Below are 72,089 nucleotides of genomic sequence, written 5' to 3'. Positions count from 1 at the left end.
TCAATTATCTGTGGTCACCTATGGTCTGAAAAATATTAAATAGACAACTCCATAAAGAGAGAATGCATAAGCTTTGAAGCTAGGCAAGGTGACACATAGCCCCCCCTCCCAATACTAGGGGGCTGAGACAGGAAAACCATAGGTTCAAGGCTTAAGAAACAAAGTGAGACCTTGTCCAAAAACAAAACAGAAACAAACCCATCCCCCACAAAACAAACAACAAAACCCCAAAGAACCCAAACAACAGAAAAATCAGCATGAGTTTTCAATTTCAAATGGCTTGGTTTTGGTCATATGGTGAAACCTCACACTGTCCACTGCTATCCTTTCTAGAATATAAATCATGCCTTTGCCTAGTGTATCCACACTTTATAGCTTAACCACTTGGAAGTACTCTGTAGCTTTCTCAAGTGCTCTAGTATTGTGGTGCTTGTGTCCAAATAAACATTATGGTATTTAATAGTTTCTCTAAGGCGTGAGGTTCCTTATTGTTTACCACTCTAGATGCAGTGGGACCTGGAAGAGCAAAGCCTAAAAATGAGGCAGACGAAAGTCTCATGCAATAGCCAACATCAGAGAATTAGACAATATATACTCTTGAGAGTTAAGAGGAGTCACACGAGTAAAGCATAGAATCACAAGCACAAGCCACATGTGACAGGCAAGCCACATGTAGTACACAAGCTTCATGTGTCAAAAATACATTTTTCTGTACAGGCATATGAACAAATACCAACAGCCAGTTGTAATGAAAAATCTCAAGTAAACTCACTCCTATCCACTACACCTGGGAGGAGCATGAAAATACATTCCAACAATAATTCTGAGGTTTGAATAAAATGAGTTCACAAGACTCTTGTCTTGTTTTCTTGGAGTTTCTTCCAAGCCCTGAGAATTCTCCTCACAGGACTCTTATTTCTGGACCATGTTCTGTATATATGTATATACACATCTTTATGCATACATACTTCATATATGTAAAAAAAACATTGCACGTACAATGTCCTGACTATTACCCACCAGGCATCTAAGACTATTCTCTGGTGATTAGGAATAGCTACTGTAATTTTTTCTTTAATTAAATAAGTTTCATGAAAACAAAAGAACACAGTAGACTTTAAAGTATGTATTTCATAACAAGAGTCAAATGTTAATTAAGCTTTGATGCTTTACTTGAATACAATATTTTTTAAATCTTGTAAATTGACTTCTGGGATGTTGGTCAATGATTTCTTTTTCCTTTGTGTCTTTATATAAGACAGCACTGCTTTACTTCTATAGGCTATGAATACAGAAATAAAATTTACATATAGACATATTAACTTCTCATTCTCAATACTACTCAAACTCCTTGAGACCATCCTTTTTTCAGTATGAGGTAACAGCAAAAACCCACCTTGCAGCTCCATCAGGATTAGATGCTATCTAATTGGATATCTCTGATATTATTAGATATCTCTGATAATATCTCTGATTAGATATTAGATATCTCTGATCTCCCCTGGAGGCTTTGAACAATGTGGTGGCAACTGAAGCACCCAGAACATACTTGTGAAGAAGGTAGCTGTGGTGGGGGCAGAGTCAGAGATGGAGAACAGGCCCCTGCAGGTGGCCTGTCTCAGGGATGACCTGGGATGAAAGTGGGGAATTTGCAATGAAGGGCAGGAAGGCTAGTGAAGATCTCCCACCTGATTCTCAGGTAGGGTTCTCAGGTAGAGAGTGCCTCTAGCTATTGACTGACAAAGAGGTAAAGTGAGGTGAGGGAGGGAGGCAGGGAGGCTGGGTCTTTTGAGGGTCTCCTGTGGGGACTTTTGAAGTGGGACTAAACATGTTTTTGCATTATGATATGGTATAAGCCCGCAGAAGCCAGAGAGTAGAATGTAGTGGTTTGAATGAGAATGGACTCCATAGGTTCATATATTTGCATGCTTAGTTTGTCCCCATTTGGTAAACTGTTTGGGAAGGATTAGGAATTGTGGCCTCCCAATGTTGGAGGAGGTGTGTGGTGGAGGTGGGCTTTGGGATTTCAAAAGTCCATGCCAGACCCAGTCTCTCTCCCCCACCCCCCTCCGTCTGCCTGCTGACAGCAGATCAGTATTTAAAGCTCTCAGCTATTGCTCCAGCGCCATGCCTGCCTGCTTCCCACTGCAGTGATAATAGGCCAACCCACTGAAACTGCAAGCAAGCCCGCAATTAAACTTCTTTCATAACAGTTGCCTTGGTTTATGGTGTCTTTTTGAAGCGACAGAACAGTGCCTAAGACAGGGACCTGAAAACCCCAGGATAGAGGAATGTATATATGGTGGTTTTTGATGAGTTGGAAGGCAGACTGGCCGGGGTGTGGCCAAATTGCAACGTTTGGGTAAGAGATCACCAAACATTGTTGGAGCAGGGCAATGTCTGTGGCAGAATGGGTAAGTGAGGACTGAGAAGCAGGCAGTGTTCTGGGCTGTGGGAGGTGGGCTGGCCACTGCTGAGCATCTCTGTAGGCAGGGTGGGCACACCCATCATCTAAGGAAGGAGTTGCTTTGGATTGGAAGTTGTTCATCCCTGTCTAAACTCTGGTTGAGATGTGGTTGCCAAGGCAGAAGACTGAGGAAGTGGCATCTTTAACATAGAGACTCATATCTCTTCTGCAAGACTGGCCTAGGTTCCCTGGGTTGTATTTTTTTCTGAGAGCAGGTCATTGCAGAGTGGATTAGTTCTTTCTTTTCATGCCTCTTTCACTCATTTCTTTCCAGTTTTTACAAGTTTCTCACCAGGACTCAAGGAGATGATGGTACCATGCTCTTGACTTATAAAACAATGAAGCAGATGAAAATATCATTTCCTTATAAATGACCACCCTTAAGTATCCTGTGATAGCACCAAAACACAGACAAGTAAAAAAGTAATTAGATATAGTTAATTGGTGTGGAAATGAGTGAGACTGCAGAATTGAAATACAAAGCCTAGTGTAACTTTCTTCATTCAACTCTATGTTAAATTTTAGGAGTAAAACTACCTGCTGATATGGTCCATGTACTAAAGCCATCTGGAATAGATGTAGCCAACAAAGTGATGAAGGATTTCCTTTGTTCTTTATTAAATAAGTGAGCATTGACTGAATTCCTCTCCTACGCCAAGGCTGAACAACTATTTCCAAGTTATTAAACACAAAGAATTCAAAGAGGAGAACATGCAGACTAGCTGGAAAATTCTTTCAGTATTCCTCAGGAGAGACCTGGTGGCTTAAGCTAGTGGTAGCATTCAGAATTTATCACATGGAAAGACCAACACCATGTGGGAGTAGATTGAGTATAGGGAGTGGAGGAAAGAGAAGAGTCAAAGGAGACTTGCTCTCTTACTGGGCAAATGGATGGAGAACTATTTTAGTTATTAAAGGTGGGGTCTGTGGGAGGTTTCAGGGGAAGACTCCAAGTTCCTTTTTGGCAATGTTCAATTTGTGATCTCCATTGAATTCACAAGTAATGAAGAAACCACTAGATATAGAAGTCTGGAATCTGTTAAGACAGAAAGGTGAGGTATGGGAGGGGTAGGAAGGAAGAAAGGAAAGGAGGAAATACATGTAATTATATTTTATGTAAATAAGAATCTGAAAAACCATTACTCATGATTTGTCTTCAAAATAAAATAACAATACATGTACAGGTGATGATGGTAATAATGATGGCTTTAGCTAGAACTTGAAGCTATGAGATTGGTTGTTAATATACACAGCTGTTCTTAGAATGGGGCTATTTTAAACACCTGTTAAGTAGACTCAGAGAAAAATGAAAAAGACACGTCATTTAAAAGCTTATTACCCGAGAGGTATAAAGGTAGAACTTACAACTGGACTCATGACAGAGCTGGACAGATGTGGAGAAGGTTGTATCTAGGTGGGCACAGCTAACGAGCTCTGAGATTATGCCTGTGGCCCATTGTGTGCACAGGGCCTAAAATGTAGCAGCGGCCAGTTGGAGTCAAGGGAATGAAGAGTGATGGGCTTGTAAATAGATGAGAGTTTGATAGAAGGCCAGTCAGGTTTGCTAGGATAGTTTAGGGATGCCCCAGGGTACCATACTTGCCATGAGTGGATGTGGCAGCAACTCTTTCAAACAGTGACTGTTTCATGCTGTTTAGCCATTTCTTCTGATACTACTCTGGCTTTCTTCTGGTGCCACAGCTCACCCTATTCTCCAGTTTTTTCTTACAAGAGGGCTTGTGGGTGAGTGCTCAGGGATCACTAAGCTGTTGGGGGAGGGGTGGTGGTAGTAGTATGTCACCCCTTGCCTTGGAAAGCCCAGGCCAGGGAAGCAGTGTAATTGCTTGCTGCTGTCTTCTTTTCTGCAGTGGAAAATCCTGGTGAGGAATGCCATGGGGCTGAGGCAATCTGCTGATATACCAGCCCCACAGGTCTTCTAGGGAGAAAAACAAAACAGCATTCCTATTAACTTAAGGATTGGGATAATGTGAATGGCTTCCTAGCATGTCTTGCCTCTTCATTTGGTTAATTACTAAGGCAAACCTTATTTTCTCTTTACATCAAGCCCCAAGATGCCTTGCATGCAGGTAGGCTGCTAATGAAGTATCCAGTGTTGTTTTTCATGGGAAGGAATTAGGAATCTTCCAATAACACAAAACCAAGTGTGCACTTTGTCAGTTACTGTTGTTCTGCCACTAATCTCAGAGAGGAGGCCACTGCCAGCCACCCCCGGCATGTGAAGCAACAATGCAGTATTTGAGGATCAACTCCGACTGTCCAAGAATATATATTGTAAACCCTAGATCAACTGAAAACAAAATTAGAAACACACATATAAAGTTAAGAGTTTGAAGTCAGTTAGAAGAACATAGTAGGACCCTTTCTAAGAAACAAAAGGATAGGTGGTCCAATGGTCTTAGTTGGGACCCACTTCATAACTGCAAATAAGACCTCAGTAATTTTTAATAATTTCTTCCTATTGTTTTCAATTGTAACATTTCTTAGATATCTATATATATATTCACCAGTTCTCATTTGGATGTAAATCTTGTCTTTATCCATTACCAGGCCATAGTGATTAATGACACACAGTAAAAACACCAAGAACAGTGCCATTTTGTGTTGGAGACTAAGGCTGCTCAGCTTTCCCTGCAGAAAGGTTTTGAGCAATTATACAAGGACACTGAGATTTTCATTCAAGACTCACTTGCAAGCCAATAGATGCCAATAAGCACTCAGTTTGTACTGTTTGTGTTGGGGACACAGAAGATACAAAGTTCATGAAATGCACACAGCAGTAAAACCTTCAGAACTTGGGCTTGTTGAGATCATTTGCAGATAGGTTTACACAAAAGAAGAGAGATAACTGAACTCATCTTTTGAAAACATATCCAGGAAGAAATATTGTCCTAGTCTCCTCATCCTGCTAGAAGGAAATGACATCAACCCAGTAGCTTGCAAACATTAGATATGCATGTCCTGCATTTCTGGGGACTGGAACCAAGGATCAGGGACTGATGATTCAGTGTCTGGTTGGGATAGCTTAAATATAAAGCATTCCTAAAGGTTCAGGTCTGATGCTTCTGAGATGTGATTGGGTCATAAAAGCAGCAATGTCATCAATGCCCAAGATGACAGGGATATTAGAGGTGGAGTTTTGGAAGAAGTAAGGTCACTGCTATGTGTCTTGAATGGGTGTCCTGGTTTCATTTTTTTTTTTATTGATGTGACAGAACACCCTGTCCAAAAGCCACACAGGGGAAGTAAAGGTTTATTTACAATCGCAGGTTACAACCCATCATTGTAGCAAAGATGTAGAGGCAGGAGCTTGGTATAGCTAGCTATATAACATCCACAGTATAGAGCATACAGAAACAAATGCACCAATGCTGCCTGGTTCTTGCTTGTTTGTTTGCTCCCATCTAGCTTTCTCCTGCCCTAGACAGTTCAGGACTTCCTGCCTAGGGAATATGGTCACCCACACTGTGCTGGGTCTTCCCAAATAAAGCAACAATCAAAATAATCCCCACAGACCTGCCCATTAGGTCAACTTGATCTCAAAATTCCTCAATTAAGACTCCACCAAGTGTTTCTAGAATGTGGCAAAAGGACATTTAAAATGAGCTATTTAAATGCCATGTGTTACCGTTGACTGCCTGTATTCTCACCTGCCTTTATATACACTTTTACCTTGCCCTTCACAAATTGCAGGGCATGAGAAGGCAAAAACAATAGATTCCACTAACCAGGAACTGAGACCTCTGAAACCATGCACTAAATAACCCATAGTCCTTTTAAATTGTGACTCAGGTGTTCTTGCCCAATGACAAAAGCTAATACATGGGTGCAGGCCCAATTCCTCATTCATGTGTAGCACCTTTGCACTGTATTCTCAAATGATGGAAGCCATGATTTGTCTCTCTGGATTCTCTTTGGTAAGTAGTGTCTCTTGGGTCAGTTCCACCCATGAGGTCTGCTCCCTCATGGCATAATTACTGTCATGGCCTCTCCTCTTAGTATAGTCACAAGAACAATTAGAATGGCAATTTTCATGAATCTTGGGGATGACAAAACATTCAGACCACAGGAGGTATTTAATACAACTTTGTAGAAGTTGAGTGTGGATTTTCCTGGGACAATGATCTTTTCAAATGTGATTTAGAAATACATAGAAGGAAAATTCATATTTGCTGAGTTTACAATTGGGCAGGCAAATCTCTTGAAATGCTAGTTGTGGTGATATATTATTTATGGTTTGTTAAAGCTTGCCTGAGCATACAGAAGGCAAAGCTAGCCACAAGCTATAGAGCTAGGCAATGGTGATACACACCTTTAATCCCAGGAGCCATACTAGCTAGCCATAGAGCTAGGCACTGGTGGCACACACCTTTAATCTCAGGACTCAGAAGATGAAGGCAGACCGATATCTGTTAGTGCAAGGCCACACTGAGCTACACAAAATTAACCTAGTTCTAAAAAGAAATAGCTCATACAAAGGTGAAAGCAGCACTTGGGATTACATGCCTTTAATCCCAAGATTTGAGAGCTATAAAAAGAAGAAGCAAAGTCAATCCTAAAGATTTATTCTTCAGCCACACTGAGGACAGGACAGTCCTTTCAGCCAGAGGTAGAGGTAAGAGCTAGTAGCTGGCTGCTTTGCTTATCTGTCCATCAGCCTGAACCAGAATATGAGTCTCTGGGTTTTTATTTTTTGTGTTACAGCTAGTGATAAGGGCTACAAGCAATACAGGTTTGGGGATTCTGTTTTTAGAGGTTCAGTTTATGAGGTCCAGGAAAGTGGTCTAGATACCTAAACTGCAACACAAGTGTAACAAGCTATACCTTGAAAACACCTTGGTAATTTCCAATGTCTTGGCTAGATTCCAGAGGAGCCAAGAGGGGAGTGTGAAACAAAGGACTACCCTTCTGAGCTCTGGAAATGTAGTTAAGAAGGAGAGAATTGTGGTTTTATGACAAATAGTGTTTCTTTTAAAATTCTATGTCTGTTAATGTGAGGGTGGGGACTAGGAACCTGGAGCCCCACATTACACAGTACTGGTAAGTGTGTGTAATCTACCTTTATCCCTAGTGTTGACTGCCAAAGTCTCCTCTATGTTGGATCAGGTAAATGAAATTTCCAACTTGATCTCTGGCCCCAAGTTCTTAGTTAGATATCCTATTTATTGTTTTACGAATGCTGAAGCTATGTGAGGTGTCTTGCTCAGCTTATTTGGAGATTAACTCGGGCCATCTTGGGCCATACTGTGCCTTCCTTTTGCTACAACATGGGACCTGCTTTGGCCTCTTAGGCATAACCAAGAACATTAGCCTACACAGCTTTAATCCCAAACACTGGCTTCTGATTTCCATTCCCCTCAGCTTTTCAAAATGATTCCTCCTTTGGAAGATTAATTATGGCTACATGTAGCTTCCTCAGTGTCTCACCAGTGACCAGATTGTGTTGTATTTTCTGCTGTATGTGGAGTTTCCAGGCATTATCTTTACTCTCAGCCTCAAACTCTCTCCATTCCAGCCTCTCAATCACTCAAACACCTCCATTCCTTATTTTCCTTTGGAAAGTATTTATTCCATCAGAAGTCAGTCCAAGGGGCTTTTCAAGTTAATGAAGGTGTCCTTTAGATACCACAAACAATATTAATGTGAACTTTTACTGACACAAGAGAAATGGATGTGACTCACCCCAGATGTCAATGTTGCTCACTATTGGTTGCATACCCTTGTCCCTTCTAACTCTAAAGGAAGCCAGGTAACATTACTAGCCATGCAGAAGGCAATGCAGAACAGGAGGTTTCTTGTGCAGCTAGCAGTCTGTTCCAGCTCATAGTTCAACTCCCTAAATACTGCTTAATTTTCTTACTCTACATAGAGCATACTGACTCTGTTCAGGTGGGGACAGTTGAAAAAGTATCCAACATCTGGATCTGGCTTGAAACCATGTTCTCCAAGTAATGTTCATCTCCTTCATGAGGTGTGATTGATGTTCTCTAAGGCTTGACAACCTAAGGAGTATGTGCACTTCTTCCTGCCTTGCCACCAAGACCCAGTGATGAAACAACACACACACACACACACACACACACACACACACACACACACACACACACACACACACACGGTAGGGGTGGGGATGGCCATGGCCTTAATGAAATGCTTTCAGGCAGCAATATCTTGTAGTCAGACTTTCCTTTTGGGGCCACCAGCCTTTAAATAATGGCATGGGGATTTATTATTAGTTATGGAAGGTTAGCCTTTAACTTAGCCTTGTTCCCAACGAGCTCTTATAACTCAAATTAGCCTATTTCTCTTAACCTACATGGCTTTACCTCTCCATTCTGTACATCTGACTTGTTCTGCATCTCTCTTGTCCCTTATGCACCTAGATTCATCTCCAGTTTTGTCTCTCCCCAGAAGTCCTGCCTTTTCTCTCCTGCCTAGCTATTGGCATTCAGCTCTTTATTAAATCAACCAGAAGACACCTTGGCAAAGATACATCTTCACAGTGTACAAAAAGATTATCCCACAGCAATAGATTTTCCCCAGCATACAGAAGCATTTCTTGATGTAATTCTACTTTGCACTTGAAAGCTAATGATAGCAAGGTGAAATCCTTCCTGACACAGACAGCACTGGAGGTGGGAAGTAAAAATGGGAAGGGCCTGTCAAATTGATATAAGTATCTTCTCAAGGATTTTTGGAAAGCCTAGAGGAAATTTTCTTTCACTCTCCATGTACTCCACAGTGTGCACACATCACATGCACACATAGACCTGTGAAACACAGTTTTACATCCATTAATACTGCAATAATTCTGATGCTCTGACAGAAGAACTCTTGCCCAGAAACTTCATCTCCACCACTCCATGGCCAATGAAACACATCTCCAAATAGCTTATGTGAATTTTTCCTTTGGCCCTCCAAAATCTCCACGTCCCCCAACGTTAGTCTTCTTGAATGTATCATTGATTTTCTTCTTTTTCGAAGTAATGAAGGTATGCAGAATTGGATATAAGGTCTGGCATATATTAGGTAAACACTCTAAATGTTTTGTTACTTTTTTATTTGAGATAGAGTCTCTCTAAGTTGCCTAGGCTGGCCTTGAACTCATCCTACAGTATAAAAAGTCTACTGAGCAATTATTTTTATGGTGTTTATAACATAAGGCTTAGATAATTTGCCAAAATATGCATTTAGGTTAGATATTCCTTCTAGATTCTAATATTACCTGATGGGATGGCTATAAATCGTCCACACTAGAATGCAACACATCTTTTCTTCATGTTCTTTGCCTCCTCTAATATCTTACAGGAGCCCCCAAGTGTACAATCTGCCATGATTCAGTAGTAAAACATTCATTTTGTTTAATTAAATGCTTATCAAGAATGATGGAGGTGTTAATGGGATGTGCATACAGGATCAAGCCTTGCCATTTTGATTTATCTCTGACAGCTTGGGGCAGTGGTGAGAAGCAGGGGAAGAATTGAAGTAGTAAGTATCTGGCACTGTATTACGGGTGGCAATGCCACCAGCAGTCCCTGAAACTCCCACAGACAGCCTAGGGGCCAAAGACCACAGGAACCCAAATGCCAGGCTGTGGTTGCTTTCTCTGGGGAGAGAATGATAGTGAAGTCCTCCAAGCTTGCCTGTCGATAGAACTGTAGCAGCACATAGCACCTGGAAGTATGTGAGAGTCCTTTAATAGAGTTAAACTCTTTCCTATCTGCACTCCACAAGAAAAGTAGGACAAACAAAACCCAGAGACTCAAGCAACACCAAAACCCCACCCTTAGCTCGAGGTATGAGAACAAGCATTCCTTTTCCGATGGAGGTGTTTGTTGTTCAATGTTAAATGCTTTCTAAAATCCAGCATTCTCTTTGCCAGGCATGAGTTTATTTTAAGACTGGAACAAATAATTCAGACTTTATTTGTGAGGCATTGCATCCTAGGGAGAAGTTATGTTAGTTGGTGTCTTTGTTGTTTCGATGAAATACACTGGAAAATAAACAACTTAAGAAAGGATGGCTTTATTTTTGGCTCACAGTTTGGGGTACAGTCCATCATATCAGAGAAGTGGCAAGAGGTTGAAGTAGCTGATCGCATCTCATTCACAATTAGAAAGCAGAAAACAATGAGTGCATTGCTACTGCAGTTCCTGTTTAACCTTTACAGTCCAAGATCCTAGCCTAGAGAATGGGACCATTATCAGTGGGCAGGACTTCCTGACTCAATGAACCTAATCAAGATAATCATGCATAGGCATGCCTAGATGACATATATATCATTAAGTTACAATAAAGATTAACTGTCACAAAAGTGTATGCCCCCATAACTGGAGGGCATCCCACAGAGGGCTGGATTTCTACCAGTTCTCCCAAATCCAGACTGGGAATAATGTTGTTAAGGTCAGGGAGAATCTAGCTGTACTAATAATCTGGCTAACACAATAAATCCTGATTTTGATGGGAAGAATGTGATGCTATTGGAATGAGTACTCTCTGACTCAGGGACCACAGCAGACTTCATTTCCCAGTCTCCTTTGCAATTGTGTATGATCACATGACAAAATGTAGCCAATTGAGCAAACAGTGGTATGCACTCCATCACAAGCACATCCCTGCACTTCCCCTCTCCACACCAGAGGGCAGATCTGTGACCTCAAATAGGTGTGTGTTATAATGAACAGTGTCTCTATTAGTCTGAGCTCCATAGTGATACTGATTCCCATTGAGATGAGACAGTAGTTGCTAACATCACTTTGAAGATGAGCCAGATACTTGCAGGACTGGTTGGCCCTTGTGGAAATATTGGGTATGAGCGAGGATATTGTGTGTGATGCTTGCTACTGCTTTTAAAAATGTATGAGAAAGCCTAATTTAGTGATGTCTGGCCTGCTAGCAAGCAACCGTAAAGAGAAAGTAGAGAATATGCATATATTTAGGGCCTTAGAATTTTTTAAACATCTAGACCTTAAATTTTTATATCAGAAGGCTAAAAAGTGCTTGGAGCAATGATGATCAACCTATGAAGTCTTCTTAGCTAAATAAAATGATTCATCCTGGTAGCAACATCAGATCAAGCCTTCTGCTCTCCACCCACACCTGTTTCTCATAGTTAGGACAGAACTGCCTTTATCATGAGGCAGGCAAGTATTTCTATAAGAAAAGGCCTTACATTCCTGACTTGGAAGAGTGAGATGATATGAGCATAAAGACACTTCAGAACATGTGACTAGACAGGACATAGAGCCTACTATTATTATTATTATTGTGCTAAATGGACATTTATCAAACTAACTCATAACAACCACAGATTAATGCATCCCTCAACTCTCATCATAGAAGCTTCTATTTTCAGTAATGATGAACAACATAACACAGACACCCACAACTGTCCAGAGTGTAGAGAATAAGAGACTGCAGAATGCAAACATCTCTATCACACCTTCTCCTCTTAAGGCTCTGGAATCTTAGTGGGAGAAGGAGCAGAAAGACTCTAAGAGCTAGAGGTAGGGGATGACTACAAGGAAACAAGTGTCCTCCAGACACATCAGACAGATGCACACATGAACTCACAGTGAATGTGACAGGATGCAGAAAGCCTGTGGAAGCCCAAGTCAGACCAAACCAGTGTATTAGTCATGGTTAACTAGGGTAGAACTTATAGAATTAATCTTTCTATATATACAAAAGGGGATCTATTAGAGTGTCTTACAGGCTGTGGTCCAGTTAATCCAACAATAACTGACTATTTATGGGAGGTTGAAGAATCCAGTAATTGTTTAGTCCATGAGGTAGATGTCTCAGCTGGTCTTCAGTATACAAGGAATCTTGAAGAAGTAGACTCTAATGCCAGTGAAGGAATAGACTTTCTAAGAGAGGAAGCAGACAAAGAAAGAGAACTTTCTTCTTCCATATCTTTTCTATAGGCTTCTAGCACAGGGTGTGGCCCAGATTAAATTAGAGTAATCAAAAGATCTGAATTAAAGGTGTGTATTCACACCTCAAAGACTAAGATTGGAAGTGGATCTTCCCACTTCAAATGACTTAATTAAGCAAAAATCAATTAATTAATTCTCACTGTGTACCCAGCCATTTGGGTGTTTTAGATAGTTGCAAATGTAGTCAGTCTGACAACAAAGAATAGCCATCATATCCAGCATGGAAAAGTGAAGTAAATTAGAAATACCACCTTTAGCAGGGAGCAATTGACAACCGATGGCTTCTGGGACAGGGAGATTACATTTTCCTTAAGACTGTTGTCCCTGGTCAGTTGACCATGCTTCACTGGAAAGTCACATGTCCTAGAGCACATGAGCAGCCCAAACTGAATCTGATGGGTGAAATTAAAAATTATGTGGGCAGAAAAGGGGTGTGGATATGGAAGGAGTTGGTGGAGTGGGGTGAATAAGGTAAAAACATTGTACAAAATTTTCAAAGACCTAATAAAAGTGGGGTGCCCTCTTCCAATATGACCTGAGTTTGTGTCAAGTTCACAGAACAAACAAATAAACAACACCAACATAACAAGCACAACCTCACCATGACCATGTGTCCCACCGAACATGAACCAACAGAAAGTGGCCTCCAAAGAACAAAGAGCAACTTCTTGATAACATTAAACATTTTTTTCTAAATTCTTCTTCAAAGCAAATGGCTTCCATCACCAAAGAAATAATTTTGGAAAATACAGATCTTGAAAATATAGACATCATTTGTGTTCAATTGGCATCAGTAAGTGACCTGACCAAGCTACCTCTGCTGTCTAGTTTTATAACAACTTGACACAAACTAGAGTCATTTGGGAAGAAAAAAAAAACACAGCTAAGAAAATTCTTCCATAGGATTGGTCTGTGGGCAAGCCTGTGGAGCATTTTCTTGATTGATGATGGATATGGGAAGGTCCAACTCACTGTGGACAGTGCCATCTGTGTGCTGGTGGTCCTGGGTACTATATAAAAGCTGGCTGAGCAAGCCATGAAGAACAAGACAGTAAGCAGAACTCCAATGTGGCTCTCCTTTAGTTCCTACCTTCAGGTCCCTGCTTTGAGGTCCTGTCATGACCTCCTTCATGAAGGACTGTAATGTGCAACTGTAAGCTGGAACAAACCCTTTCCTCCCCAGGTTGCCTTTGGTTGTGGTGTTTTATCACAGCCATAGAAAAGAAACCCTAAAACAACATTCAAGGTCAGAAAGGCAGGAAGAGCAAGGCAGAAAATTTCTAGTGGCTTATGGAAAAATGCTGTGATGATGTGTAGTAGCTATGGGCAACATTATAACATTTATAAATTGCTCATCAGACCCATTGCTCATAGCTAGTTCATGCTGTAATTTGTAGTGATAGATTGTGTTCCAGTACCTAAGGACTTTGTGGATGTAGGCTTCACTGCTTGCCCTTCACAAAGAATGACCACATCAGAAGTTAGCTTAGCTTGGAATGGAATCACAGGCGATGCAACTTCCTAAAATTTCATGAATTAAGGCACTGGCAGAGCATGGTTTATTCTTATTTGCAATTTCAGTGAGTTCTGGTCAACCATGACTCAAAAATATTAAAAGGAAACTAACAGAAATAAATAATTCATAACTTTAATTTGCATGCCGTTCTTAGTAATGTGATGACAAACCTTTGCACTTTTACCATTCTGTTGCATCGAGTGTACTCACACTGTGTGTGTAGCCTGAACACTAGTCCATTAGTAGCTATGTTTGTTGTCAGATTGACTGTGTAGCATGTGCCACAGCACTTGTTTTCAGGTTGCCATTGGCAAGTTGTTTATATCAAGGAGTAAAGTGGGGTGCAATTAATGCATACCATAAAGGAGTCAGAGCAAGTTTGACGAACGGATGTTTTAATAGGACAGTACTCACACGACTGAGTCAGTCCCCTACCAACAGGTGAACCATGGAACAGAGAGAACCGCCTGTGTTCGACCCTCTTATTTAAGGTCTTGCTAAATCACTATGACCACACCCTAGTGTTCGTGGTCTGCATCACCTGTGCCAGCCCCCAAGAGGGCGTGGCTAACATATCCCTACAAAGGAGAAATGATGTTTCTTACAAGTGAATAAACTACAGAAAGGGAAAAGGTGAAGTGTTGAGGTTGCTGAGAACTACACAAAGGAGGAATTTGCTGTTTGTAAAACTGTGAAGGGAAAGAAAGTCATGGTATTTTCACTGCTGTGAAAAAGCTAAAGTCATGGTCCATGCCTGGTGACCAATGGGGATGGACAAATGGTCAATGTGTTTTGGTTTTGTATGTGTAGGGAGAAACAGTACAATGAGGGCTGGGGACTTTCTATAGTAGTAGGCATCCATTAGGGACTAGAATATACTTCCATAGGGAGGGGCTGCTGTACTACACGTAAGCCTGCAAGACATACTCGAAGTGACAGTTCAGCAAAAGCACACCATCTTCACCTTACTCATACCCACCTGGGTCTGGTAGGCTGTGGTGAATGGCATTGTCCTGCACCTTGGTGGGCTCCTTGACTAGCAAGCCAACTAGGTTTCACTGGGGGATGACTGTCAAACTTCTACTGTGATCACTTTGCTCACTGATCTACTGGGCAAGCTTTTAGGAAGGTAGCAGAGGTAGTGCCTGGCCCAACTATGCTGTGCTGCCATTTCAGGAACACTCTAGCTACCAGGTGTTGTAAAAAGCCCCAAGAAACCAATGCTCTATCAATGTGACTTCAGAAAGGTCCAGTCAGGACTTGACTCCCAGGGCTACTTGTGCTGCTGGCATCTCTTCTTGCAGCCAAAGTGAACTGTTCCAGAGGCCCTTTGCCTGTAGAGGCATAGATGTCACTTTCAAAAACAACTATCTAAATCTGAAAACAAGGTCCATGGTATTTCTTTTCTTTTCTTTTCTTTTCTTTTCTTTTCTTTTCTTTTCTTTTCTTTTCTTTTCTTTTCTGGTTTTTTGAGACAAGGTTTCTCTGTGTAGCTTTGGAGCCTGTCCTGGCAGTTGCTCTGGAGACCATGCTGGCCTCGAACTCAGAGAGATCTACCTGTATCTGCCTCCTGAGTGCTGGGATTAAAGGCGTGTGCCACCAACGCCCAGCTCATGGTATTTTTTCAACTTCTATCACTTGGTCCTTGGGAATCCCTATTAGGTCCTCAATGAGTGTTAAAGGAGAGACATAAGGCAGGGGAAAGAGGCACACAGAAGTTGGAGTACTTACTTAGTCACAGACCCTGTATTCATAAGTTTTGGCTGGAGCCTGTTTTACTATATGACAGTCAACTTGATGATAGGCAGTGGTTCCCCACACCCAACATTGTAGCTGAATGACTTAAAGACCATGTGGTTTTTTTAATGCACATTTGGAATCATGTAGAAACTACCAGAAGGCTTTGTTTGTTTCTTCCAGAAAGAGAGGATGAGTTTGTTTCACAACCTACTCTCAGGAAATACTAGACCATGTGCAATATGCTGAAAGGTTTTGTTCCTATGAAGAGCATCTTGCCCAGTAGGACGGATTGGCTATAGAGCCTTTTCTAACTGTGGACTCACACAAGTCTGGCAGCCTAACATATAGCTAGGGATACAGGTTAGAATAGTATGGTCAAATGTGTTGCCTCCAGAATCTATTTCTATGTATATTCTTCCCCTCAAAGCTTACTGGTCAAACTTTGCTTTTTTATGTATACAGGGCTTCCTTTGAAATGGTATTTTATACTATGCTCCTGTGGTCCACAGTGGACACACAGCTGTTACTGGATTCTGATTATAGACATGGGAAGCAAGGAAAGTTGCTTGGCTGGTTTGACACAAAACATCCCTGCAAGGTGCCCATGGTTATCATATGGTTATCATATGGTCTTGAAGGAAGAGTAGACTTACCTGTCCAGTCTGAGGAAGCTACTTAGAACGAGAGAGGATTGCCAGGGTACGAACCTCAACTTAATCAGCAACACAGCCATCTTTCCTACAACCACACTCTAAGTGCAGTGCCATTCATTTTCTTACCAACCTCCTCATGTTATCTATGAGACCTGGCAAAGCAGTGATGCCCGTCTGTGTTATAATTCAGCCAATCTCAGAATTCCACTTTGGGTTAGTCCTCCTAAGTCTTCGCTGTTGAGCTGTGGGAAATGAGGCATATCTTCAAGGCGGCTCTTGCAGCTTCCTATTCTTTACACACACAGCAAGGGGAGGGCTGAAAGCAATGCTATAATCCTTTCTCTGCTAGATTCTGCAGAAGTAATAAAAGTAATAAACAGCCATTAAACTCCACACTCTTCATTCCACTGGAGCCTTCTATGGAGCAGCAGCCAGTCATCCTGAACCTGGCCCCCCATAGCATGGAGGTTTAAACTACTGCAGTTAAGAATTTTTAGCTTTGCCCAGCATTCCATGGATGGTTAGCATCTCATTTTCCCTTCAAATCTGGCTGTGTCTGAGGAAAAATATTACATTACCCAAATTGTATCCATCAGCATTCAGATGCGAAGCAGCTACTCTACAAACTTGAATGTAAGGAACACTGGCTTTCACAGACTGCCAGGAAAATGGCAAGAAAAGGTTGGGAAAGCTGATCCCGGTGACCCCAGGCTGGCACAGATTCACAAGCAGACCCCTATACCCATTGTGCTTCTTGGTGTGTCTGACCACATTCCATCAGATCTCTCTGCTGAGGCAATGGAGTAAGTGGACCTTGGAGGCTTGCTGGGAAGTGGTTTAGAATCACACATCTGATCAGAGCTTCACTCACCCCCTCCAGCTGCCTTCACGAAGCCATGCTGTTTGTGTGAGGATGCTGGGGAAATGAGATGCAAGGGTTCACCTCTGTGGTGCCAAGAACCAAGTAGGTTCTTTTACTGTCACTAACAACATTAGGCTGTCACAGACTGCTCTGTGCTTTTCCTATGGCACTGGGCTATTGTTTGGACTTCCTTTCCAAAAGTCATGTAGCATTTTAACTCACATGGCATCTTTCAGAGATGACACTCAACCTCCCGGCACCATTCCATCATATTTTTAGTGGGAACGATCTGCCCCTGGTGGGTTACAGAAGTGAGTTCTCTTAGGCTCCACTACTCTCTACCCTGTTCACTCACCATATGTTCCATTCTTCTGTGTTATATAACCACTAGAAGCCCCTGTCAAATGCCAGCATGTTGAACTTAGACTTTTCAGCCTCCACAACTACAGGAATAAATCTTGCTTTCTTCCTCTCTCCCTTCCTTCTTTTTTTGTTTGTTTTTTTCAAGACAGGGTTTCTCTGTGTTGCTTTTGGAGCATGTTCTGGAACTAGCTCTTGTAGACCAGGCTAGTCTTGAACTCACAGAGATCCATCTGCCTCTGCCTCTGGAGTGCTGGGATTAAAGGCATGTGCCACATGTGCCTCTCTCTCTCTCTTTCTCTTTCTTTCTTTCTTTCTTTCTTTCTTTCTTTCTTTCTTTTTTTTTCTTTCTCTCTCTCCCTCCATCTCTCTCTCTCTCTCTCTCTCTCTCTCTCTCTATATATATATATATATATATATATATATATATATATAGTTTGTGATACTGTGTCATAGCACCAGAAAACAGAAGGTAACAATAGTTTCCTGCTAAGAAAATATTATGGGAAAATACAGTGGTTTAGGTATGGATACAGGCTTGTAGCAGAATAAGTGAGGGTCAAGAGTCAACTGTCCAACTGCCACATTTCCCCTCTATTCTGGGTGCATGTCCTTTGATAAGTGTCACTTTGTCCCTACCCATCCATAAGGTACCATTGCTCCCCTCCATCATATCACTTTGAATGTGTAAGATGTTTGTAAGCTCTGGGCCCAGATTTTGTCTCCTCAGGACTCTGTCTGGACATCACTTAGGAAGAAGCTGCCCAGATAGTCCCATGGAGAAGTGAAAGAAGCCACTCAGCAGGTGGCACTTCCTGGCAGAGGTGTGAATGAGACCAGCTTAAACCTGCTGGCCCAGTGCCTCCCACCAGTGACGATGCTCAAGAGAGATAATAGGTAGATTTCCCAAACAAACAGCGACAGTGTGAGAAAGAGACCTATTTTCACCCATGGCAGTTTGCTTTGAAGCAATAAACAGTATCCGATAGAGCAGGGAAGTGCAAATAGAGTGAAAAGCAAATGGTCACACCCTTGGTTTTGGTTATATTTTCCCTGGGGTGTTTGTACAGATTTTGACAAGAATCACTGAGATATTCTTAACTCCTTCATTGGGGGCAGTCAGTCACAGACCTTTTGGAAGCAGCTGTAGAAATGTAAGGGGTGGGAAAGAGGAAGAGAAAGTATCAGGCAGTGTTTTTTGTTGTTTTTTTTTTTCCCTTGCATTTTAAGGTAGATGATTCCCTGGGTTTGTTTAGGGAGTCTGGGAAACAAGCCACCGGACAGCTTTAGTTGCTTTTAAACATTAACGAGATGAATGTTTCTGAAGACATGTCCATCTAACCTCAATCAGAGTTCCTTTCTATTGATTAATTAGATATATTAGACATAAGAGATCAAAGTATAATAGTGACAAGACCACTGACAATTCACATTCATCAGGCAACACACAATGTTAAATGATTCATCTGCACTGTCTAAATCTATAATCATAATGATGCAGTTGGTAGGAGCTGTTGTTATCTCTGTGGTACCCATGAGGAAAAATCAACCATAGACATGGCCATGATCAAAACTCATGCAGTAGTTTGAGAGACAGGGACTGGACTCTGGCTTTCTGTTCAACAGTGTGATTTCAAGGGTTTACCATGATACAGTGATGACGCTGGGCACAGTTTTTCCATCTTATTTGTAGACATATCTACTTGAAACCTTTTCCCATTTAAATAAGGCTTCTTGACTGCTTATCATTTAGTTTTAAGAGTTCTTTACTTCTACCAACATGTGATCTGTGAATCATTTCTATTTGGTGGCCTATTCTTTTTTTTTTCTCAAAATTGCTCATTTTATTTTTATTTTCCCCATTTTTTATTTAAATTAGAAACAAGATTGTTTTACATGTCAATCCCATTTCCCTCTCCCTCCCCTTCTCCCCTGCCCCCCACTAACACCCTACCTATCCCATACCCTTTCTGCTCCCCAGGGAGGGTGAGGTGGCGGCCTATTCTTTTACTTTGATGATATTCTTTAAAGCATAAATGTTTTAAATTTTTATAATGCTCAGTCTACTTTCTTGCTGTTTTTGCTTATGTGATTATATGCAGATAGATATATGCAAATATACGCACACATGCAAATATATGCACACACATGCAAATATATGTATATACATGCATGCTTGTAATATGTTGCAAATAATGAAGGTTTCATGTTTTCTTCAAGACCATCTATTTTATTACTGATCTATAAAGTATTTTGAGCTAAATTTTGCATATGGTATGGGGAAATAGACAAATTTGGGCTTTCACTTGATTCATTCCTCTGAACAGTTTGTACACACACAAACATACTAACACACACGCGCACACACACACACACACACACACACACACACACACACACACACGCACGCACACACACACACACACACACACACTCACGTATGTACATGTAAAACACCTTTTAAAAGCTGGGCAGTGGTGGTACATATCTTTAATCCCAGTACTTGGGTAGCAGACAGGCAAGGTTGCACAAAGAAACCCTGTCTTGAAAACCAAGAAAAAAAGAGAGAGGTCATGAATTTGAGAGAGAGAGAGCACTGTATGACAGGGGTCGGATGGAGAAAAATGATGTCATTGCATTATAATCTCAAAAATTATAAATAAAACATTTTGGGCTAAGGAACCATAAGAAAGACTAAAATTAAAAAATCAAAAGTTAATAAAAACAGCATGTGTGCATGGGAGGGTGTCTGTGTGTGTTGGGGGGCATGTCTACAGCATTCAGCTGATGTTAGACTTCCATACAGACACACATGTGGCTTCGAGACTCACAGTAATGCACGAGACCAATTCTAAGATGACGATGGGCATCTCGTTTCCTAGTGGATCCTTATGTTTGCATCTTGTTTCATCAAGTGATGTCTTTACAATAGCTCTGGAGTTTTATAATTGCTGCTACATGGTTTCATCAAACACCCCACGGCTGGGGCTGCTTCCCAAGAGCTGAGTCAGGTGTAGGAACTGCAGAGGATGGGACTTCTCAGTGAGCTGGAGGAAGTGGAGACACAACTTCCGGGGCCTTTGCAGAGGCTTCTGAACTGTTCCGACTTCTCTGGTGGCTCCTGGCCTTCTGGTTTCCCAAATCCTGCAGCATGAGGCTGTCATTATTGAAGACAGTCATGGGGCTGGGGAATAAGGAAGTTGGCGGGACAAGACAAAACATCACAAAGTGTCCTGTTCTTCCCGAGACTGGGCAGTTTTTCTTGAACAGAAAATTCCAAATTTCCTAATATGGAAAAATTTTGCTTTGAGAAATAATTGCCAGTGTTCTTGCCTTCATGCAGGGAGTGGAGTTTTGGGAGGCCTCATGTTTCTATTGAAGAACTTCTGCAGCCAGGAATTCAAATGCGGTTCTTAGGAGAATGGGACTTAATCCACACTAGATAAGTGTATGCACCTAGGAAGGGAGGGCTTAATGAATCATGTTGTTTATCATCCTTTCTAATGTCCTGTGTCTTAACAAGCTTCTCTCCAAGATGGAAGGCTTTACTCTGGGAGGAAACAACTATACAACAGTCAGTATTATGTCATCTATTTTTAACCATGTTATTCCAAATGACAGGACTTTTAGGATGAATGGTAATTCCACCTCATGTATATGTATATACACATGTATGATAGATGTCATATATTCCTAATCCATACATTTGTTGATGGATATTTAGGCTATTCCCTGGCTACCATGACAAGAGCTATGGGAAGCATCAGAGTGTGCAGTGGTCTCTTTGACATGCTGGTTTCATGTCCCTTGTATATAAATCTGATTATATGGTCATTCTGTGTTTATTTTGGGAACTCACATATTGTTTTCCATAATGGCTGCATTAACCTGCCTTCCCAGCAGCAGAGTACAGGGCTCCCTCCATCTTTTTTTTTGCCCCACCCTTGCCAGCATTGCTTTTCTTTTCCATACTAGACATTCAACTTTGATGAGGTTGTATCGCACTGTGATTTGGATATGCGTGGTCTCACTCTACTAATGCTGAGTCAACTTTCACTTGCCTCTATGCCACTGGAATGTCTTTTTTCAGAAATGCCTATTAGGTCTATTGCCAACTTTAAAAAATCTAACTATTCTTTAACAGCTGAGTAATACTCCATTGTTTAAATGTACCACATTTTCTTGATCCATTCCTTGGTTGAGGGACATCGAGACTGTTTCCAGGGTCTTTTTTTTCTCTTATTATTATTATTATTATTATTATTATTATTATTATTATTATTAATTCAAGTTAGGGAACAGGCTTGTTTCACATGTACTTCCCCTCTCCCTCTCCCTCCCCTCACCCCCATTCCTTCTCCCCCTTGCTATTACAAACAAAGCTGCTATGAACATAGTTGAGCAAGTGTCCTTGTGGTATGATTGAGCATCCTTTGGGTATATGCCCAAGAGTGGTATAGCTGGGTCTTGTGGTAGGTTGATTTCCAGTTTTCTGAGGAATTGCCACAAGCAGTTCTGACTTCCAAAGTGACTGTACAAGTTTGCACTCCCACCAGCAATGGAGGAGTGGTTTCCCTTGCTCCAAATCCTCTCCAGCACATTGCTGTGTTTTTGATCTTAGGTGTAAGATGGAATCTCAGTCATTTTGATTCACATTTCCCTGATGGCTAAGGATGTTAAACATCTCCTTAAGTGTTTGTTGACCATTTGAAATTCTTCTGCTGAGAATTCTGTTTAGATTTGCACCCCATTTTTCATAGGATTATTTGGTGCAATTACACAATGGAGTATTACTTGGCTATTAAGAACAAGGACTCCAGGAAATTTGAAGGTAAATGGATGAAACTAGAAAAAAAAATCATCCTGAGTGAGGTAATATAGACTGAGAAAGACAAGCATGGTATGTACTCACTCATAAGTGGATAGTAGCTGTAAAACAAAGGATAGCCATGCTATGCTCCATGGCCCCACAAGAAACTAGATGACAAGGAGAGTTCATGGGGGGACACACAGATATCCTTAGGAAGGGGAAATAGAAGAAATTTCATGAGTGGACTGAGGGGTGTGGGGATAGCAATGTGAGTGATCAAGTTGGGGCGTGGTAAAGGAGAAAAGTACTGAAAGAGACTACTGGAAAGGGGTTGCATTCTGGGGTCAGGAAAAAACCGGGCACAAGGAAATCTCCCAGGAATCTACAAGGATGACCCCAGCTTAGAATTCTAGTAATAGCAGAAAAGGAGCCTGAACTAAACATCATCTATGATCACATAGGTGCCTGGTCCAATTGTCATCACAGAGGCTTCATCCAGCAAGTGACAGAAACAGATGCAGAGACTCAATAGCTGAACATTAGTTGGAGCTCAGGGAATCCTGTGGACGATGGGGAGGAAGGATTGTAAGAGCCAGAGGTCAAAAATATAACAAGAAAACTCACAGAATCAAGTAGCCTGGGCCCACAGGGACTGAACCAACAACAAGGCAGCCTGCATGGGACTGACCTAGACACTCTGCATATGTTACAGTTGTTTAGCTTGGTCCTCTTGTGGTACTCCCAACAGTGGGATCAGGAGCTGTCTCTGACTCTTTTACAGGTGTTTGGGACCCTATTTCTAACACTGGGTCATCTTGCCTGGCCTTAATACATGAGGAAGTATTAAGACTAAGCTTACTTAGTCTTACTGCAACTTCATTTGCCCTGTTTTGTTGATATTCATGGGAAACCTACCCTTTCCTAAACCGAAATGGACAAGGAATGGATTGGGGGTGGAAACAGTGGGGGAATGGAGGGGGAGGGACTGGGAGGAGAGGAGGGAGGAGAAACTGTGTCCGGCACGTAGAATAAATAAATAAAATTCTTTAAAAATTCAAAGATTTGCTGGCCACACCTCACCCGTTGCCCCCCTCTGCCTTCCACCTGCTGCCTGAGAGCCTTCATCCAGTAGCTCATCGAAGCAGAAACAGGCACCCACAGCTAAGCACTGAGCCATACTCCTGGAATCCAATTGCAGAGAGGGAGGAGGGATGAACAAAGGAGCCAAGACTGTACTGTAAAAACCCATAAAAACAGTTGACCTGACCTAGTGAGAGCATGAAAACCCTAGTCATAAAGGTGGGGAACCAGCATTGGACCAAATCAAGCTCTCTGAATATGGGTGCCAGCTAGGAGACCAAGACAGTCTATGGGACCTCTAACAGTGGAGCTAGTGTTTATCCCTAGAGCACAAATGGACTTTGGGAGCCCATTCCCTATGGGGGGATACTATTGCAGGCCAGATACAGCATCGAGGGCCTAGGCCCTCCCCAAATGATATGACAGACTTTGATGGTCCCCCATGGAGGACCTCACTATCCCTGGGGAGGAGTTGGGGGGTGGGTTGGGAGGGTTGGGGGAAACATGGGAGGATGGGAGGGGAGGGAATGGGGGATGGATATGTAAATATGAGTGTATTTAAAATAAAAATAATAAAGGAAAAATTTCAAAAATTAAAAAAATTAGTGTATATTTATTTGTGTATTTACATCTAATTCTTCTTTTCCATTCTGACCATTGGGACATTGGAGCTGTTCTTGTATTCTGAATACATGCCACAAGGGGGATTCAGAGTCAGCAAGGACTCCCATTTTGCAGTGGCTTCCTCGTTCTGATTCTTCTGTATACAGAAACATTTTGTTTTGCTACCTTCTTATCTGATTTTGCTTCTGTCTCTGTTCCTAGTCCAATGTTTCAAAGGATTTCCCCTGTGCTTGATCCTAACCATTTTAGAGTTTCATTTTTCCCATCAGTCTTGAAATCCATTTTTATGTATGTCAAGACATAGGAATCTAGTTTCTTTCTTCTGCATGTGGGTGTCCAATTTTCCTGATACTAAATTGGCTGGGGAGACTATCCCCAACAACTGTTTTCAGCATTTTCTTTCATTGTTGTTGGTCATTTGTTCCATTGGGAAGATTTCATTTGAAGTCTTCTAATAAGCACGTTAGACAGGTCCATTTAGACTGATTCCTTTTAAATACTTTTAAATTACATTGTGTGTGTGTGTGTGTGTGTGTGTGTGTGTGTGTGTGTGTGTGTGTGTGGTGGGTGCATGCCACATGTACATATGGAGGTCAGAAGACAAGTTACAAGAATTGGTCCTCTCTTCAATTGATGTAGGGTCCTTGTGACAGAACTCAGATCAATGGGCTTGTTGATCTTCTTCTACCACTGAGCCATCTTCCTGGATTGATTCCTGTAGGAGGGAACCATGCTATGCCTATGTACTATACAGATTTACAGAAAGCCTTTGGCTTGATAGTAGTTTATAAGGTTTAGCTTGCTATCTACTAGTGACTTTTTGGGCAGCTCCAGTATATCATATCACCACCCAGGTCAGCTGTAACTCAGATCTAATTCATTTTAATAGTAACTAGAGTCCTACTGTTTCAGTTCTTGGCTTTATAGGCCAAGATTGTGGGGGTCCATGCCAAAAATCTCCAAGCCTGCTAACAGCTCTATGTAGTCACTGGACAACTATGGTAATTTTGATGTTTTTGTTAAGTCATTTATATCTCTATTTTACACTGGCATCAAATCACCAGTCTTCTATACACTAGGCAAACAGCTGAGTAGTGAGCTACACTGACAATGCTGGTTTTCTTTTAATGTATTTCCCAATTTTTTCAATGCACAGTTAATATTGGTACATATAGATGGAATGCATGGCAGCTCATGATAGGCATGCTTTAATGTAACCAGCAAAATGAAGCAGGACATCAAAGCCATCCAAATCCATGGCCACACAGACAGTCCTGGATAAGATTCAGTGGGTCTCAAGACAAAATAAAAGGACATGAATGTGGAAAAGGGACTTCAAGGGAAGAGGAGACGATGGCAAGTTTTGGAAGGAAATGAGAGGGGTGAGAGTAAACATATTACATTATATACATTATTTGAAATTGCCAAAAACAAATTTTAAAAAATTCTTTCTTTGAGGGCAACTAGGAATCCAACACCTACCCTCAATAAAAAGAACGTCTTTCTCCTTAGCCTGCCTGATGCCATGTTCAATTTACCTGATTGTCCTTGCTTTCTGGGTAGCCACTCCCTCTAGCCCATTGATGGTGTAATGTGTCAGGAATTGCACACAGAGAAGAAAAGCCTGGAGAAATCGAGGTATTTCCCAGAAACAATCATTTTTCTTTCTTGAGATCTGAAGGATGTCTGAGTTACTAGACAATTAAAATTAGCTGTGTCATCTTGCTGCACAGTCCATCTACGAGGGGAAGACCGCCAGTCTTCAGTCCCTGATCAGATTTCTAGGAAGACGGTCCTTTAGAATGTCATGCAGTGACATTCTTTCTCCTCCACTGCCTGCCTCTAGACGTGTGTGTAGCAGGCAGATGCAGCCTTTACATTCCCAGATCATTGTTGCTTCTACTTTCATCTATTTTGTTCATGTGTTGGTATCCTTCAAGCAGCTACAGTAAGTTGTAAGCTCCACCCTCCCTACAGTGAGTGCATAGCAACACAACCTTATTCTATCTATCTGTACTTTGGTACCTCATGCCTTACCCCTTCCCGGCCGTTTCTACCTCTCTTCTATTCTCTACCGAGATCAAGAGTTTCCGCTTCTACATATAAGAGAAGCAACTGGTGTTAGTTTCTACACCTGGCTTATTTTGCTTAACATCATTTGCTTCAGAATATGTTATCTTACAGTAATTTGAACATTATCTTTGTGCAGGAGCCACGTTAATCTCACTGTTGTTCCAAATTGTAAGTAAGCACATGTAAGCCTGGAATGTGGCAGTCTTTATCCTTGTGTTGGGAAAATGATAGTTTCCAACCTCTCTGGGTGAATAAGGCTGTTCCCAAGGCTACATGGAAATTCTGGGTCTATATCTGGATTTGGTGGTGAAAGAAAGGCATTTATGATCCTTGCAGAACCTTCTTCAGTGGCAGATTGGCTTGGTGGTGGTTCTCAACTATCTCATCAACTGCCATTGGCTCTCACTGTACCGAGCCCAAGTGTTGTGGACTCTATCAGGAGAATGTCCATCTCTAGGTTCTTCCAGAGCCCCACAGCTCTCCCTTGCAGGCTCTAATGTCTTCACCAGCCTCTTTTTAAAGAGGTGGTCACAATATGGGTTGCTGTTTTAATCCCTTGTGATACTGTGTTTTCTTCTACCCTCAGATAATAATGAAGTTAGTGAGAACAGAAGGTATTCATTTGCCAGTATCCCTTGTTTCTGTCATATGTTGACTTTTCTGATCTGGAAAAGTGTCTAAGCTGGAACCTCAATCTTCAAGTTTGCTTGACTTGCTTCCTGAGTATGTTAGAGTTCAGTTAGGATAGAGGGAAAGAGCTATGGAGTGTCACTCAATGGTGGCCTTCTGTCAGCAACACATGGAGTTATTTTTCTTTAGGCTATGGCAATGAGAGTCCAGATTCTTACAATAGAGAAAGATGTGTACTTGCCTGGCATATGTAGTTCAGATCCACCTCAGGGCTCTGGGGACTCAGAGGACTGGGAAAGTCTGATTACCCATAAATTCCAAAGCACAACTTCTTCCCAATATACAAAGTAGTCACACTTTGCTTAATGATGGGGATAGGTTTTCAGAAATGCATCATTAGGCAGTTTCCTCATTGTAAGAAAATGTACTTAAAAAAAAAAAACCTAGAAAGTACATCCCATTACCCAGTGGCTGTATGGTACATAGAGTTGAATACCCGGTCTTTCGATTGATTGAAATGTCATTGTGTAGAGTTAGTAAAGTCCCTGCAAAAAATGAGTATTTGGTTTGCTGGGCAGTGAGACTGTCAAGGATTAGGGCAGCAGCTCTGGGAGGAGCTTCTTTGAAAGACTGGTGCTATGGCTCCCAGCATGCACTTTGAAATCAAAGAGTAGGCACCTCCATGTAATTTCCTGGCTGTGTCATGGTAGGCAGATGGCTTAACCTCTTAGACCCCACCTTTCCTGGAGGTAGCAGAATATCTGCCTTGCAAAATGGTTTTGTGAGAACTGTATGCACACCATCTGGTTCAGAGTCCTGGGTAGATTGTATTTATGATTGAGATCAGCAACTATGTTCTATAATGAACCAGGAAATAGTGTTTTAGGTTGGATTGGCCACGAGACCTCCATCCTAAGGTCTCAACTCAGCCAGCAGTGTGTAAGTGAATGAAGAGGCAGAAGAATCAGCCTAGGGAAATGGGTATTCCATCAAGTTCTCTGTACATTCGTACTCTTGGTGGAGCACTTCATTATATTCAGCTTGGTTAGCTCATGTCTTTAGTGAGGAGGTAGGTCTGTTTCTGAACTAATGACTTGTGTTTGAAAGTGACATCAGAGTGCCCAAGACTTACTTTTTACTTCCTGTTTCCTGACCCTAGCTGTTCTTCACTTCCTCCTCAAAAAAAAGGGGGTGGGGGAAGTGTGAGTGTTCCTAGGCTTTATGCACCCTGGCTCTACAGAAAAGCATACTTCAGAGACTGAAATATGAATCCTTTCCCCTGGTTGATCACTGGAGACTAAAACTGTGGCTGTGACCTTGCCTAGGTTGTCATAAGGGACTGGATTCCATAGCACTTGATTGTAAAAACAAATCCAAATTCTAGTACAAATCCAAATTCGAAGTACAGTTCCTAGTGATTAAATTGAATAATTCCAAACCATTTGTTAGTTTGGGACATCTGTTTCTTTCTTTATCTCTGATCTACCTAACGTAACTCCTTACTTTCCATATTCTTTCCATATTTCCATTTCTCCAATTCTTCAGCATTGAGATCTCAAAGTACAGGATCTCTGTCTTAGTGTTTCTATTGCTGTGAAGAGATACCATGACCACAGAAACTCTTATAAAGAAAAACATTTAATTGTACGGCTTATAGTTTCAGAGGTTTAGTCCATTATCATCGTGGTGAGAAACAGTGGTGTGCAGGCAGACATGGAGCTGCAGCTGAGGGTCCTCCATCTTGATCTGCAGGCAACAAGAAGTGAAATGTCTCATTGGGCATAGCTTGAGCACCTATGGGACCTTAGGCCCACCTCTTAAGTGACATGCTTCTTCCAACAAGACCATACTTACTCCAAGAAGGCCACACTTCCTAATAGTGCCACTCCCTACGGGGGCCATTTTCTTTCAAACCACTAATCTCCTATCCATGTGCTAGGTGCTAAACTACCAGCTACCCCTGGCCATGCAGCAGCAAACTTATATCCCAATCCTACTCTTCCTAGCACAGAAGCCAGGTTTCATGATCTGGAAGATAAAAAACCCATCATTTTTGTGAGGGAAAACAAATGACCAGTGGCACAAAAAGAGGGGATCTTCACAAGTCATCACGGCTGCTTCCAGTGAGCTATGCTTCCAGTGAGCAACCCAACTGCCCACATCTGTCTTCTCATCAAATCCTGACACCTGTTGGGATCTGAGGCTTCCTTCACATTCTACCCAGAAAACTACAAATGACATAGAATGACTTTTCAAGACCTCATCAATTGAGTTTTTCCTTTCCAGGCTAGGTGTGAAGACCAAGGCTGGTTTGACATTACAGCAGATGTGACTCAAAGCCTGCTAAATGAGAAGAGTAATAAAATTAATCAAAATACTTGCTTCTAAAGGTAATATAAAAGTACATTAACCTAAAACATGTGTTTTCTACTTGATGTTTATCCCTGCATGTGACAATTTACCAGGAAGAAAATGTGATCTGAATGGGTCTCGCCCCTAGTTTCTGGCCAAGCTGCATCCCAGTGCACACTGTAGAGAACTGTGGTCACTGATGTTGCTCCTGCCCTTCCAGGGCCAGTGTGCCTCAGTGCCTGATTTGTCTCCGTAAGGGCTGCATGGATGATCCCTCATTTGTGCCTGTAGTTTCCAGATTAAACAGAGACACTTCGAGATAAATGAAAACATGTTTTATTTACAAGTCTGTACACTGTGTACACATAAAAATATACAAAACCAAAATAGAAAATATCCAAGTGTTAAAATGTGTACAAACACTTTAAAATGCGCTTCTTGGAAAACCTCAAGCCATTAATTAGTTTGAAGAGAACACGTTTTGTTTTAAAAATTATCATACAAAAAAATTCCCAAAGCCTTTAAAAAAGTTCACTGGTTTCCAGCAGAAAGATTCCATAGGTATTTATCTAGAGCAAAACAGGGTGGGTGTTGTAAACTTGGGTTTTAACACTACTGTTGCACTTGTTTTGTTAAAATCTATTTTCCAGAGAATCAACAAGTATTTCTTCCCTTAAACTGTAAAAGCCATGGGCAGTCAACATACTCTTCAAAATTCAGAGCTACATCAGGCTTTTGAATAATTACAATACTTAAGGAATGGATGTATTGTACCTTCCAATGTTTTGGTCATTGCATTGTTTGTTAATGTGGCTATGCCGTGTAAAATGGGAGTGTGTGTGTGTGTGTGTGTGTGTGTGTGTGTGTGTGTGTGTGTGTGGTGAGGGCAGAAGACTGATTTATTTTAAGCAGAAGGACAAAATATTTGCTTCCTTCTCTTAAAAAATTAGTGTCATAACAATTAAAATAAATTTATTATAAAGCTTTTATCTTAAAGATGAATGAAAAAGATAATAAAAACCAACCATGTGTGTAGATAAGTATATATACAGTTATATAACTATCTACATGCACACTTTTATGCTAAGATTAAGAACTCTATCTGCAGCCTTAATTCTTCAAGTGTCACTACCCTAATCTTGTAGAGACTATGCTGAGTTTCTTTTGTTATTGAAGGCTTCATTTATTTAACAAAACAAGAACCAGAACTTGTTTTTTATTTTCTTGAGCTGCTAGAGGAAGGGCCGCTCACTCACCAAGTGTCTAAACAAAGCCCTAGTGACAGGAATGTGGAGTAATCTCACAATGGAAATGTCCAGATACAAAAAGCGTACTGAAATTCAGGCATATTTTACCTAAGCTACTCTTGTCTAAACAGAGCTGCCTTCATCAGTCTCGTAGCCATGGATTAGCATTCCAACTATCAGAAAGCCAGAAACGGAAATGGACAGTGTGATGGGACAGGTCTGCAGACTAGTGAACTGTGTGTCCTAAGAAAATCTGGTGCAACTTAATCAAGTCATTGGTGCACACCAAAGTCTTTTATCATAGCATAACTTAGGGGAAACAATTCCACTTGATGCACCCAAACAGTGCCCAATTAATCTAAAAAATATGAGTATGGTCAGCTGGCAACAGGGGGGCTGAACTCTGCTCCAGCAGATGAACTAGCTCATCAACATGACAGAGTAAGCCAGGTCCTTTGACATCCAATTCTGAAAACACTAATGACTACAGTAGCACTGCTTTTGCTCAGATGTTATGGTTCCAACGACAGGACCACCAGAGAATTCTGGTTGACTGGTGAAGGGACCAAGAGGTCAAGACACAAAGTTTCATTTCTGAAACAATGCACCTTGAGCTCAGAGATCAGGGAGGAAAAGACACAGAAATGCAGATGTATTCAAGCCTATAACTCGACTATTAAAGCACATCTTAGGTGCCTGCAAGCACCACTTGCCCTTCCAGAGTCCACCATAGAATTAGCTCTGTGAGAATGTGGTGGGTGTGGTCAGCACAATGGGCCCAGCCCTGATTTTCCATGGAGTTGTCTGTGGTTGAGCATCCTCATCATACATTATCTCTTGCCTCATGTGAGCATCTAGAGGCACAAGTTAGAATCTGGAAATGACTGAATCCTTATTCTTGGACAACACTGGTGTCTTTGTAATAGGAACAGCAGCAACAACAAGAAAAAGAGTGCTGATGTCTTCTTGCAACACAAAGGGATGTGACATCTATCAGACCTGAGGCAGGGGGAAGCAGCACCTGGTGGCTTCTGGGGGCACCATGAAGATCTAACCAGAGTCCCTTCACAGAAGAGGTCACACAGTTCTGGAAGAGCAGAGCCGGAGAGAAATGAGGTGGCTATTCCACAATTACTGTGGTGTTCACTTTAGGTTAGTAAATGCAGTGTGGAAGTATTTAATCAATGTCTGGCAAAATACTGCCACTTAGGACCCATTTAGCTAATACAAGAAGTGGCCATCACATTAGCCATCACCGTGTGACATTTGCAAGAGGCTAAGCTATTTAAACTTTTAAATACAAGAGTGCCTAGCCAACAGTATATTAATATGGGCACCACATTTTCTGAGTGTTTAACAGACTCTGATTCCCAAGAGTCTTTAGGGCCATAATAAATTCAAAAAATTTAATTAAATTTCCTTTATGCTCTGCAGTCTCCTTGTAACCCCTGTAAAACTGAGAGCCGCCTTTTAAAAGTACATGAGCGACAACAGAATGCTATTTAACAGCCTTTGAAGTGTTTTGTGGGGCTTTTGAACTTGAATATTTACACTGACCTCAATAAGTTATTCTCTAACCAAATTCTCATGCCACCAAAGGGGATTGTCCGGGATAATAAGTATGCCGAGTAAGTGAATCCCCTTCAAGACTACTAATGTTTGTGAGCATTTAAAATGGCAAAGCCTGGAAGATGTAGAAGTATCCAAGGACTCCTGGGGTAAATACACGTCCCACACCAGCGCGTCCTCCACCAGAGTTACAGACAGGATTAGACATGTCAACATGGGGACAAGGCCAAGCTTTTTTGAGACTGCAAGGCTGGACCAGGATGAGCAGATGATGGTTGGTTGTGGAGCTCAGCATGGGCTCTCAGCAGATGCAGTCATAACCCAGACTCTTCTCACTTAACTGCTGTAGCAAGCCACTGGGGATGTCTGTAACCAACACTTCAGCTCTGCTGGGGAGAATGACCAAGCAGATGCTGGTGGTCTCAAAAAACTATGCTTCCTTAGGAAGCGATCCTTAGTGCATACCGGGACAAAACTAATCGGGAAACAAACATGTTTTTCTCCCTACAAAATTTTGATAGCCACACATTTTGCAAGGGGGTTTGCATTTAATTAAACTGCTATTGTCATTGCCAAAAAGTCTTAACTATACCACTGAGAGTTGCTTTGATTTGATATTGAAACAACAGCCTGTTTAATTACAGAATTCTAAAATGCTTCTCTTCCACTGTCTTCATTGAAAAACAAACAAGAACTCCACACAAAAGGATGTATTAGTGACAGATGCTTAGGTTAAAAATCTGAGTACAGCTACAGGCTGGGAAGAACACATTCTCCTGCCTGTGCATCTGCCTCACATATATTCACCTTGTTAAAAACCATTCTGTGGCTCTAGCACATTGTTAACATAAAACATACCGATGAAAACGAGGATGGACTCCTTGCCGTTTGTCAGTGAACTGGGGACATTCAGAGCACACGAGGGGCAGGTTTTTAATAGCTGAGAAGGCCTGCAGAAATTGCATACAGAACTGACAGGACTGTAGCCCCTGCAGCTCGGAGTCAGCACTCCAAATCCTCTCTTTATAGTGTGGAGGGAACAAGGGTGTCCTTTGGATGACCTTCAGGGATGCAGTAATTGCCCTGCATGTTTGTTGCTGGCTATATGAGAGCTACAGGGTGCCTTTGCAGGCCAGGAGCATAGAGTAGAATAGCCAGGGGAGGGATGCCTGACCAGTCAGGACCTTGCAGGTACCACCTGGACTGCTGCCTGTGTGTGTGCCAAGTGTTGCTGAGCAGGTATGGGATGCTGCAGGGAGACAAAGGAGCTGTTCTTTGCTGGCAGCAGGGGTTTGGCTTGGCTTCCTGGAATGGATGAATTGGACTTTTCTAAGTGTGGCCCGGTTCTCAGTCATAACATCCAGAAAGCACCAGGAAGCAGCGCTTCAAAGCCATGGTTGAAAGTAAGATGCTAGACAAGATATATAGAAGAATTTTAAACACATCTGAGTGAGACTTCAGACATCCATCACAGAATCCGGGCTGCTTAATGAGGAGTGCATGTACAAGTAACATGCTGGTGACAGGACCTCAACTTGGATATTTCTATACAGAAACCATATTATCAGTAGTATTACCCTAACTCGTGGCTGGAACCAACTGTGATAAAGAGTGTCCCTGCTGTAGAGGTTAACATGTTTAGAGGTATCATGCCCATGGGCACACATCTGTTTTCTTTCTATGTATCCTGTTTTTGCTTCTTTCTTGGATCTTTTAAAGTTCCATTTCTGTATTCATAGGAGTAATAGTTACCCAATGGCTTAGACTAGAAAGAATTCTCATGGCCACTAAGTTAACAGTGAAAGACAACACATTGTCTAAATCTATCTTCAAGTATTCTTTTGTGACTTTGAGGACAACAGTAGTACCTTATTGCACATCAGTTCCCAAGAGTTCCATTTTAAGAGTATGTATTGTTGGGGCTGGTTACGGGGCATCGCAGCGCCCGGAAGCCTGGCAGTACCACCTTGCCCTTGTGATGCAAATCTGCTTGGGTGCCCATGTTCAGGCGTTGCACCAGGAGCTTTTCATAGAGCAGTGGGTGGTATGCGCCCAGGGTGCAGGCTGCATCGTAGTAGAGCTCGTGGTAGTGGCACAGCTCTGTCTGCCGGACAGATGGGATGTACTCATACACATGCACCTCTCGGCACATGGACATCATGATGAGGATTCCTGGTAAAGAAGGAAATGAACATACAGTGACTGAGCAACTCCAAGAACGGGGTGGGGGGGCTTTTCCGGGGGAGGGGTCATGGAGCTGTGGTGACTTCCAGGGGTGACTGTGGTGAGACACATGCTTTACATTTGAGGTGTTACAGCTTCTATTATGAAGGAAGTCTAATGAAGGAACGAATATAAACATATATTAACATATATAACATATATAACATATATAAACATATATAAACATATATCACATATCCAGTCACTTGTTCAGTTATTAATGCAGACCTAAAACTGACATACAAAGATAAAACTGACTTTGCTCCAGTGTGTGATTTATAACTTCCAGTTTACTCTCTTGTGCTACAGTCAACAAGCATATCCCCTAAAGGATTGTTATGTTCTGAAGAAACAAAGGCTATAAAAATATGATTATGAAACTTTTATTATATATATCAAATATAAACTGTTCCCCAAACAGTTCTAAAATAGAATCCTACAGTGGAACAGATCTACACAATGGTGTTAAGGTATAGATTTTAAGAATTCTATTCACAAAATTACATTTCTCAGTCACATGTGATGGGGTACACCTGTGGCCTGGGCTACTTTGGAGCAGGAGGATTGCTTGAGCCCAGGATTTAGAGAGAAACTTGGTCTCTCAGGAGTACACTGAGTTAAAATACAGCCTGAGTTACAACAATGGAAATAGTAAGTTATGGTTCTCATGAGGTTGTCATTACTGAAGCTGTTTTCAGTTTTAAGTGTTTCCAAGAGACAACTACAAAACCTCATCATTAAGTGATGCCACTCTTCACTCAGGCTAGGTTTTCCTCCCTCTCTCCTTCTTCCTTCCCCCTCCCTCCCTCCCTCCCTCCCTTTCATTCTGCACCACCATCATGAAGTGGTTTTTTTTTTTTTTGAGACAGAGCCTTAGGATCTTAGCCCAGGTTGACCTGAGAGCTTGAGATCTTCCTCCATTTGGCTGATGAAATTCTGGCATTAAAGGTGTGTGAATCCAAGTCTGGTTAACTTGAAACTTTAAAAGAAGTGTACTTAATCCATTATTTGAAAGTGTTATCCTTACTTATTGTGAACAAAATATAAAGTCATGCTGTTTTTGTCACATCTAATTTGTTCTGCAGAGGACTGTTCTACATGTCAGAGCAACAGCACTGGGTTCCCTTGTCCTCTAACTGAATCAGCAAGCTATGGTGTTGGATTATCACACAACTCTACTGTTGATGACTCATGAGGGAATCCACAGGCTCTAGAACACAGCTCCACTATACCACAGCAAAGGACACATGTAAAAGAGAAGCTCAGGGAAGCCAGACAAAAGCTATGCCACCTTCTTCCAGAAGCCACACAGGATGCTCTTCACTCCTCCAGCAGCGAGTGTGACACCCACTGAGGACTGAAGGGTTCCCCTGAAATTCATCCTTGAGATCTTCACACTCAGTTTGATGGTGACAGAGGGATTAGGTGAGGATGTTACAAAGGTTGATTGCTTATTAATGGCAAAGGTGGCTTATGGATCTCTCTCTGTATCATGTAATATACACAGCAAGAGGCAGGAAGGGAGGACATGAACTAGCTAGAACCTTCATCTGAACTTCTATCTGCCTTTGAACAGTGGGGAATACACTTGCTGAGGCTCAGGCCACAGAGACTATGTTGTTTCTGTTACAGTAAGCTGAGATGACGAAGGTAGCGTTGCATCTAAAATGCTAACAAGGGAAGCATGTTTGATGCTTGGCATTCAGGGATTGGGTGGGCGTGGGTCATAGCAGGCCTCTTCTTGTCATGTTCCAAAAAGAAAGCAAGAGTTGCGCATGTCCAGCACAGGCTCACAGGCTCAGAGAGTAGCACTCTAGGTGTAGAGGGGTGGAAACCTACTCCAAGACGGTGTTCCTAGGTAGTGGCCAAGGACAAACCTCACAAGGAGGCCCAAGAATGAGCAGCCATGCCTTCCTGGACAGTTTTTGTGTACAGATATCAGAGTTAAATTCAAATATCACTTTGTAACCATTTCTCTACACCAGACTGACATAGGAAATTCATATCCGGCTATGCTAAAAATGTTTATTGATCTTATTTTTAATTTCTTCTGAGAATTACATAAATTAAAGCATAATTTCTACAGAAAAAAAAAACAAATCAAAATCCAAGTTTCCTAGTTCACTTAGTACTACACAATTCTATAGGCATGAACTTTGAAAAATTACTTAGAGACCATTTCTGTTAATTAATTTTGTTTACCGACTACCAAATTTTAACTGCTTTTGTAACTAACAGAAGTCTTGCTGCTTTTGACTTGGAGCTGGACTTCTGAAAGACAGACGAGTACCTAAATGTTTTTGATGTGTTTCTCAAGCTAATCAAATGGGTATATAACCAGGTACTTAAAATCTTTAAACAAAATTCAACTCATGACTTTTTATTCAGCCAAGTTTTTTTCAGAAAACTCCTTAAGAGGGATTCATTTGAACAAAGTTATCACTGTGTTCTGGGAAGTTATGACTCAAGAGGCATCATTTGCCAAACTGTATGTTTTTGAATATATTATACGGCAGTGAAATTATCAAAGCAATTAAAAAGCACCTCAATTGGTCTTAATAAAACAGCATGTTATATGACTCAGCATGATAAGCAGATGGATAATTATTTGCTTTGAAAGCTGAACCAAAGGCAAAGTTGACCCTTTGTTCATATTTTATCAACCTCAGAATGAATGGGGTGTTATCTATAAAGCCTCATGGGTGTGCACACATTCACAATACACAGTGGGAGTCAGGAAGCCTTGTGGGCACACATACATATATGTGACACACTGTGGGAGTCAGAAAATGCCATTATATGTATGACACAATGTAGGAGTCAGGCAGCCCTGTGGACATGCATGCATGCATGCATGGGACACCATGGGACTCAGGTAAACACTTAGCATGATCAGAATTTGATTCAACAAAAATTATACTTCCTTCACCTGGCAGAATATTTAACATTGGCAAATTCTCCGTATAAACATCTTTCCAAAGAATAGCAATATGAGCTCTTGGTATAAACAGCAACTTGATAAGTAATAGCAGAAAAAATCAGTTGAAGTCACTTTTAATAAACACTTGGCCCTATGGAGTTAATTAGGAATTTCTGAGTATGTCCAGTAAGACTAGGAAGACACAGTCTAAATGGGTGCTGAGGCTTGGGACACTGAAACATGCCAGGCTAATGGAAATCTTGCAGCTGCTTTGTGAGTCTTTCCTTACATTTGATTATGAGATGGAACACTTAACAGGTCTACTGCTGATTCCTTCAAGAGAATAAGTGACTTTTAAAGTGAATTTACAGAAAATATCTGTGATTCAAAGTTGTTGGAAATAGGAACTTATATAATAAGAGACTAATTTAAGATGTAACTACCACATCGAAGAATAAAACACATGCAATAGTAATACCTGAAAGTCAGTTTTAGTTAATTTATAGTATGTCATTTGATTCATTATTTATAGAAAATGAGAAAAGTTATGATACATTTTATACCATCACAAATAAGGACTTAATTGGTTTGTTATTTTGCACTAATGTTCTCAATTCTCAACAGTATATCAGAAAAGTAGATCTTAAAATGCAATATAAAATGGAAAAAAGGAAGTTATGACTAATTTTCAAGAATGTAATTCTTGTGTATGTATTTAATACCCTGGAATTACAGTGTTTGCCTCTGCAAATTTTAGAAGTATTATTTACAATATCATCAGTAGAGGTTGCCTTTGATAAATGGATGCAGTGTTGGTGGTTTATATAGTGAAAAATGTTGGCAATAGGTTATTACTGTGAATTTTAGAAATATTACTTTTTATATAATAATAATAATAATAATAATAATAATAATAATAATAATAATAATAAAATTGGCAGTAGGACATTACAAACCAGCTCAGTGCCTAGTGTGCTAGACTTCTGGCCATAAGTTGCCCCTGAGATCAGGGAGGCTGGCCTTTCCTGGATTGTTTGGGCACTTTCTGTATACAACCAGCAGTGAGCCAGGCTTTATGACTCTCACTGAATACAACCACCCTCTCTAAAAAAGTAGTTAACCTCACATGGGCACAAGAGAAGCTGTAGGAATTCAAGGAAAGAATTCTCTACTCAGTCAGCCTGCAGCAGAATTAATGACCTCAGTGCATCAGGTTCTAAGATGCAATCGCTAGTATCTAAATAGGGATGAAAGAGAGAAATGGTAACAGATTAAAACACTGTCCAAAGAAATGGGTCATTTGGGGGTCATCTAAATGGTCCTGCTGCATCAGCTTAATTTATATCATTGTGTGGCTCGCATGTGTGAGAGTTCCATACTGTTTCTCTGGGGAGTCAGAATTCATACTACATCTCCAGAGCATCTTCTAGTATACCCTGCAGACAAAGACACAGACTCTGATTAGAAATACAACCAGGTGATGTATGCTCAGGATGGCCACCTAACCATAAGGCTTGGGACTTACAGAAGTAGCTTTAAGAAAGGAAAATGTATGCCACATACAGAATAGATTTGTAATGTGTTTAGTACGTGGCCAGAGCAATGGCTCTTTGACATAACTGCACCATGATATCAAATACTTTGAAACAATTAAAAAACTCAAAATAAAAAAGGCAAAAACTAGGGTATGTAACAGACTTTCTGGCCTTTGAATATCACAGGAAAGGAAAGGCTACTTTCACCTTGATTAGGCCTTTAATGAGGGAGCCCTCTATTTCCAGTTGGGAGTGTGGTATTATTTTACCTGGAGCAAGTTGTTGAATGAGGCAGAGCAGAGTTGGAGCTAAGAATGACAACTATTGAGTAGTTACTGTGCTTAGCCACATGAAAACTTCATTACAAAGAGTCTGTTTCATGTATAAAAAATTGGGGGCTAGAGCTAGTAAATTAGGACACTGATTTGATTCTGATCTCTGAAGAATTCAAGGTCTTAACCATAAAGTGACCCAGGAGGAGGTAAGCATCTGCCGGAGCTACATGTTACACTGACAGACCAACTAGAAGTTGAGAGATCTAGTCCCACCCATTCGTTCTCCCAGCATGTGCTGAATGTGTGCCGGGGCTATGGGAGCCCACTGGGGGCACACTTGTTACACTAAGATCTGGATGTGTTAGAGACATGAACTGGCATAAAATAAAATCAGAAAGATGGCTCTAGGAAGGGCGAGGAGAATTATTTGTTGTTTTCACAATGCTTAAACATTTAGTTAATAACGCTATTTACTTCCTTTTATAGAATCTATAAAATTACAGGAGATTCTTTTTTTTTTTTTAAAGAACTGCCAAGACACCCACAGCTAAACAGACTGAACTGGGATCCAGTTGCAGAGAGGGAAGAGTGTGAGCAAAGGGATCAAGACCAGGCTGGAGAAACCCACAGAAACAGCTGACCTGAACAAGGGGAGCTCATGGACCACAGACTGATAGCTGGGAAACCAGCATAGGACTGATCCAGACCCCCTGAATGTGGGTGTCAGTGAAGAGGCCTCAGAAATCTATGGGGCCTCTGGTAGTAGATCAATATTTATCCTTAGTAAACGAATGGACTTTGGAAACCCCCAGACACATGGTGGAGGGTCTAGACCCTGCTCCAAAAGTTATGACAGACTCTGAGGATCCCCCATGGAAGGTCTCACCCTACCTGGGGAGCAGAAAAGGGATGGGATAGGGAGTTAGTGGGGGGCAGGGGAGGACGGGAGGGACAAGGGAACTGGGAATGTCATGTAAAACAATCTTGTTTCTAATTCAAATAAAAAATTAACAAAAAGATTATTAAAATGTAAAGTACACACATATAAAAAGAATTAAACACATACTACACAAAAGAGAAAAAATAAATTTTAATAGAAAAAATGATTGAAAAACCTGATTTCTAAAAGTGTGTGTGTGTGTGTGTGTGTGTGTGTGTGTGTGTGTGTGTGTGTGTGTGTGTGTGTGTATGTATGTGTATCCCACACCACAGTGAAGGTCAAAGGACAATTTGCATTAGGTGGTTTTGTTTTTCCAGCATATGGGTCCTGGGACTCAAGAATTTATCAGGCTTGGTGTCAGGTGCCTTTACCCACTAAATTTTCTCGCTGACCCCAAAATACATTTTTTTCAAAAATCCATTTCATGAGTATGTTAGTCAAAGAAGCCTGGATACATTATTATTTTAAGTAATGACCATGACACCAAGTCAAAATAGATCCAGAATTATTTAGAAATGTTTTGAAAGATAATTTTCAGTTATTAATATGTAATTTGAGTTAATTTTTAATGTTTCAATGCAATAAATATTCATATTTTAAATAATGATTCTTCAAAATATTTTGACAGGCAGGGTTGTTACTTTGTAACATGGATCTGATGCTTAAAATCTAGAAAACATGATTTTACAGTACTCATCCAGAATTTTAGAGGACTAACAACATTATAAATATAAAAGTTTAATAAATATCTTATTAATATTAATGATATTAATGAATACAGTGGAAGCATAGTTTAATTCATTTACTATGAATATGTATTTATATTAACCATTACAACTCTTTTCATGTCTTCTAGTTCATTTATTATTATTATTTAAAGATTTATTTTTTTATATTTCAATGTACATGTGTTTGCCTGTGTGAGTTTATGTGCACTACAAGCATGCAGATGCCTGTGGAGGCCAGAAGAGAGCATCAGATCTCCTGGAACTGGAGTTATAGATGGTTGTGTGTTGTCATCCGGGTGCTGACAACAGAGCTCAGGTCCTCTGCAAGAGTAATGGGGACTCTCAACTGCTGAGCCATCTCGCTAGCCCCATTATTTATCATTTTAAAAGGATAATAAATGCTTAGCTTTGATGAAGTCAACATACATGTACTGCAAACTTCTGAAAGAGATAATTTCCCAACACTGAGGTGTGGAGAAGCTCTAACGGGTTTTCTTAAGTAGCTAAAGAGACCCCATTATTTCCAACTATACTATAATATGCTCAGCTGTAAATGAAGCATTTTTATTCCAAATGGATTCTACTGGAGAAGCTGATTGTGAGGGAATGTGCAGCTCCTAAAGCTGGGGTCGCCAGGCAGCCTGCACAGGAGCAGCTCTTCCAGACATCTCTTCCCTCTAACACTTTGCTGTCACTGAACTACCTGCCCCCTGGTGTGTAACCCGACCTAATATAATGAACATACATCCCACCGGATCTCTGTTCTTCTGGAGGATCCTGGTTTACACTGTTTCTATCATTTGTGGAGCCTATATATTTTATAGACACATGAAACTATGTATGAAAGCAAAAGAGAGACTTGGAGAAGGAAGGTACAAGCCATGGACTACAGTGGGGACATGAACTGATTGCAAGCGGGAGGATGAGAGTAAAACAGACTTCAAAGAAATACCATGTACAAGAAATATGTACCGATACAAACAGTAACATATATGGGTGTTTATGTTTGAAATTTCTTTGTTCATTTGTGAGTTAAAGAAAGGAACACAAGACTACAAATGCCATTAACATCTTGTAGGACCAGGATGTAAGACTTAATGCTACATCATTTCAAAAGATAAAGATGCATATTGTATTTTGCAGAACCCTGTATTATTTAAAGTAAACATAAATAAAAAATAATTATTCCACTTGTGTTTAATCATGGCCATAATTAAGTGATAATCAGGAAAGCAGGTTGGAATTCTGGCTCCTCTCACAGCATTCAAGCCTGTCACCTTATGGACACACCTATCAGTACAGAACCTTCGGACTAGGCTTTTGCAGTTCGCTGAAACTTTGATTTTTTTCTATGGGACTGAGAGTGGGGATCTGAATACACCAGAACCAGCATCAGTGCTTTGTGAGACTAAAAGAAACGGAAATCCCAACCTCCTCCACTTACTTGGAATCTTTGGTTTAAAAGGCTGCTGCAGCTAACCTCCAAACTGGCTCTCACTGGTTCCTACCTGCCAGTCACGCCTCTGCCCCCCTCTCACAGCAAGGGTACTGGCTTGTGTAATAGAAAGAATATAGCTAGGAGAAATGGGTGATTACAAGCTCTGGAGAGACTGTGAGCCAGAATCATCCAGACGATCCGTCCCCAGATCACTGACTTGCACAGGTCTGTGAGGTTATGCATACCAATCATTGTTTTCAGTTGCTGAGTTTTGCCTTGCAGAAATGGATTACTAATATAGGAAAGTCATGGAAGATGTGAGGCTTGCTAAGCGTTGAGAGTCTGTGAGCAAAAACTTGTTCATTTACCAAATACTGTCATCCCTCAGTGTCTGGGGAAGTGATGCAGCTTGGTCTCTACCCACATAGCACAGAGTGCCTGGTGGGAACCCATGTTTTCTTATCAATTTGCTGCCTTACTGTTTCTTTTCATTGGCAAAACTTAGCAGTGTTCTCCCACATGGCCCTGGGACAATGAAAAGACTCCCTATTAGTGCTGTCTAATATGGCAGCCACCAGGAGGCTGCCACAACTGAGTACCTGAAATAGGGCTGGTCAGCCTCCAAAACAGATGTTATTTGCTATTTAATTAGAATTAATTGAAATTTAAACAGTCACGTGCCTAACAGATGCTGCACGGAACAAAGGGAGTGCTGGAAAACTGCAGCTGCAGCTGGTCAGCTATCTACCCTACTTCACCCTTTAAAAGACTTCATTACTGCGTCTCATTGGAGGATATTGAGGGCCACGGCGTTAAGCAACCTAGGGTCCAATGTCTGCAGGTTGTAGATCCTCCTTTGTTGCAATGGCAATGAACTGTAGCTCGCCTCCTGAGACAAAGCCAACACTGGGCCTTTGAGAACCCCACATCCACAATGAACAGCCCCCAGGGGAGCTGCCCTTGTGGCCTGAGCTCCTCTTCAGTCTGGAAATTACCTTCCATGGCTATAACCATCTGACTGAGCCTTTCAAACTTTGAATCTCTAATAGTTATGTTTGGTCCTCCCTCCACCGTCAACTCTACTTTATAATTCTTGCCTTTATCAAATATGGTGATGATATGAAAACAGACTTTATTATGCTATCTAAGCACTGTTCTAACACATTTACTCTCTGCTGCTCTGCTGAAAAACCGGGTTAAATTTCCTTTCCTAAATCAACAGGACTTTAGAAAACTGTTATTGTACAAGCCGGGGATGGGCGGGGCGGGGTGGGGTCATGATGGAAACCACAGAGCTCCTGGGAGCTCATGGTCTCTGGACTAACAGTTAGGGCGCCTGCAAGGACCAGCCTAGGTCCTCTACATGTATGTGACAGTTGTGTAGCTTGGACTCGGTGTAAGGCTCCTAGCAGGGAGATCAGGACTGGTCCCTGGTGCTTAGCTGGCTTTTGGGAACCTGTTCCCCATGCTGGATTAATTTGCCCAGTCTTGATGCAGGAGAAGAGCTTGGTCCAGTGTCAACTTGACATGCAATGCTTTGTTCATGCCCATGGGAAACCTGCCCCTTTTTGAAAGGAGACAGAGGAGGAGTGAGGGAGCCAGAGGGGAGGAGGGAAGGGAAACTGTGTTCAGTATGTAAAATAAAATTTAAAAATGTTATTTAAATAAAACTATGAAAGAATTAGGGATTTCAAATGAAATTCTCTGAGGCATTACCTTAAAATAGTCACATCCTAAGGTTTTCCTGGGATTTTATACAAAATATTTCATATCACTATGGTGCTATAATCTACCCCAAGAGCTTCAGGCCTCACATGAGGATACTGTGTCCTTAATTTAAATGAAGCCATTGTTGTTTCTACAAGCCTCTGCTCTTCTGATGGAGACCCTGTGTGCAGACCAAGGAATACTATACATTAACTGAACTTAGGGTGACAAATAACTCAATACCTTTGGTTCAGTTACAGCCTCTCATCTTCCCCTATATGCCCTAGACAGGTAATATAAAAGAAATGGGGTGAAAAGCCTCAACATAAATGAAGAAATGGGGCAAGACCATAAACTTTGAGTATCAAAACATGGCTGAAAAACGCAATACAAGCAACTCACAACCAATTATCAACTTGTAAACACACCTACCAATGAATCCAGAAGATGGTGGGTTGGGCTGGATCTTCTCCCTCGTGTTCTCCTGGATAATGTCCCAAAGCTGCCATATGAATTTGGGGTGAAGAATGTAAAATGGCTGAGTTGGGTGTCTCCGGCGGTGCTGGATATATGGAGTGAAAAGGTTGTAATCTGGCTTCTTATACCACTAAAACCAAACAAAAACAACAGAAGGTCATGGCGTGAAAAGGAAACTCTGCTATGTAGTCTGGGAGCAGGGGACGTAGAGGACCATGGGCCAGCCCGGAGCTGGAGAGAGGGGAAGGATCCAGTTACCCAGGGAAGTACAATGAGAGATCATAGTTCTGGCCCCAGCAGGAATAATGCTTTATCTTGTAATTATTTCTTTTATTTTTGCGATTATAATGACATAATTTCCCTTTCCCTTTCCTCCCTCCAAACTCTCCCAAGGATGATTAATTCTTGATACAATGAAACCGGGGGCTAGATAAGAAGTGGCAGGCATTCTGTGGAAGAGATTAGAGAGTAAAACGGAGAGGCCCTGGGCCAGGGGTCTCCATGGTCAGCTGGAGGCAGTTACAGCACTGGGGCTGACAGGCATATTGTGTTCTACTCTGGCTTGATGAGACCTGCAGCAAGGTTTGGCTCACACTGCAGTGTGCTGGTCTCCTGGTACTCAAGCAGTGTGTTTTGAAAGCAGATTTTCTACATTTCACCCACATCTATCTTAAGAAAGCTCTACGTGCTGGGCATTGGTGGCACACGCCTTTAATCTCAGCACTTGGGAGGCAGAGGCAGGTGGATCTCTGTGAGTTCGAGGCCAGCTTGGTCTCCAGAGTGAGTGCCAGGATAGTCTCCAAAGCTACACAGAGAAACCCTGTCTCAAAAAACCAAACCAAAAGAAACAACCCCCCCAAAAAAAACCCAAAACCAAAAACAAAAAACAACAACAAATAAAGAAAGCTCTACACTCCCCATTTGGGTAAACCAAGTCATGACACTTGTTCATAACTAGCACATGACTATCATCCATTTTACAAGCTCACTGGCCTTTCATGCACAGTTCCATCTAACATGGCTAGTTTCTCCTTTAGGAAGATAACAGTTTGCAGTGAGGAAAAAAAAAAAAAACAACTTGCTTGTTATTCCATAAAATTTAACCCATTCAGAAAGAATGAGAACCATCCTTAAGAAAGTCAGTGACAGTATTTATTTAATTAACAATGAACAGTTTAGATTTGTTTTTGTCAACCACACCGAGTTTATTTCCAAAGACCTTGTTACCAACCTATCACTTTGGAACAACTGTCTATTTGATCAGCCTACTTTTTGTGTAACTACAACTTGCTCAACCTTTACATATGCTGTACTTTCTCTAGTCCTCAGAGAAAAGGCACCATAGCAGAAGGCAGCTATGCTGCTACTCCAAGTGGTACTGAAAGGTGTGTGGTACATGTGTGAGTTAGTGCCCATCACTGACCTGCTCTTATGGGAAATTAATCAGAGGCGCTGTCTGACTCATGGTCCAGGGCATCAAGGAAACACTCACCAGATTAAGATTAGCAGAATAAGGAGCTGGGTCCCAGGCCACCAGGATAACATCTTTATATAAAGAGCTGTCAATGAAGTGATGGCTGGGGTTGGCTAGGATCTGTAACACACAAGGGGAGGGAATAAAGCTCTTAATGATTAGTGTTTGCATCTTCAAAGTTACGTTTTTAAAACAAGTCACAATTAAAAAGCAGAATGAGAGCAAGACTCAGGTTTTATGTTTTCCTTTGGGAGAGGGCATAAGGCTGGCATCACGTGACAAAGCACATAAAGTACATTTAAAACACATTTGTTTGTTTGTTTTTAATAAAGCAAAAGCAAACCCATAGTCTTCTCCACTTTCATCAGGTCTGCACCGAATCTAGTGCTCCGGATGCCATCCCTTGCAAGACAAAGCTTCCCAGCTAATGCAGACTCCCAGCCTCCTCGTTACCTTTGATATGTGACACGTGACAGGGGTAGGTAAGGAACAGCCAGAATTGAGTTAGGAGGTGTCAGCTGTTGTCCCTCCTCCCAGGTCCTATCTCATTCTGGATGGATCCATCAATTTCACCTGCCATCCATCTTTTTCAAAAGCTATCAGGCACAGACATTAAGACCAACCACTGACAAATGGGACCTCATAAAACTGAAAATCTTCTGTACAGCAAATGGCACCATCGCCTGAGTAAAGCATCAGCCTAAAGAATGGGGAAAAAAATCTTTACCACTTATACATCTTACAGAAGGGTGATGTCTAGAACATACAAAGAACTAAAAACACACAGAAAACCATGAAAACAAGCCAGCCAATTAAAAATTGGGGCATGGAACTAAGCAGAGTACTCAAAAGAAGAAATACAAACAACTGAGAACATTTTTTTTAATGTTCAACATCCTTAGCTATAAGAGAAATGCAAGTTAAACTTATTTTGAGATTTCATCTTACCTCAGTAAGAATGGCTCAAATAGCATTTTAAAAAGTCAACAAACTCAAGCATGGGTGTGGGCAGATGGAGAATCTTATCAGCTGTTGATGGGATTGCAAATAGGTACAGATCTAGTCTTTAACGCACTGGGACATACACCCTAGGACTCTATACTACAGAGATATGTGGTCAGCCATGTTCATTGCAGCTGTCTTCATATGTCAGGAAGGAAGCAGCCTAGCTGTCCATCAACTAATGAATGAATAAGGAAAATAGAGTACACGTGCACAATGGTTTACTATTCAGCTGTTAAGAAAAAAAAATTGAAATAGGTAAATGGCTAGCACTGGAAATAATCATTCTTAGTGAGATACGGAAACCCAGAAGGACAAACATCATAGGTTCTCTCTCACATAAGAATGCTAGCTTTGATTCTTTAGATGTGGATTTTGAAACTGGAGTACCTAAAGAAGTCAGAAGAGATCATGGGGGATGGGTGAGAGAACACAGATGGCATGAAGCAGGTATGGGGAGGAATGGAGCCAGAAGTGAGGTGGAGGACAGAAAGGCAGGGTTAAAGAACCATATGTGTGTAGGGGATAACTAGGTGAAATCCCTTTGATATGTCTTACTGAAACCCACACTGCAGACGCTTCCTAAAATACAAATTACATATATAAAGACTTTAAATAGAGCTATCCTACAATGGAGGGGGGGCGCAATGTTTCTCCCAGACACTGCAGGCTATCATAAAAGAAGCCAAGTGCAAATGGGTTATAGACCCTCAAACATCTTAAATTATAGCCACTGTTCTTGATTGTCCTCTAGAAACTCATGGTAAGACCGTTGTACTGAGGAAACCACACACTTTTGTCAGAAGACATGAAGAAACCAGCTTGGCACTCACTGGAGGTTTCATCCCTACTAACTAGCTTTCACAGTGCTCTGGGGTGTTAGAATGCTACTGCATGCAGGTTATCAGTCTGACCCAGAGTTGAACCCTGGGAGTTAACAGTAACGGCTGGCCCAGCATAATATACCTATTAGTGCAATAGTGGCATGAAAGTCCTGGGAATAACAAAGGACTTTCTCACTGGATTTCAGGCCAACTCCATAAAATGGAACTCTTGCCTCATCCAATGAACCGGGTCATGGATTTATGATATGTAGGCCCTAGGGGAGAATCTGTTACTATTCTGCTAAATAGTATCAATCTGTTTCCTAGTACATGTGCGGTTATACCCATGGGTACACGCATCTTTCAACCCTGATCAGAGATGGTGATTAACACAGAGAAGAACTATGGCTGGTCAATATGTAGAGAATAGAAGACCTCAGAAAGCCCAGCACTAAATGAGGCATATATCACACCTCATCTCCCCAGGGTTCAGGGATCACTGTGGAAGAGGAGGTGAAAAGAGTGTAAGAGAGCCAGACACAGTGGACATCTACACTGAAACAGTGTTTCCCAGATAAAACAGCACAGTCACTCATTTGAACAGACAGCAGTTGTGACAGCATGCACAAAATTAAGCCAGACAAAGAAGGATGACAGAGAAGGGTGGTAGACAATTGAAGCCCCACCCTAGCCGAGGTGCCAAGAACAATTGACACTTTCTGAGAAGGGAGAGCCAGCTGTTTCAGGAATGTAGCTTCTGAAAGACCACTAAGGCTCCAAATGCCGGCCCTGCGTCTGTCCATACATCCTGCACTAAGTGGAATTTGTGGTTTATAAAGCAAAAAAGAAGACAATGCATGAAACTGGGAAGGAGCTGGAGGGTGGGCTCCATCTAAACACATTTCATGCACCTATAAAATTCTCAGTTGGTTAAACTTTTTCACCATTATGAAGATACTATTTTTTCCATCACATTTTAATGTTTCGGGAATGAGGATGTATCTTACAGGACACGTGTTTTGTAATTTGGTGAGGTTTATCATGTTCTGAGAATTTGCTAAATAAAATGTAGACCTTACTGCCAGTGACATCTATGAATTAAGAAAATATGGTAATTGTTTTTACTTCGCTGCAGGCTGCCTGGTGCAGTGAACCAAGCTGAGTGTTAATAGCATGTTCTGCAAGCAGCTCACCATAAATCATGTATCATCTCATTTTTCTATATATTTTGGAAATTAGAAATTGTGGTTTGTTCCGAGAATAATTTTTTCCCATAAATTTGAAAGACATTAAGAACATGAAGAAAAGGGGCATTTTCATTTCCCATTAAGCAACCTATTTTCATTTTTTCAAAATTTCAATGTCACAAATTGAAGTTTCAAAGATATCCTGAAAGTGCTTACGTTTCATGTGTTTTTGTTCCCTTTAGCTTTATCACCATCATTTCTGATGTGATTAATAGCATCTTGCACTTCACAATCTGAATCATAATCTATGACAGTGTTTCTCAAACTGTGGGCCACGACACCTTTGACAAACCTCTAACTCCAAAATTACCATTCCTAACAGTAGCAAGATTACAGTTAAAAAGTAACAATGAAGATAACTTTATGGCTGGGCATTACCATAACTCAAGGAACTGCATTAAAGAGTCACAGCTTTAGGAAGGGTGAGAACCATTGATACACACACACAAATAAAAATCATTTCTCTATGCTTAATCTGAGTTTTCTTTTGGTCTTTCTCATCTCTTTCTATTCAAATCACATCTAAATGCCCTCTCCTTGCATTTTTCGTCACTAATTCTTCATACTTAAAAGAGCCACAGAAATAACAGGGTATTGTGGTTATGGATAGCCATATTTCTGTTCACTCATCTATTTAAATGATTTGCCTGCAAAATATACCAGTGAAAAAAACTCCATCCATCTTACCTGGGAGTTAATGATGCGTACTGTGGTTTTATTTCCGACATCTTTCTCATAGCCACGTGTAGGGGCAGAATTAAATCTCAAAACTGCATCATGAGAATCTAAGGGCACATAAGTGACATTTTTTGTCTCTGTGAAATCACATAATCTAGGAAAAAAAGCATTAAAACAAATCTTGCAATATCTGAAACTAGAAACCACTAATAAAGTTTATATACACATACAGACATTTTTAGACAACTTGCTGCTGATTTAGGATAACATCTTGGCTAGGGACATTAACGTGGAATCTCAAAAGTCACATAGCACTAGGGCACACCAGTTGACACCAGCACACAGATAGTTACAAACGTGGCCCCAAGTTGGACTGCTGAGTAACTGTGACACCTTCCTTTTCTAAGTACACTCTATGATACTCATTACTGGCAAAGACATCTAATAATACATTCCTTGAGATATGTCCTCTTGTTTTAAATTATTGTGTGTATACTTATACATACACAAGGCCAGCTGATTACAAGTGACCACATTTTGCCTAAGTTACATTTATATGCCTGTTGTTTTCTTTATAGTACATACAAGTGTCATACTTTAGGCAATTATTCCCCTTCAAGCTTCACACGTGAAAGTTGGATGTTCTAAAGGAACAGGCAAAGACACTGGGAGCACGGAGGCAGCTCACCTAGGCTTCCTAGCCTGTAGACCTACAGTCACTAGGTCACCCATAGTAAGAACTGCATTAATATTGCTGTCTTCTCTCCCAGATTAAAAATTACCACCTTTCATTCTGCTCTAATGAAGGTTTAGGTTGAAAAGGAAAACAGTTTTGGTTTCCATGAAGCCTCATCTCCCACTGTGGATGTCAAGGTGTCCTTGCATTTAGAGAAACTACCAGTGCAACCAGTGGGCAAGGATTTTGTGCAAACAATAAGGGAATTTCTATGGTCACCTTTAGCTTTAAGAATCCCATGCATAGGGGCTGCAGAGATGGCTCAGTGGTTAGAAACAGCAGCTGCTCTTGCAGAGGGTCTGAGATAAATTCTCAGCACCTACATGGTGGCTCACAGTCACCTCTAACTACAGCTCTGGGGATCCAGCATCCCCTCTATCCTCTGTGAGTACTGCACTCACATGCAAGCACACACATAGACACACACATTAAAACAAAATAAAACAAAACACACAAACAGAATCCCATGCACATTCCAAGTTAAATTTGCAGTAAGCATAGTGACTGGTAGTATGAATGATGGGCAAACTCATAGATTTCTGACATGGCTACGAGTCACAAGGACATATACTTGTACTTACTCTGACCACAGTCTACACAAGGCCTTGTGACAGCCTGGTTTATAAAACAGGGCTCTGCTATACCTTTCTTGGAGTCTTCACTGTATACTCACTAAAGTGTAAAAGCCAGTGAGCATGCCCCACTAAAACAATGATTTTAAAAGATAGCTGCTTTTATTTACAAGTCCTGAGCACAATGAATACATAAGGAATACTTGGCCAGGACATTAAAAGAAAGAAAATAAAATACAGGGTTCTTTGGGAAAAAGTTTGGAGGAATTGACAAGCTATGGTCAGTAGGCTAAATGTGTTCTGCCTCATCTTTAGTAACTAAAGCTGTACAACAGTCATGCTTATTTGTGTAAGATCTAGCCTTGCACAACTGACTTCGAAACAGAGACTTGTGGCCCACAACACCTGAAATATTTACTACATGGCTCTTTAAAAAATTGTAAATCTCTAGATTTCAAGGAATCTAAGCTCTGTGTAGGCAATGCAAGCCTTTGAGGACTTTCATGGATTAAGCACTGCTTTGCAGTTTTTCAATGAACTGTTTTATTTATCTTTTAATTATACATTGAACAATAAAAATTGAAAAGTTTGAGCTATAAAAATTGTGTTATGCCAGGTGGTGGCGGCACACACCTTTAATCCCAGCACTCTGAGGCAGAGACAGGTGCATCTCTGTGAGTTCAAGGCCAGCCTGGTCTCCAGCGCGAGTGCCAGGATAGGCTCAAAAGCTACACAGAAACCCTGTCTCGAAAAACAAACAAAAAATGTGTTATACAGAGCAGAGCAGAAAGTCCATATTTTAATCTTGTCACCAGGACTTTTTACATACACACATGCACAAATGCTTGCACAAACAACAAGATGTAACTGAAAACTTAAAAAAAAAAAAGATGAGACTCTCTAAGTCTTTCAGAAGACTGAACATTCTTTGACAGTTTACCCACACTTGGTAAGTGGCGGTAGTTTGTTAAGAGTTGGTTGCATTGTGGCATCTCAAAAGCATGTCAATGAGGGTTTTTTGTGGGGGAGGGATCCAAATTAATTGCTGACAAACTATTTTTATTATGAAATACAAAGCAGGGTTCTTCTGGCACTCTGCTGTCTGTGCCCACCACTCAGGCTATCTTTCTTGTAGAAAGTAATGTATTTGTGTCTGAAATAATAAAGCTTCCAAAATCAAAAAAAATTTTAAATGAAAATGAATGGCTATAAGTCCAACAATCCAGCTAGCTTGCAATTTTATAATCTATTCCTTCTTGTTCTCATAATGGTGTTCAATGTTAATTTGAAAACAAGTTGGGCAATGATTCTAAATATTGTTATGTTCCACTATAAATTATCCACAGACCATACTAGTTAATATACCATGGATCTCATCAGTTTTCAAGTGTGGGAAGTTTCCAAGTTCTTGGTCCAAAGCTGCATTGTTTTTTTTAATCATTGCAACAAATGCTGTCAGTTATCTTTCTCAGAGTGACAGTCTCATTTAATTCCTTCCCGAGAAGGAATCTGCCAAGCGTCCAACTCTAAATAATTAAAGTGTATCTGTCAGTCATGTTATTTTCCAAACAAAAACTGTATTTCATGGCATGAATAGCTAGTTCATCCTCCAGCTCAATCCCACAGGGCCTTCCCATTGTACAGTGATAAGCTTAAGTGCCTCCTTCCGTTTACTTCTTTGTCCCGCAGGAGCTGAAAAACACCTGCACTCAAAGGGTCAAGACTTCATTGAGGCATTCATTTTGACTGTAGCATCACAGCCATTCACAGCGAACATGGCACTCTTTCGTTTTACTGTTATACTTAATGGTAAGGATACCATGGTGACTAGTGTTATGGGTATCCCACCCCAGATGGGTGCTCAGAAGCCAGCACTTTTATCCTTTGCTGCTTTTGTTTCATCAGTACAAATGTTAACGCTGAAAAAGAAAAGACTTGGGAGCATAAACAAAAACTGAGTTTACTTTGTAGAGCCTGAGAGGGTCCTGGAAACTGGAGATGAATCACAGATTTGAAGTGGCCATTTGAATGCTCACCCATCAAGAGAGAAGAGGGAGACACCAAGCCATTGGTGTACTAGGAGCTCAGAAGGATTCGGGGACAAGACTGGGGAATAACTGTGACACCAACTCCTCAACCACAGTTCTCCTAGGAAGCCTTGCTGCCCATCCATGTGACACAATCTCTGTATCTGATGAACTTACCCAGGGTCCTAAGCAGTAGGTGTGCTTCAAGTAAATTGGCTGTAATTCCAACTTAATCAAATCACCCTTCTAAATATCCAGGTATTTAAATGCTGGTTACCCCAGATGGACCAGTGCTTGGTATTTTACAAGGTCATAAGGCAGAAGACAGTGAATTTCTCTGGAAAGAGTGTGTTGGTCTCAAGAATCACAAAGTCACTTGTACAAAGGAGGCTGAGTGATGGAGTCTGTTGAACATGGTGGAAGCAATCAATGAACAGGACCAGGTGACAACAAACTGAAACCATCAACTGCCTGGCCCAAACTCCCTTGGCAAAGACACACCTGACTGCATGGCACTGCATCTTCAGAAGCTATGCCATTCATTTATATTCAGAGGAATGGAGCAGATCAGACAGTAAGCATGAGGTGAATGAAGTCAAGCTTCACTCCTAGAGAAGGCATTTCTGGGTTAGAGCAGAGTTGGGCTGACCTTACCATAGAGCCCATCAAGGAACAGCTAGGCATGCTAGAGGTCCTGGCACTAAGTCACCATCTAACCCTATCTCAGGCCCTGCATCCTCCCCTCTTCCTCCTCCTGACTTGTGCTGATCAGAAAATAAAAAACCAAACAGTCACAGCATGCAGCCTCCAGACACCAGCCAACGGCCTGCAGGGATAGGACTTGAATTACCTCTATCAATTCTCAATGTCTTGTCCCTCTCCTCTCCTCTCTGCCCATTACACTTGACTTCTCTCAGGTCCCCAAACCCAGGCTCACATGTGATGTCTCTAGAGTAAAACATCCACACTTAGGTTTCCTCACCCCAGACATTATTGCCCTCAATTCCTAGAGACCCAGACTGCAACTTCAATCCACGTTCTGCCCAGTGGATTCTAGATGCCTGTGTCCTATCTAGAAATGGAAATATATGTACCACACAGGGATGTTGGTTTCACAGCTGTTAAAATGTACTAGAATAGGCTTTTGTCTACAGTAAACACTCCCAACTGGCAATGCTACTGCAATAGGTAAATGGAGTCTGTCTGTGTAAGGGCCAGACTATCCCTGTACTGCCTTCCTCTCTTCCTATCCAGTATCTTTCCTTACTACTCCTGGCCCATGTACTCATTGAAGCTTTACTAGTCTTGTTGTGCTCAAATTTTAAACCCCCAAATCATCAAGAGACCTATTTCCATGCAAAAACAGTCTCTTATTGTTTAATGAGTTACGTGTCTTAACTTGGTTCCCATAGTGGTTTGAGCAAGAAGGACTCAAAGGGGCTGCAAAGTGGGAAATTTATTGGGAGGAGCAAGGGGAGTGTCTAGGGGTACGCACAGATTCAGGATTGGTGTGCTTCTGGGCTTGGGCTATCTGTCCTGTGTTGATTGGTCAGCTGGTTGCTATGACCTATAGTACTTCCCAGGGCAGTTCCAATGCTCTACATGTCACTGTTATGCCACTTTTACCATAAAGCATATTCAGAATCCAGAAAGCACGTCCAGAGCCCACCAGCTAACCTCTGATTGGTTTCTTGCCATGTGGAGGGTATCTGACCTCCTAGTGACTAGGGGCAGGCCTGGGAAGGTCAGTAGGCCAGAAACTCAGCACATTTTGCTGAGTAAGAGGCCTACATCCTGCTGGGTCTTTTCTGCAGTGTGTCATGGCTGCCAAAGCAGGGGGTTGGGTGAGGGTCTGATCCCTTCAGTCTCATACCCTGTGCTGGATCCTTTGTCTGGATCAGCTTCTGCAAAGCAGTCTTTCCTGACCTCCTCTCTGCCCACCAATAAGAAGTCCTCTGGGTGGGTTAGAGTTTTGCCATCATTTCTACTATGCCTGTCTACGTATTTCTTTACCTTTTTCCCATTCATAGGATACTGGAATTGTCTGTTTGTGGTCTGGATTCTTCCTAGGATTGTACAGATTTGAAATCTGTGCCTGTCACTTATTCATCTTTGGCCTAAGCCCGGGATCTGGTAGAGAAATGGTGATCACCAAGCATCTAATGATGGTTTAGTGACTACAGGGATTACTCTCTTGTCTTTTTAGGTGTAAGATTAAAGAACTTGCCAAATACAAGAACTGCTCTATAAATTACTATGGGTTCTGTCCCCAACATACCCTACTTCTTGCCTCCTGTCTCCCAGTTACATGGCAGTATTCAGTTGTTCAATAACACAGACCACACAGACCCTGGTCTTCCACATCTAGACTGTGATGTCTCCCCACAGTGCCTTTTTTATTTTCTGTAGTGTACTGCCGCAGAACTGTCAGAGATGACCAGCAAGTTGTCAGTTGTTGTATGGATGACAAGAGACTGTCTCAGAACTCCAGGAAGGAATGTTCCATGTTTCCAAAACAGCTCAGGTTACACATTCAAAGTTAAAGCATTTATTACCACTATACCTTTCTAATCCTCAACAACTGTTCCATAGGACTTAGTCTAACATAATTGGGCTGTTGGAGGAGGATTCAATGCCCACAAAACGAACACCTGAGGGAGCCAAAAGGTAGCCAAGCATCAAACAGACTTAACTGGGTCTACCTCTGGGAAAATAAAGGAATATAAAAGGGAAAATAAAAGGGAAAATAAAAGACCTTAGCCGGGGAGCTATTTTGGCAGATCTAAGGGTAGTCTATGGCATAGGACTGCCTTGGTCACAGTTTAAATTTTTTACTATGTCAACTTTTGGCAACTCTTTTTATCTTCACTTAGCCATTCTGGAGGGGGAAACTTGAGGTTAGATTCATTGTGCTCCCACATTTCAAGGTCCATGAAGAAATCTAAAATCTATTCCACAAGACTGGTTTTGCTCTGAGAGCCACTAATAACTGTGTGGATTTGCAATGTCAACTTCAGGTGAGCATAGTGGAGACAGACCAGCATTTGGCATGCACAGCATTGGTCCTACCATGCCAGCCTACAATGGTGAACAGTTTTCTGTTTATATGAACTGAGCAACACTATGTTTCTAAGACTTAAAATTACCAGGCATGAAATCTGAACCTAGACCAAACAAGACAAAAGCAACTAACCAGTCAAAGTAACACATAAACCCTCAAATTCCTTAAGCCTGTTCTTTATTTCATACTTTCACAATTCTAACCCTGAAACCTCACAGTTGAAATTAAATTTGGATACTAGAAACTAACAAATATGTAACAGTGGCCTTTCATCTTCCCCAGAAATATGGCTCTAAGTGACTTTCACATCCTCTTCCAAATTTTGAATAGAGTTTTAAAGGCACTAGTCATGATCCTTTATGCATGGAAAAATAAGGAGGGGGTGAAGATTTCTCATTGGTATGCAAGAGCCATTCAAACACTATGTATTTACGAGGCAGAGGTGTTTAAAACTAAACAAAACCAGAAATAAGTTACTGCCTGCTTCAAAGCATAATACTTAAATCCCCCTTCTGCATTATTAATATTGGTCCTTGGAAATGAGAAAGAGCTGTGTTGTTATTGCACCCTGGGGACCTCTAAACCGCTGTTCTTTCTTAATAAATTGCAGGCTGCTCTGCTCTGGGTTTTGCTACAAGCTTATGTGACGCATGGACAGTGTTATTATGAGCCTGATGTAATGGAGACATGGGGACCTCACACCACAAGGCCATATTTGTTGCCCTGGGTTTTTAACTTAAAAAAAAATCAGTCTCATTCCCAAGAAACAGCTGAGCTGAGGAAGTTTCTGAGTGTGCCATTCCAAGTTGGCTGCAGGACACCATCACTCTTCAAGGACACAAATCTGTTTAGAAGAATATGTCCAACAGTTGCTTCTCTGTAATGAAGATGCAATGGTCCCCTTGAATGTCACTTCCACACTAGTGACTTAGAGACTGTAGTGGCTGGTCTTTTGCATCAAGACTTGAGTTTGAGGCTATGTTTTAACCACATTTGTAGTCTCTGGCCAGTGGAGAACCAGTTGGGGGATACATACAAGCTATTGAAATGAATGAGTGATCTTAAGGGCCAAACAGCTTGCTTAGACAGCAATGGATTCAACCTGATCAGAGGGGTCCTAGAGGAAAGGGTTTAAAACTGACAGGGAGAGAAGAGCTGGGGAGGGGCAAGGAAGAACAGTAGATACCTTCTCTGGCAAAGAAGGATGGGGGAATGAATACTATCAGCCAAGAACTGAGAATTCTGTTGGTGAGCCCATGTCAGCCCATCTGTAGCAGGATCTAGACTCTGGGGTGGCAAAAATACTTACTTCAACCCTATACTCCTTGCCTTTCAACCAAGAGGTTCCAGTCCTGATATTCTACTTTAAGGTGACAGAAAGCTGTGGCAGTTGACACTACATGTCAACCTGGTTGTGGGTATGAGACATTGTAGTCACTTCGAGGTTTTCTTTTTAGAAAGGAGATTACTCTGCACACTGTACTGGGCCTCATTCAATCAGTTGAAGGCCCTAAGAACATACACAGAGGTATCCCAAAAGGCTCTGTCTCAAGAATGCAGCATAGAAGGGTTGGGGAGATGGCTCAGCAGTTAAAATCAGAGCATCAGTGTTCCGTTCCCAGAACCTACACAGCTGCTCTCACCCTTTCCTAAATCCAGGCCAGGAGATCTGGGGTTCTCTTCTGGCCCCCACTGACTCCAGGCATACACATAATAATAATAATAATAATAATAATAATAATAATAATAATAATAATAATAATAATAAAATTTCAAAGTATTGTTTTAAAGGAATGCACCATCAAAAAACTGTCTGTCCCACACCTGTTTGCAAGTCCTACAAACTTCACACTTGCAAGCTCAGCCAAATCCTGTAACTGTCCCTCCCTCTCGGTATTGATCCACAGAGACTGTCAGAAACCCGTGCTCTGCAAATACACGAGGTTTTGAGGACAGAGTGGCAACACAGAGGGCAGTCTGAGTGTGGTCATGTTGCTCATCATCCCGGAGAAGGACCCCACTATGCACACGGGCTGTACCCCAAAGATCGGGCTGAGAGAACAGTCCAGGACTAGAGCTCACATTTGTCTGGGAACTGTTTTCAGTAGCAGCCTAGGTCCCCTCAGAGCCCCTAGACTTGGGTTTAGTCCTTGAGAGTTGAGTATCATTTTTATCATTCACTTTAAGGCTGGCACCCTCCAGCATCCTTGACCTTCTCCTCCTCTCCCATATTCCCACCTGATGCCCTGGCCCCCTTTGTCGTCTGTTCACACAGACCACGGTGTGAGGGATGAAGGATGAAGCTTGTCCAGCATCCTGGGCGCGCATGCCCAGCCTGGAACTAGAAGTGCAAAAAACTCAGAAAGGAGCCCGGCGGGACCCACCAATTTCCTCCCCCAGGGAGGAGTTCAGGATGGCACCAGCGGACATGACGACTGCGCAGGTCCGCAGGCCGCGCGGGTGGAGCTGGCTCAGAGGCACGCCAGGTACCAGTGGCCTCCAGCCCAGCGCCGAGAAGGGTGGCTCTTTGCCGTCCAGCGTGCGCACGCGCACGCGTCTGCGAAGCTCGCACAGCAGCTCCGGGCCGGTGCGCCGGACCTCTCGCCGCCCCCGGAAGCGCACTCCATGCTTATTGAAGGACATGTAGTAACGCATGGCCTTCTGCAGGCGAGGGTTCAGCATCTTGGAGGACACGGTCCCCTTCCAGAGCCGGTACAGGAAGGCTCTGGACATGGAGGCCGACAGCATGTCGCCGTCGTAGGCGTCCTCAGGCACGCGGCTCCGTCTAGCACGGTGAAGCTTCTCCCTCTTGTGCTGGACGGGTCCTGCCCGCCTCGATGGCTCCCCTGGGGAGGGCAGCCCCAGGGCGCCCTGCGTGTGCCGGTGCCACCCTGGCTGGCCCGCAGCAAAAAAGTAGCTGTCTTCCTCTGGGTAGAAAGCACTTTGCGATTTCCTCCCAACCTGGGGTAGAAAAAACTCTTCCCCATTGTCAAAGCCATCTTGGGTTTGGTCCCATTTCTGTGGGTCCCCAGGCCCGCCGTGGAAGGGGCTGGCAGGGTGGCTGCCGGGCAGTGCTTTGCTTGCCTCCAAACTCCTGGGCAAGGAGGACTCCTGCAAAGCGCCCATGATGGCCCTCTGCTTGCCCTGCACAGGCAGGAGCCCACGGTTCTCCAGGAAGGAAAAGGAGCTGGGCACAGGTGAGGCAGGGTTGCTGTTGGTGAAGTAGATGAAAATGGCCAAGAAGAGGAGCCCCCAAACAAATATTCCAAAGAGCATTCGTTGTCGCCATTGCTTCAAGTGCGGTTTCATTGCAGACCTCTGGGGCCAGCACTTCACCTTGGAGTTCTAAAGCACAGCTAGGCGGGCAGACCCTGAAAAAGAAAAGAGCCCACTGTTAGCGTGGGAAACCTGCTCAGGCACCGCTGGGGCAGTATTTATGAAAAATCGACTGAAAGGGACATCAGACACTGCTCGCCTACCTTCACCCTTGACCTTTGCAAGGTCATGCCATCTCAGCAGAGCCTTGGGAGAGAAAGGGCTTTCCCCAAGGGCCTCTGGAGATGTCTGCCGTTCTAGGCTGAGCACTCTTGTGGGGAAGTTATGGCTGCACCTCCCCGCTGCGTCCAACACAGAATTCTAGTTACCAAACTAGAGGCAAGGTTGAAGAATGAGGCAATTGCCTGCTCCCAAATGCTAGCAATTCATCAACGTCTCAACTCATGTATTTTATAGGCGTCAATGGCAGGCATTTTCAAATTCTCCATGATGTACCTGGAACACGTCGGAAGTCCACCACTGGTGGTACAGGATAAAGCAATGGGAGTGACTGTGACTGAAGATAAACATTGTGCAGGGTGCCTGCTGACTTCAGTGCCCTCAAGAATTGCCCTGCCCTTCTGCAACCGAGACTGAGCCACCAGGACCACAAAGCCAACCTAGAAGAAATGCCAGCAGTTTGTCTGGCTGTTTTCCAGGCCCTGGGCTTAGCACTTGTCCTGAATGACCTTTTCAGTTTTAAATAAGACAGAAAGCACTGCCATATCCATATCCAAGAATTAGAAACAGGGGATGATGGCTCAGTGGTTAAGAGCACTGGTTGCTCTTTTGGAGGTCCTGAGTTCAATTCCCAGAAACCACAGGGTGGCTTATAACCATCTGTAGTGGGATCTGATGCCCTCTTCTGGCATAAAAAGAATACATGCAGTTAGAGTATTTATATACATAAAAGAAATACTTGAAAAAGAGAACTAGAAACAGGTCCAGAGAGATAAACCAACATGCTCAATAACAGGTATAGCAAGGAATGTTATGTACAAACTCATCTTGGTTCGAAGGGCTCACTAAACTTTGAAACCATGTGCCCATACCAAGGAAAGTTGTATTTTATAAATTTAGCTTTTTGTCTATCTGTGGTAAAGGATCATTGTTGCCCAAATTGCCACTCGCTGCTATACTTTTGTATTTCCTTCTGGACCAGAATGCCATGGCCATGCCAATTACTGTCAGCTTCTAAGTGCTTACTCATTATGTGTCCACACATTTCACTAGGAAGTAATAATGGACAGTTTTTACAGTGCAGTCTGGAGCCATGTTTTGAGTGTCATCTCTTATGTTACTTGACTGTCCATTAAGGAAATAGTCCATCACTGTTTCAAGTTATAATGTCCAACAAAAAGGTCCAGAAGCCTTTTCTAGTATTTTAAGGAGCCCGTGGAAACTATGCTTAGTAACAATTGTTCTATTTCCACTAAAACTGTGTGCATTGAAATGTCATTCCATCACTACCTAGAGTTGGTGCTGACTCTGCAAGTTGGGGTCCATATCCATAAAACTTGCCTCACTTCGGATACCAGACCATGCCTCTAATGGTTCAGCTATCAGGTGGGAAGTCCCCACAATACCCACTAAGTGTGATAATTTGCTAGAATGACCCAAAACCAAGCAAAATGGTATCAGTAATTATTTTAGTTTTATATACACACTGCCCACAAGGTGACAGATACATGGATATATACATGGATATATCCAATCTTTACCAGACAGAGAACTCCACTGAACCTCAGTGCCAGCATCTTATCGAGGTTGGATTATATGGGAGTGACTAGGTGAATTACCAGTCTTGAGAGCAAACTCAATCCACAGCTTTCCTTTCTTTTCGAGAGGTTAGCACCAAGTGCCAAGCTCCAACCCAGAAATTTCACATTGCTAGTCTTTCTGAAGCCCCCTACCGTAGAGCTTTGCAGGGGCCTGTGACTAGCTTCTTTAGTATAATGAGCACAATCCTATCACAGGATATTTAAAAAATTGAAATAGGGTTTCAGAAAGAATCCTACAACAAAGACAAGAGGAGTCCTCCAGTGTTCACCTTACCCCAAGGCTACAGGTGAGGTTTTGAAAGCCTGACTTCCTGCCTCTGACTGGGAATGACTTCACTGCTCTGAGCAGCGTTTGGGTGAGTAACAGCAGAAAGATAACAACATTTCATTATTAGCCTGTGAGAACATTTTTATAACCTACAGATAAAGGTGAGGTGTGTGCAGAGCCAGGGGTATAAAATAAGAAAAACAGCTTTGGGCTGTTGGGAAGAAGCCAGACACCTCTGGCCCCAAGGGCCATGCCCCACCATACTACAAGCATTCATGTTGCTTTATAGTTTAGTGGCTGCAGGAAGCCACAGTAGAGCCAACTCTGAAGGTGAACCTGCTGAATTAGACAGAATGATTCCCAAGACCAGAGGCTTTCTGTATTATATGAAAATCCCTCTCCTTGAAAAAGAGATGGGAAGCCTTTGCTGTCAAGGGAAATGATGGCTGGCACGGCAGGGAGGGAAAATAATGAGAAGATGTCCGGGAACACTTGGAAGAGAAGGTCCGGCTGGGTACCCAAGGCCCTGTGGTTGTTTGTTCTTTCCTGCGGATGTGCTAGGCAGGAGAAAACTGAAGATCTTCAGAGCTGCACAAAAGGAGTAAGAATCCCAAGGTAAGGAAAAGCAATTCTCTTCATCAGGTAAGATGCACATGCCTCTTGACACACAGTAATTATAGAGAGGAGGAAGTTAGCTGCCTCCACTCACGATCAGGCTTCGACTTTTAATAATCCAAAAAAGCCTTCGCTGCAACTTTGGTGGCTGCAAGCCACAAAGCGGTGGCAGATCTTCTGCAAGCAAAATACACAGAATTCTCTCTGTTTATTCCCAGTCTCCATCAGGCACATGTTTATAACAGATCTAGGACATAAAGGCAAGGGGCATCAACGTTAAAGCATACATCCCTCTTCTATGTGAAAGGGAGGCTTTTATTATGCAATAGAAAGCATCATCTTTACCCTGTTATAGTACACCGGAAATATTATAATGGCATCGCTTAAGCAGAGTCACCTGTTATACTCACTGCTATATGTCATCATTAGCTGGTGTGATATAAATGGCACCAGAGATGGATAAGAGGCCCATCAGGCAAATCATCTGTCCCCAGATGCCAGAGTAAAGTGCTCCCTAACCAGACCTTTATGTGTAGATTGTCAATGAGGGTTAAATGACTGGGGCTGTCAAGTTCCTGCCACTTTCACCCTGAGAACAGCTGTGGCAAGATTATCAGCACACTGGACCAGTGTGACTTCCTCCTCTGCCTTCCACAGCCACTCTCAATTATTGCATGGCAGTAGGAAGATTTTGTTTCCCAGTGAACTTTCTCTGTTATTGGCATAGCCTCTTTCCTATTCCCACCCTTTCCTCCCCTTCAGTTTCTTGTCTAGACAAACCTCCAGAAAAAAATACTCTATTTTTTTCCATAGGAAACCCATCCATCGATAGAAATTATTCTGATTGCCTTGTTAATCGAGAAAGATTGGTGGGTTTCCTTAGCTTAGATATTGATTCCCCCACCCAACAAAAGAGCCCAGTTGTCTTAGGAGTTGTCGTGATTATACAGAAGGATGTTTAAATACTCTTTCAAAGTGTTCTGAAAGAAATTACAGTTTCTCAAAGGCACAATTTATCACACCTTGTCAGATGAAATTATGAAATGTAAACATTTCTTCAAACAGTACACTCTGGCATGGTGTTAACCAGCTAAGTTCCTATTTTTGCTCAAGAGCAATAAATTTAATCTTAGGCCTTACCTCTTTAATGTTGTCAGTTCACAGCCCTAAGGTTGACAAGCTTTACCACCAGTTATGGGGGTTCAGGTTTGTTGTTGATGGTGGAGGTATTTGACACGCTTTGACGTGTTTGCTGTAACCCCAGTGGCCAGGTAGTCCATGAGTATCAGAACCACTCACATTTTTTATGTGTTTGAAGGGATTGTTTGAACCAATTTCCAATCAAAGTATTAATCTTGACATTAAAATAATAGAGATGAAACATGTGAGCTGTGGAGAGACACCCATATCTTAACGGTCTTCAAGATCTTTTTCCTTAAATTAGCTCTTGTTACATCTGAGAAGAAACTGGGCCCACAGGAGGAAGGTGCAGTCCTCCAGCTGGAAGTTGTCTGTCGCCTCCCAATCTCACGGGCCTCTTTACAAATGGCCCTGTTCCTTTCTCCTTTTGTAAATGCAAGAAAGTCTCTGGACAGCTGAATACCAAAGACTGAGAGTCCCAGCCCATTTTTAGGTCAGTGTTCAGAAGAACAGAAGGGAAAGGTCAGCCAGGTCAGGGGAGCTTTGTGGTGATGGGACACTGGCCTCTTTCTAAGGAGCACGTCAAATCTTTGTCTTGGGAAGGGAAGTCCCCTGCGATAGAGAGGCCTCTTCTCTGTGACAAGGTCAGGGTACAATTTGCATACAGATGGATGTGGAAATACAGGCCTCATGTCAGGAAGTGTTGGCAGGCTCAAAGGTCCTCACTTGGCAAAGGTGTAAGCTACCTTCCTTCCTTCCTTCCTTCCTTCCTTCCTTCCTTCCTTCCTTCCTTCCTTCTTCCCTTCCTTCCTCCCTTCCTTCCTCTGTCCTAGCCATTCCTTCCTCCTTTTCCTTCCTTTTTATTTTCAATACATCCCCACCATAGTTTGCCCTCCTTCACTCCTCCAGACACCTTCCCTCAGGTCCACTCCTCTTTTCCCTTCATAAAGGAGCAGGCTTCCCAAGGATATCAGTTGAACACGGTAAAGCAAGATACAATAAGACTAGGCACAAACCCTCATATAAAGACTGGGTGAGGTAACCCAGTAGGAGAAAAGGGGTCCCAAGAGAAGGCAAAAGAGTCAGAGACACCCCCACTCTCATTGTTAGACGTTCCCCACAACATAAAACAATCCCACCAATCTAACAACCATATATGCTGAGGACCTGGTGCAGACCCATGCAGGCTCCGTGATTGCTGCTTCTGTCTCTGTGAATCTTGCTTAGTAGATTCTGTGGGCCATGCTTTCCTGGTGTCCTTGAGCCCTCTGGCTCCTTCCTTCCCTCTCGCATGAGGTTCCCTGAGTTCCAAGGGGAGGGCCCTGATGGAGAAGGAGATCTCCAATCTGGGCTCTCTGTACCTAAGGTTTGGCTTTGGTTCTCTGAATCTGCTCCCATCAGCTGCCAGGGAAGACCTGTCTGATGCCGATTGGGCGAGGCACCAATCCACTAGGGTGCTGAGGCAATGGTTAATGATCCCATATGGGGACAAACTACAGTGGAGATGACTGCAAACTTCCTACAGGTGGCAGCAGCATCTTACTCAGTCTTAAACTCTCAGAACAAAAGTTTGCGGTACCCTGAGAAGCAACAGTTCAAGGTTACCCTTTCTTGCCTACTTAACACTATACCCTATCTCCAAACAAAAACACAACATCAAAAATAATGCCAAAGGCAACCTGGGGTTAACTAGAAATCTCTGTGGTCCAAAGATTATCACTTTATAGAATGTCACTAGAATCTTAGTTTCTATACCAAACCTGAGTTATGACTATGCTTAATCACTATTGCTTCATAAAGTGAATGAATGAAGTGGTATGCTCAGCACAGGGTCTGGTCCACACTGAGAGCCCAGTACCTATTTTTTTAATGTAGATTTCATATTTTGTACAAATGGGAAGAGTGGCTTAAGAATTTTGAGTTCTAGTATTTTTTTTTTTTTTTACTTTGGGTGCCATATGTTCACTTGAGCATTTAGCAGGAGGCATCCCCCTCTTCTTAAGTGACCTAAATTGAGGCAGTCCTAGTTGGACAAGCACTACTACATGACTACAGCTAATAAGCACTTAACAAGTCCTCCCTAAATAAAGACCTATCTCTGTTGCTTCAGTCATGAATGTAAACCTGCCCTGGGAGGGCTGGTAAGTATCTGCTAATGGATTCAGTGTGCTAATCAACTTCTTATAGTTCATTCTGCAATCATTCAATAAATATTCATTAAGCTGAAGGTAAGGGGGAATATGTGTCACATGGTGCTTTGTCCTTCGGGAACTGACTTTGTAGCAAAAGCAGGATCAGGAAGGATTCTACAGAGTCAAAGCCCCACATCTCTCTAGGCTAGAAAATGAAGACCCTTAGAAGAACCAAAGCAGAAGGCGGGCTTCAGGAAACTTGCTGCAGATTTCAGAGGCTCCATGTGACATTTGCTTCTCCCTCCGAAAGAGGGTTTGTGGGTAAAGATCTACGTGAAGAGTAAAAATAGAAGAAAAGCTAAACATCTTAGTGCTGTCTCCATGAGCAAATATCAGATATGACCTGGGAGGATGTCAGAGGCTGGTAAAGCAGACACATAGAATGGCCATTTATGTAACAGTGTAAAACCTGTCACAGAACTCCATAGATTAAACACATCCGAGTGGAGCAAAGAGATTTCAATAAGTAAGAAGGAAGGAGGGTGTGTGCACCACGTACAAACATTTAAGGACCTGGAATAGAAAATATGGCCACCATTAAATCTGAATCCATAAACTCCTTTATTAGCATCTGTTTTCTCACATGTAAAGTATGTAATAATTTTAAATAATAACAACCATAAAGGTTGTAAAAATAAGACAGAAATATCACCAATTGCAATTTCCTTCTTGAATCTGTTTCCAAAGCTCTTTAGGTAAGAATTCCTGCTAAGAGAGTAACACAAAACAGAAAATGTATATTTTTACATTAGATTCCAGATTTAGTTAAAACTTTGATGAGGCAATATTACCAGTCAAAAAAAAAGAAAAACTGTAATGTAATATATGGTTTATAAAAATAAAGCAAGGATGGCAAGATGGATCTGTGGGTAAAGGTGATTGCCTCAGCTTGATGACCTGAATTTGAACCCTGGAACCAACATGGTGGAAGGAGATAACTGAACCCCCAAAACTTTCCTCTGACATCCACATACACATGTGAACCCCAACTTACACACAAAAATGTAATATTTTTTATGGAAATGAGCACAGGGCTCATAATGGAACAGGCTTTAAGTCCACAGCTGCCACACTCCGGAATGCACTGGGGTGAGTTTCTGCACTTTAAACTTTGTATATAAAATGAAGAGAATTCCAGCCCCAGAGTTACAATGTTTTACATCCACCTTCTCTTTTTGAATTTTTACATAACAATTGTGCATACTTACAGGGTACAGTCTGCTACATTCATCAGAGTATGGTAATTCCCATTTTTATCTTTTGTATCATTTCTTTCATTAGAACTTTTAGCTCCCTTCTTCTAGCTTGTTCTTTATAAAATAAATAGGAAGTTATTGAACACAGTCACTCTACTGTGCTAAGACATCAGTGTACTCAAATTGTTGCTGTTGAATTTCCTTAATGTGTAAGTCCCAATGCAAATCACAAGAAACACAATAAACTAATGCAACACAACTCCCCCCTTAATCAACTATTTACAGAAAGAGTGATGTTTAAGGAGATTTTTTAAAGGAGATTTGATGTTTAAGGAGAGAGTGTTACTTATTTGACTACTACTACATTTTCACGGTGGTCTTATCATTTGAAAAAAAAAATTAAAGACATTGTTATTCCACTCTCACAGTAGTGTGGGGATTAACCTGGTATCCTGAGCACCTATCTAGAATAGAAAAATGACAACTCAATCCTATGACCTGGTGCATTTTGAACATTGTGAATATATATATATATATATATATATATATATATATCAAAAGAATAAGGGTTTCTTAAATTAAAATAAATAAAAAAATAACCTAACCACAGATTCATAAGTCCCAATGCAAAATCACAATAGAGTAACACAATACAAATCCACCCAAATTAACAATTTAATCTGAGTGACTAAAATAGAACCCCAGACAAAGGATACAAAGGAATGATTATAAATATGCTCAAAGAAATCAAACAGGACAAAAATAAACTCCAGAATGGATTCCAACACAAACAAACATGTGAATTGAATCAGGAATTCAATACAGGATAGGAAAGTGGAATTCAATAAAGAGGTACAAGTAATGGAGAAAAAAAGCCAACTTGAAATACTGGAACTAAAACCTTCAATGATGTCAAATAAAAATGCTCCTGAAAAATAGGATAGTTTAGAGGGCGTTCCAAATATCAAGCATTAAAAACAGGAAAGAAATTGGAAAATTCAGTCAATGATAAAATAAATTAATTAAAATATATCAAAAGAATATTGAAGATTTGTGGGAGATGATGGAAAGACCATATTCATGCATCATGAACAGAGGAGAGGGACTTCATGACAAAGTCAGAGAAAACATTAAAAAAAAAACATAGGGGAAAATTTCCCAAGTGTATGGAAAGATACTCACCCAAGTACAGGAGGCATTTAGAATCATAAGCAGACAAGACCATAAATGTACAGTGTAGTTAAAACATTAATATTTGGAGGAAAGAAAGTATATTTAAATCTACAGGAAAGAAACATGTGGCATATAAAGTCAGCCACATTAGAATATCAGCTGTTTTTTTCTAAAGAAATTTAAAACGCAGGAGAATTTATAATACTGAAAGTCCATTATTCCTAGTAAAATTATCCATTATAATTGAAAAAGAAAGAAAAAAAACTTTCCACAATAAGAATCGGCTAAAAGAATTTGTGACCATCAAGCCGTCTCTATAGAGGATGCTGCAAAGACTCCTCCAGACTGAAGAGAAAGATGAACACATGTATAAGGTTACCGGAAGGATGAAGCCATGCTGGGACAACAGTGAAGCAAATGAGGGAAAGTAAAACACCAAAGATTACAAATAACAAGTGACAGGAATTAAATAGTAACTTCAATACTATCGCCTGAGAAATTGACAGGTCATTCTGAGAAAAAATAAACAGAGAAATATTTGAGCTACATGGAAACAAGGATCAAACGGATCTAACAGACTTCCAGAGGGCATTACATGCAAACAGTGCAGAACACACATTCTTCCCAGCAGCCTTCAGAATTTCTCTGAAACCGCTCATATAATGTGACACAAAGCAAGCCTTAACAAATACAATAAAGTTGTGCTTTATCTGACCACAATGGAATGCTAGCTATCAACAGCAAGATAAACTACAGAAAATACACAAACTCAAAGTGATTAAACAGCACATTATTGAATAAAGAACAGACCACTGAATAAATCAAGAAAAATTAACTTCAAGAGTGATACAAAGGTGAACCCAACATACGAGAACCTATGTACTATAATGAGAGAAATCCTAAAATGAGAGTGTACATTAAAAATCCAGAGAGATCTCAAATAAATACATAAATGATATACAGCAGGGTCTCAGAAAATTAAGTCAAATCTTAGAGCAGTATATGGAAATAAATGTAGTTTAGGGCAGATAGTAATGAAAAGGAAACTACAATAACAACAACATTATCTGTGGGGAGGGCCATTCCCTGAGAGTGGAATCATGAAAGGTATAAAGCGGAAAGAGTGAGCTGATCATGGCCATTCATCACTTGGTGTGTAATCTCAGTACTGGGGAGGTAGAGATAGGCAGCCTTCCTATCTTGTGGATGCAATGTGAACTTACTGTCCTTTCTTCTATGATATGATGGACAATAGCTCAAACTGGGAGCTAAAAGAAACCCTTTCTCTTTCAAGTTGATTTTATTAGTTATTTTATCACTGCAACAAAGATAGAAACTAAGCCATAGGGAAATCAATAACTGTGATACATCATATAAATGGGCTCAAGGGCAGAAATTATATGATTTTCTCAATAAATGCAGATTTTCTTTTGACAAAACCCAGCATCTCTTTATGACAGAAGACCAAAGAGACTGGAGATAAAAGGAATACATCTCAACAAAGTAAAGATTTATAATGACAAATCTACAGCCAATGTTATAGTAAGTGAGGGAAAACCCAAAGCTTTTCCACTACAATCAGGAGCAAGACAAGAGTCTCTTCACCTCTATTCAATATAGTACTTGAAATCTTTGCTCAAGCAATAGTACTAGAGGGGTATGAAAGAGATACAAATAAAGCAAAAGGAAGTCAAAGTCCCCTTAGTTGTGAATGATACAATTCCATATATAAGAGACCCTGAAGACTCAACCAGACTCTTTGAGCCTTTCAGCAAAGTAACAGGCTACAAAATGAGCATGTAAAATCAGCAGCCTTCCTCATGCCAGAGATGAACATACTGAGAATAACATTAGGGGAACAATCACTTTCACAGCAGACTTGGGATAATCCCGACCAACAAAGACCTCTACGGTGAAAACCCAGAAAGAAAGAAATTGAGGAAGACACTAGAAAACGGAAAGGCCTCCTATGTGGATTGGAAGAATCAATAGTGTGAAAATGACTATCTTACCAGAAGCAATCTATAGATTCAGTGGACTCACAGCATCTCCCCACCCCATGTTATTCGTCAAAGAAAAAGAAGTATCCATGGCTCTTACACAAACACCAAGAATATAAAATTGATGGCTCAGCCGTGTAGCAGCAGGTGCATATGTGCTGATAATGATAAGCAGCACTTATCCACATATGTACATATCTTGACCATCAACCTCCAGGGATAATGGAGCCTTTCCTGGTGCTTCTGTTCTTCCTTCATCCACCCCTCAATTCTTCCCAAATAAAGGGAGTCCTCAGCCCACTGAGAACCCATGATCCTGGTGTGATATTCTGTCACAGGCTGTGTAGCCCAGACTTGTCCACGTGGGTTGGTCTAGATATGGAGGGAAAATGGGCTGTATGACATGGCTCATCAGAGGTCTGTGGGACAGTGCTGTTCAACAGCCAAAAGGAAGAAGATGTATTGGAGGAAAGCACTTTAAATGAGACCATTCTACCAATTCATCCAGTTTTCATTACCTGAGCCACTGTTGATATTTAGATTTGGTGATTATGTCACAGTGATCCTAGTCAGTTTTTATTGTTTCACAGAGTAAGTTTAAAGGAAAAGGTGATTCTTGTATGAGTTTAAGAACAGTACAAATCACAACTAGGGGAAAATGTCAGGTAAATAAAGATGGCTGTTGTTTGGACTGTACCTCCATTAAAAGGATACAGTGAGGTGGGATTAGCACTCCTGAAATTTGGTTTTGAGGATGGGACATTAAAACCTACTAAAAGTACTGTCAAGTGGTGAAGGTGCTAACACCTTGTTCCCAATGACAGGACTCATTGTCCATAAAAGCCATGGGATAAACCAGGCACATCTTCCCTGGTGGAGAATACAGGAGAGAAACATTGCTTTTATATTAAAGCACATATGCACAGATATTTTGGAATGAAATGTAAAATCAAGTTGAGTTTTAAAGTGGAACTTTAGAGACATTTCACAGTAAGTTTTAACCTCTGGCTTTGAAGCTGTCCTCTATCTTCACAGAAACTTGAGTGGCACTGGCTTAGGGGGCTGCTGGCTAAGAGTCAACCCTACTGTGAACAGAGATGTTAACCCTAAGGTGGATGGAGAAGCCCCTGGTGGTGGGCGATGTGTTTCCTTTCCAGCACTCTGGTTCAGTTTGCATCAGGTGTCTTTGTGCAAGTGTGCAATGTACAGATGAGCCCAGATGTCCATCCCATACTCTCACCTACTGCTTTTACCATTCATTCCCTCTGACATCTGAGCACCTACTTCACAATGCTGAACAGATAAAGTACAACTGGCCTTCTCTAGCCAGGGGTCTGCCACTTACGAAGAAAATCAACTGCAGATGGAAAAATAATTTGGGAAAATAATTGTGTCTGTACTGAGCATATACAAGCCTTTTCCCCCTTCTTGTCATTATTCCCTAATCAATACAGTACAGCAAATATTCACCGGGAACCCACACTGTAGTTGCTATTATAAATCACGTAGAGATGGTTAAAGTAACCAAGAGTGTATACAGCTATTCTTTGTAGATGCTACAGACCATTTTATATAAGGGACTTGAGCAACCAAAAATGTTGGCAACCACCGGGTCCTAGAACCCTCCTCTGCAGCGACCAAAAGGACTGTGTAACTTTTGATAATGGAGCAGACAGTGCTGTGTGAAAACAGATCTTAATTACACTGAGTGTGGGACCATGTAGTCTTCACTGATATTTTTACCCACCACATTTTCTTTGCCTCTGTGATTTCCCTCCATTCACATAAAAGATAATGTCACAAAGGAACCTGAGTACAGTCCTACCAATTCATGGCCAAGTTTAAGAGGTACATGTCCATGGATGAGGCAGGAACAAATTTGCTGAGCCAGTTTCTTCTCACTCCACAAAGGATAAAACTGATTCCTTGGTGCAGGAAGGTAGAATAGGGGTTGGGAGCTAGAACTTAAGAGTCAGAAGCCAACAAAAGTCTCTAAAAAGCACCCCATTTTCAAGCAACCCCTACACGGTAACACCATAGTGACATCACATCACCGACTCCACTGCCCCAGTATGGTCCTTGCAGCACAACTTTTTTTTCAAGACAGGGTTTCTCTGTGGCTTTGGAGGCTGTCCTGGAACTAGCTCTTGTAGACCAGGCTGGTCTAGAACTCACAGAGATCCACCTGCCTCTGCCTCTGCCTCCGGAGTGCTGGGATTAAAGGCATGCGCCACCAATGCCCAGCTTTGCAGCACAACTTTGAGTTGCTCTTTGCTTCTTCCCTGCCTCATTAGTGGATGCTCTACATTAAAGTGATAGGTTTGGGGTGTTTGTTTATTTTTTCCAAATCTTTCCTTGATTTCATGCAGGGATTCAATGTATTTATATCATATTTTCCCTTTCTGCTACTCAAGTACATTCCCTTCTCAGTCTCATCTCACTTTCTTCATCCTCCTCCTCCTTTTACCCCAGTGAGTCCAATTAGTGCTGGTCATGTGCACAGACTGACTCTCTCTCCCTCAGAGACCATCAACTGTCAATCATTTCTCAGCTGTAGGTTGGGCTTCCTGAGTCCCTTCCATTTCCATACTCCGTGCAGCCTTGTC

General features: G+C 41.6%; 1 protein-coding gene across 1 annotated transcript; it reads right to left on the bottom strand.

Moving 5' to 3' along the window:
- Positions 1-33,839: 33,839 nt before the first annotated feature.
- On the bottom strand, positions 33,840-59,112 carry St6gal2 (ST6 beta-galactoside alpha-2,6-sialyltransferase 2). Its single transcript, XM_035452253.1, has 5 exons — positions 58,188-59,112; positions 49,417-49,514; positions 45,675-45,776; positions 44,138-44,312; positions 33,840-34,111 (listed from the first exon to the last, which is right to left on the bottom strand). Exons 1-5 carry the CDS (start codon positions 59,110-59,112, stop codon positions 33,840-33,842), a joined length of 1,572 nt encoding a protein of 523 aa, XP_035308144.1.
- Between the last annotated feature and the right edge of the window lie 12,977 nt (positions 59,113-72,089).

Source organism: Cricetulus griseus (assembly GCF_003668045.3).
Source record: "Cricetulus griseus strain 17A/GY chromosome 1 unlocalized genomic scaffold, alternate assembly CriGri-PICRH-1.0 chr1_1, whole genome shotgun sequence".
In the NCBI taxonomy this organism is placed as follows: Eukaryota; Metazoa; Chordata; class Mammalia; order Rodentia; family Cricetidae; genus Cricetulus; species Cricetulus griseus.
The sequence above is the reverse complement of the archived record's forward strand: the minus strand, read 5'-3'. Positions and strand labels throughout refer to the sequence as shown.

What these genes read in the sequence shown, in the direction of transcription:
- St6gal2 (XM_035452253.1), bottom strand. Translation starts at nt 59,112, where the DNA reads ATGAAACCGCACTTGAAGCAATGGCGACAACGAATGCTCTTTGGAATA. An exon ending in TACGCATCATTAACTCCCAG is followed by an intron (nt 45,777 to 49,416) that starts GTAAGATGGATG and finishes TGTGTGTTACAG; the next exon opens with ATCCTAGCCAACCCCAGCCA. An exon ending in ATTCTGCTAATCTTAATCTG is followed by an intron (nt 44,313 to 45,674) that starts GTGAGTGTTTCC and finishes GTTTGGTTTTAG; the next exon opens with TGGTATAAGAAGCCAGATTA.